The sequence below is a fragment of the Elaeis guineensis genome, chromosome 10 (genome assembly GCF_000442705.2).
Source record: "Elaeis guineensis isolate ETL-2024a chromosome 10, EG11, whole genome shotgun sequence".
Taxonomy (NCBI): domain Eukaryota; kingdom Viridiplantae; phylum Streptophyta; class Magnoliopsida; order Arecales; family Arecaceae; genus Elaeis; species Elaeis guineensis.
In genome coordinates this window covers 42,650,331-42,722,419 of record NC_026002.2, presented here as the reverse complement: position 1 = coordinate 42,722,419, position 72,089 = coordinate 42,650,331, and the positions used below count along the sequence as shown (strand labels likewise).

At 35.9% G+C, this 72,089-nt stretch overlaps 2 protein-coding genes and 2 non-coding genes across 6 annotated transcripts; 1 reads left to right on the top strand and 3 right to left on the bottom strand.

The window, feature by feature from the left end:
• Nucleotides 1-24,298: 24,298 nt before the first annotated feature.
• LOC140852280 (small nucleolar RNA R71) lies at nucleotides 24,299-24,404 on the bottom strand. Its single transcript, XR_012135182.1, has one exon. It is a non-coding gene; the product is annotated as a small nucleolar RNA R71 (small nucleolar RNA).
• A 21,576-nt stretch (nucleotides 24,405-45,980) lies between these two features.
• Nucleotides 45,981-47,010, bottom strand: LOC105052243 (abscisic acid receptor PYL4-like). Its single transcript, XM_010932994.4, has one exon. The coding sequence runs from the start codon at nucleotides 46,908-46,910 to the stop codon at nucleotides 46,272-46,274; it is 639 nt and encodes a 212-aa protein (XP_010931296.1). The 5' UTR covers nucleotides 46,911-47,010; the 3' UTR covers nucleotides 45,981-46,271.
• Nucleotides 47,011-53,807: 6,797 nt separating this feature from the next.
• LOC105052244 (uncharacterized) lies at nucleotides 53,808-61,912 on the bottom strand. Of its 3 annotated transcripts, none has more exons than XM_010932995.4 (16): nucleotides 61,754-61,912; nucleotides 61,564-61,648; nucleotides 61,442-61,479; nucleotides 60,527-60,607; nucleotides 60,367-60,420; nucleotides 60,193-60,270; nucleotides 60,036-60,104; nucleotides 59,813-59,965; nucleotides 59,587-59,713; nucleotides 59,268-59,308; nucleotides 57,894-57,983; nucleotides 57,711-57,815; nucleotides 56,116-56,289; nucleotides 54,370-54,479; nucleotides 54,197-54,282; nucleotides 53,808-54,112 (listed from the first exon to the last, which is right to left on the bottom strand). In XM_010932995.4, exons 1-15 carry the CDS (start codon nucleotides 61,787-61,789, stop codon nucleotides 54,216-54,218), a joined length of 1,308 nt encoding a protein of 435 aa, XP_010931297.1. In that variant the 5' UTR covers nucleotides 61,790-61,912; the 3' UTR covers nucleotides 53,808-54,112; nucleotides 54,197-54,215. The 3 variants fall into 3 exon arrangements, with proteins under 3 accessions (XP_010931297.1, XP_010931298.1, XP_010931299.1); XM_010932996.4 differs by having other exon boundaries at nucleotides 53,808-54,081; XM_010932997.4 differs by having other exon boundaries at nucleotides 53,808-54,047.
• An 8,614-nt stretch (nucleotides 61,913-70,526) lies between these two features.
• LOC140852320 (small nucleolar RNA R71) lies at nucleotides 70,527-70,632 on the top strand. The gene has a single exon (XR_012135222.1). It is a non-coding gene; the product is annotated as a small nucleolar RNA R71 (small nucleolar RNA).
• The last annotated feature ends 1,457 nt before the right edge of the window (nucleotides 70,633-72,089 follow it).

Sequence of the window (72,089 nt, the reverse complement as noted above, 5' to 3'; positions counted from 1 at the left end):
TAAAATCAATCACTAATTATTTTTAAATTTTTTAATTAAAAAATCAATCATAAATCAATCATAATTTATTTTTTTTAATATTTTAATTTTTAAAATCGATCATAAAATTTTAATTTTATATATTTTTATTTTTATATTATTTTTTATTATATTATTTTTATTTTTAATATATTTTATTTTTTATATTATTATTTAAAATAAAATTTGACTGGCGTGGTCCATGGAGCGAGGCATGGACCAGCGATCGGTTCCCCTCAGTTTCTCATGATCCACGATGGATTGAGGGTGTTTTCTACCCATTACTCGTGGCTCACGACGAGGGGAGGCCATCGCATGCGACCCGATGAGGGGAGGCTGTCACGGCCAATCGTCGGGGAGGGGAAGGGGGGCCATCTCGGGCGGGCCGACGTGGGAAGGTCGGAGGAGAGAGGGGCCATTGCAGGCGGGCTGACGATGGGAGACCATCACGGGTGGTCATCGGAAAGAGGAGTGGGGGCGTTACGGGCAGGCCGGCGAGGGGAGGCCATCACGGGTGGTTGTCGGGGAGGGAAGGGTGGGCCGGGGAGGAAAAGAGGGAGTTTGAAAGCCAAGGAGGGGAGGGGAGGTCATCGCGAGCAAGCCGATGAGGGGAGGTCATCACGGACGATCATCGAGGAGGAGAGAGGGGGCCATCACCGGTGGGCCGACGAGGGGAGGCCGAAGGAAAAGGGAGGCCGTCGCGGGCAGTTGTCGAGGAGGGGAGGGGGTGCCATTGCGGTCAGGCCGATGAGGGCAGGCCATCGCAGACGGTTGCTAGGGAGGGGAAGAGGGGCTTCAGGCGTTAGGGAGGGAAAGAAGGGAAAAGGCCGAGGAGGGAAGGGGAAGAAGGTAGGTTATAAAGAAGAAATCAGTAGCACCAATTAATTTTTTTTCAAAATTTAAATTTGTGATCGATTTTTTAGTTATAAAATATTAAAAGAATTATAAAAAATTAGTCACAAACTTAATTATAGAATAAAAATAATTTAAAAATTTTATGATTGATTTTTTGATCATAAAATTAATATTTTACAACCAAAAAATTATTCATAAACTTATTTATACATTAAAAAAAATACCAAAATTTTATGATCAATTTTTTTAATATTTTATGAATAATAAATTTTATAGTCGAATAATCAATCACAAAATTCTTGAACTATTTTTTAATCACAAATAAGTTTGCGATCGATTTTTTAGTTATAAATTTTTTTTAAAATTTTGCAACCAAAAAATTGATCATAAAATATTTTAATTATGTTTCTAATTTAAATATATTTATAATTAATTTTTTGATTATAAAATATTAAAAAAAATTATGACCAAAAAATCTATCATAAAATACTTGAACTATTTTTTTAATCTATAAATAATTTTATGATCAATTTTTTGATCATAAAATTAATATCTTGTAATTAAGAAATCAATCGCAAACTTATTTACAGATTAAGAAATAATTCAAAAATTTTGTGATCAATTTTTTGATCATAAATTTTTTTAATATTTTATAACTAAAAAATAGATCGTAAATATATTTTACAATCGAATATAATTTTTTTCTATTTTTCTCTAAGTATGGTATAATTTTAAAATTTAAGATCCATCTTAATCGTTCATTATCTAAATAATTATTATTAGAGTATCATCACAAAAGACTACCTCGATCCGATAGCCCTAACTATGTCGATCTATAAAATTTTATTTTGACGATCACGAATGACTGCATGATGATCTGATAGATAGAGATCGTCGATAGATTTGAAAACTTACAATAATGATCTCGATGATATTTGTAACACACTATCAAAATTTTATTTTGATCGGACATCATTATCATAGTCAATGTAGCATGGGATGATTTGAACTGTTAAATAAAAAATAAGTGATCAAAAGACTAAACGGTATCCGATTATAAGATAATTTTTTAAATAAATAATTTTTGCTACTATTTTAATTGTTTATCTGATAGTGATTGTAAAATTTAAGCCGTATGTATATGAACCATCCAAAACTATATATCTCTTGATACTCATTTTTAAAGTCCTTAAGTAATTATACTTGTGCTTTATAAGATCTGCTTAACATGGATGATTTATATATACATAATTTAAATTTTATGATTACCACCATACAAATGATCAAAATAGTAGTAAAAATTATTTATCTAAAAAATTACCTAATAATCGGATGCCATTTGGGGTCACTCATTTTTTATTTAATGATCCAAATCATTCCATGCTAAATTGACCATAATAAAAATATCCAGTTGAAGTAAAATTTTAATAATATATTATAAATACTATCAAAATCAACATTATAAGTTTTTAGATTTATCAGATCATCATGCGGTCGTTCTTAACCGTCGAAATCAAATTTTATTGATCGATATAGCGAAAGCTACCAGATCGAAGTGGTCTTTTATGATGATACTCTAACAATAATTATTTAGATAATAAATGATAAAAATAAATTTTAAATTTTAAAATTATATCATATTTAAAAAAAATTAAAAAAAATTATTTTTAGTTATAAAATATATTTGCGATTGATTTTTTGGTTGTAAAATATTAAAAAAAATTTTGATCAAAAAATTATTCATAAAATTTTTAAATTAATTTTTTTATCTATTAATAAGTTTGTGAGCAACTTTTTGATCATCAAAAAATTAATTTTGTAATCAAAAAATTAGTCACAAAATTATTTATAGATTAAAAAATAATTCAAGTATTTTGTGACTAATTTTTTAGTTGTAAATTTTTTTAATATTTTATAATCAAAAATTTAATTATAAATATATTTAAATTAAAAAATAATTATAATATTTTATGACCAATTTTATGATCAAAAAATTGATTGCAAACTTATTTATTAATTAAAAAAAGAATTCAAATATTTTATGACTGATTTTTTAGTCACAACTTTTTTTAATATTTTACAACCAAAAAATTATTTATAAAAATATTTAAATTAAATAATAATTAAAATATTTTGAGATTAATTTTTTAATTATAAAATATTAAAAAAAATTTACGATCAAAAAATTGATTGTAAACTTATCTATAGATTAAAAAATAAGTCAAAAATTTTGCGATCGATTTTTTGATCATAAAATTTTTAATAGAAATAAAAAAATGAAAAAGCTTACAACCAATTTTTTGGTTTAAAAATAATAAATCCATTTTGCAACCAAAAAAATTGATTACTAAATTATTTAAAAATTAAATTAAATAATTAAAAGTTATTACGATCGACTTTATAGTTGTAAATCAATAAAAAATTAATATTTTATAAATTTATTTTTATATTTAGCTTTTTAGTTGCGAAATTGATCATAAAATTTTAATTTTGTAATCAATTTTGCAACTAATTTTTTCGATTGCTATATTAATTTTTTATTATCGATCATAAAATCGATCATAAAATTTTAATTTTGCAACTGATTTTGCAATCGATATTTTTCATTCACTATATTAATTTTTTTTAATAATCAATTATAAAATCGATCATAAAAAATTTTGATCATAAAATAATTACTTTCTTATAGTATGGCCCACACACATCGGTATGTATCAAAGTAAATATTTCAATGGCTCTTTCCCCATGTCTCACAAAGGATAATTTGATCATTTTTTTTGACGGTAAGATTCACAAGTTGGGTATTACTCAGAATCAAAAGAGTCAAGAATTTCATCTTTTTTCAATTTATTTATCTTGTCCTCTCCAATATGGTCAAGCCTAAGATGCCATAGGTACTTCTAATTAATTTCATCTCTAGATCTCTTTTAACCTAAAGAACTTACTACTTACTTATTTATATTTATATTTATATCAACATGCAAGTGATAAAGACTGTCAATTAAAAAATCATGTGTTACCAATTTATTTTATAAATAAATGAAACAAAAATCTTTATTAAAATTAAAATCAAAACCATCCTATGCTAGCATAGATACAAAAATCAAATTCCGACTAACTATAGGTACAAAATAATAGTTTTTTAAATCTAATCTAAATCTTGATGATAATCGAAGAGAATAAGTGCTAATGGCTTCTGCAATAACTTCTGTTCCATTGTCGATCTGAAGGATCATGTCACCTTTCCTTAATCTCCTCCTTTCTATTAGACCCTACATTGAAGTACATATATAAGTGCTAGAATCAGAATCCAATATCCAACTAGAAGTAGAAAAAATTGTTAAGTTGGATTCAATTATGAGCATACTTGACATACCTTCCAAAAGTATGTCGCCCTTCTTGGTCTTTAGGCTTTCCGGATAGAGCGGACTGTCCCTCCTCCAATGGCCATCAGTGTCATAGTGGAAACACTTTCTTTTTGCTACAACCTTCTTTGAAGCATCCTTCTTTGGCCTGCTCTCTTTTTTCTACTTCTTCACAGATTTATTCTTCTTCTTCCAACCAGACTTTCTCTTGGATGAAGAAGTCCGTTTCATAGCAAGAACAGTACCCCTTGAATTTTTCAAGGTTCCCTCTGCAGTGACCAACATGTTGATTGGTTCAGGTATAATGCAATCCAAATTATTCATGTGAAAATTTATAATAAATTGACTATATGAATTCGTAAGGGATTGGAGGATCAAATCCACTGGTAATTCTCTCTGTATATTCAGTCCAAGCTTCTCAAGCTCCTCTAGGTCCTTGATCACTGTCATACAATATTCATGGACCGACTGTCCTTCATACATCTTCATGTTGAAGAGTCTCTTGGAGACCTCAAAATACGCAATGCAGCTATGCTCACCATATAACTCTTGCAGGTGAGTGATCATAGCCCTGACAGTAGGCATATGCTCATGCTGGTTCTACAACTCGTTTGACATGGAAGCCAGCATATAGTACTTAATCTGATTGTCTTCATCCATCCATTTATCAAATGCTACTCTCTGCTTAGCACTACGATGGTTTGGTAACACCGAAGGTTTTTGATCAAGTACATATCTTAATTTTTTGAAAATCAAGACAATCTTGAGGTTTCTGAGCTATTCTTTAAAATTAGTTTCAATCAAATGATTGGACTCAAGGATGTGGACTAAAAGATTCGAAACTGACATTATTTAACTGCAAGAGTAGATATTCAAGTTAAACTTTTGTACTTTAATTTCAAATTTGCTCTAGGGACTTTAAGAAGCAAGTAAGCTCCTACTATTTTTTTGGATCCCTACACTCCTCAGGTGGAGAAGCAAAAACTCTAACACAATAATTGGATTTCTAATGAATGCTACGGTCCCACCAATATTGTGCACCTCACCTAATAGTTATTGGTAGCATGCTCATCGATGTGTGGACAACTCCTTACTCAGATGCTTCTCTAAGCATGTTACAGTGACTTAGTCTCTAAGTTATATAGGCTCACCTAATTGTTATTGACCACGCTCCTTAGTTAAGCCTGACCCACCATTCACAAGCAGATGCAAAACCACCATTGAGACCCTCACCTAACAGTTATTGGGCCCAACCCCATCCTTATTCTGGAGCAACTCTTTGCTAAAAGAGTGGTTGCTTGTTCTCAGTGCAACTGAACCACTGTAACCAACCAAGAATAATCAACACCAGTAGCACACTCGTACTTCTATAATGGTGGAAGACCTCTAGACTTAATATTCATGGAGAGATTTGGTTCAGGTCTCATCTAATCATCATCACATGACTGATCTAATTGGCATGGGCCAAACCAAAATGCCAAGCAACCGTTAAACACAATCTTCCAAAATGGTCTGGTAAATAAGATTGGCGGGAGAGTATGCCATACATGCCTTAGACATCAAACAAATTGACCAGGTAAGTAGCTCCCAATTAAAAACCATCGATCAAGACTTGCCTTAAACACCAAAATGGTGAATTGGCTTCAAATCAGTTAGCTTAAGCAAATTGGGTTCAAGCCATAAAGTCAAATTAGGTCCTTAGGTTAATCGATTCTACATAAGGGATTTAATCAATTCGATTAATAACAATTGTATGATCTAAAGCTATATTGATCTAATTCTAATCAACACTTGACTTGATTTGATCAAATGTTAAATCGATTTGGACCCATTATGTTCAAATCAAATTTCTAGACGTAATTTGATGCTGCAAGGCTCAAAATCTGGAGTAGGATGAATCGAATCGAATGAGGATGGGCTGGAGTGATCCTTGCAATTTGATAAAAATTCTTTTAATTGCAAAATCAGTCAAGAAACTGGATGAAGATCCTTTAGTTCTTGATCCTTCGATGCTTAAGTCAGTTCAAGCCTTAAGAACAAAGATAAAAATGAGTAGGAGAGCAAAAAAGATCGAATGGAACTAGAGGAGGACTGGGTAGAAGCCAAGATTCTGATCTAGTTTCCTACTGACAGAGTCTTCCTTAGTTTTAAAGAGCAAAACTTACCGATAGAGAATCTCTGGCCCTCTATTTATAGAGAAATTGAGGAGGTAATTTCAAAGTTTGTTAGGTCATTAGAGGAGTTTATTAGGTGGTTAAAGAGCTCCCTATAAGTGAGCTGACGAATAGCTGTGCATATGAGCTGGACATGAGATCATACCTAGCTGTACCTGCCAATCGTATATAAGATTATGACCAGTTATGGCTTGATTGCAGAAACCACTGCAAGCATTCGCAAAATGATTAAATCTATCAATATAATAGTTCACTTTGATTGATGATCGGGATGAAATAGAGACTAGTCATAATAATCATCTCGAATATAAGAGGGATCGCGATTTAGCTCGATAACTATCTGACCTGAATATTCCTTTCTCTGCTGACTTGTCATCCCAGACATAGAATACCAGGGTATCTCTTATTCAGGTCGGTAAAATACTGATCTAAATCTGCTTATCGATAGTTGATCTGTTGGAATTTGGTGCTTTGAGATTAATATCTCTTTGATCTTATATGATGATGCCACATGTCTTGGGACTAGTTTAGTACACCAATACTTTGCACCCCACTTCTTATGTCCGAGGTGATAATTTTTTTATCAGACTAGGAAGTAGAAGCATCTTCATATTTACTCTGTAAGTTGGATTTTTACCAATTTGGAAGGTGTCCGCCATTGAGACTAAATTTTATCGGCTAAAAAATTTTATCTCGGTACTTGCTTTTTGGCCCAGTTTTCATCGGTCAAGAGATCTTATCTTCATAATTACCATTTGGCTCAGTTCTTATCGATCAGGAGATCTTATCTCCATACTTGCCTTTTGACTAAATTTTTATCGGTCAGAATATCTTATCTGTATATTTACCTTTTGACCTAATTTTTATCTGTCAGAAGATCTTATCTCCATACTTATTTTTTGGCCCAATTTTTATCAGTCAGGAGATCTTATCTCCGTATTTATTTTTTGATTCAATTTTTATCGGTTAGAAGATCTTATCTCCGTATTTGTCTTTTGGTCCAATTTTTATCGGTCAGGAGATCTTACCACCGTATTTTTTTTTTTTACTCAATTTTTTATCGATTAGGAGATCTTATCCCGCACCTACCTTTAGGTCTGATTTTCCACCGATGAGGAGATCTTATCTCCGCACTTGCCTTTTGGTCTTATTTTTCATCGATCAGAAGATCTTATCTCCGTATTTACCTTTTTGATCCAATTTTTATCGATCAGGAGATCTTATCTCTGTATTTGCCTTGTTGCTCAATTTTTTATCGATCAGAAGATCTTATCTCCATACTTGTCTTTTGGTCTGATTTTTCATCGATCAGAAGATCTTATCTCCACACTTGTCTTTTGGTCCGATTTTTCACTGGTGAGGGGATCTTATCTCTGTATTTATCTTTTTGCTTAATTTTTCACCAACCAGGAGATCATATCTCCGCACTTGCTTTTTGGTCCGATTTTTCATTGATCAAGAGATCTTATCTCCGCACTTGCCTTTTGGTCTGATTTTTTATCAATCAAAAAATCTGTTTTCCATATTTATCTTTTTTCTTAATTTTTATCGATCAGGAGATCTTATCTCCGCACTTATCTTTTGATCCAATTTTCCACCGACTAAGAGATCTTATCTCTGCTCTTATTTTTTGATTCGATTTTCCATCGATTAGGAGATCTTATCTCTGTATTTATCTTTTTGCTCAATTTTTTATCGACTAAGAGATCTTATCTCCGCACTTGCCTTTTAGTCTAATTTTTTACCGACCAAGAGATCTTATCTCCATATTTATCTTTTTGCTCAGTTTTTTACCAACCAAAAACTTTTATCTTCGCACTTGCCTTTTTGGCTCAGTTTTTCATCGATCAAAAAATCTTATCTCTATATTTGTTTTTTGGCTCAATTTTTATCGGTCTGGAGATCTTATCTCCATACTTGCTTTTTGACCTAAGTTTTACCGGTTAGGAGATCTTATCTCCATAATTGCCTTTTGGCCCAATTTTCACCGATCAGGAGATCTTATCTCCGTATTTATCTTTTTGCTCATTTTTTTACCGACTAAGAAATCTTATCTTCATACTTATCCTTTGATCCAATTTTTCATCAATCAGGAGATCTTATATCCACACTTGTCTTTTAGTCTGATTTTTCATCGGTCAGGAGATCTTATCTCTATATTTATCTTTTTGTTTAATTTTTTACCGATCAGGAGATCTTATCTTCGCACTTATCTTTTTGATCCACTTTTTCATCGGTCAGAAGATCTTATCTCTGTATTTGCCTTTTTGCTCGATTTATTATCGATCAGGAGATCTTATCTCTATACTTGCCTTTTTGGCCCAATTTTTTACCGATCAAAAGATCTTATCTCCATATTTATCTTTTGGCTTGATTTTTATCGATCAGAAGATCTTATCTCTATACTTACTTTTTGGCTCAATTTTTATCGGTCAGAAGATTTTATCTCCATATTTATCATTTGGCTCGAATTTTACCGATCAGAAGATCTTATCTCCATATTTTATCTCAGAATTTTTTGAACTGATATTATCGTCACCTGAAATAGATGCATCGAGCCTCGAGAATATCAAAATTAATTATTTGGTCAAAAAATGAAGCAATTTGACCTTTGAAAAAATGATTCGCCATATCTTTTCACCATGATTGCCTGAAAAAGCATTTTTGAAAATATCCAATGGGGGTGCACCAAATGTCGATGTCGAAATGACCCATCAACTCGATCATGGATTAGATTATCGTGACAGCACTTGAACGGGGTACACCTAATTGCCACCTGATAAGGCTATCAGATTAGTACCATGTGTTGTAAATCGACCATAGGGCCAGTTAATCTAGATTGTTGGTTTGCTTATAAAAGGTCTTTGCCTCCTGTCACTATTCATTTTTGCTATTTTTCTTGAAGAGGCTCTGGCAGATTTTTTTTTCTCTCAAGTCTTCCTGCCTTCAACATCTGTCAAAAGGAGGCCATCAGAGAGATGCCTGAATCGGAGAAGAAGGGCCTTTTTCCTCATCTCCGGGAGGGATTTCATCTACCAACTTTAGGTATTGACCTTCTCATCCCGATTTCATTTGAGCCACTGAATAGCTTTCTTTTGCTTCTTTCTTTTCTTTACACTTCTTCCCATCCGACCTCTTTCATTTAGAAAACCTTTTAAGGAGAATATGCTGACCAGAGGGAGAAAGGGAAAGAAGGTTGTAGATGATCCCCAGATTAGGTCGACTCAGCCCCTATTGACTATTGAGGTAGAGAGTTCACCTCGGGAGAACCTTGATATTGGTCCCATAGATGAGAGGAGTCCAAACCATAGTGCAGAATCTCCTGTACGTAGTCTCACAGATTATCTCGATCCTGAAACAGAGGGATCAATTTTGACTGAGAATCTTATGAACCTTAAAGAGAAATATGATGTACCTGACGAGTATGAGATGTTGGCACTGGATCTGAAAGATTGAGTTTCTGAGCCCCTTGAGGGTTGCATTACCTTCTATGATGAAGCCCTCGGATCTGATCTGCACTTTCCATTGCACCATTTTTTCAGTAACGTTATCGATTTCTATAGGGTTCACCCTATCCAGATAACTTTGAATGCAATCAGGATGATCATAGTGTTTATAATTATGTATAAATTCCTCCAGATAGAGCTTAGAATCTCCTTGTTTAGGTCACTAGTCCATGTGAAAAGGCATCCGAGTGAGAGGGGTTGGTGGTACTTCTCACCTTGAAAAAATTATAAATTTGGATCTAGTCTTCCTTCTTCAATCTACGGCTAGAAAGATCATTTTTTCTTTATCCGGACTCCTATTCCATGGGATTTTAAGACTTTTTGAGGGCGTCCGGACATCAGGCATAATTTCAATTACAAAATTCTTCCTGGGGATGAGTTGGCTCATTCAACCTTGATTACAGTCAGAGTGCCCAAACTATCTTCCTTGGTTATTGATCAGGCATTGTATGATGCTGCATCAGTCTGTACTCTCCTTGGGATAAGATCGAAGTATTTTTTTCTGCCTTACCTTCTTTCTTTTGTATCATATATCTTTTTTGACTGCACAACCCTCTTGATGTAGAAATGAGATTTAATCCGGATAGATTAAAGGGAAGAAAAAGAAAGGACCAACTAAAACCATCCGACACTGATCCTGCACCAAAAAGAGCCAAAGGTGCAGATCCTCTTCCTACCCAGGCGCCATCCCGATCTTTTGCCACCCCTTCCCTGACTAGTTCAGGGAGAAATGATATTCCTCGAGGTCCCCAACATACTCCTTAGGGGGCATCAGTTGAGCCTCCACCTCATCAGTCAATCGAGGTGAGAAAAAAGGATGGTAACCGGCCTGTGCCCCCTCCCAAGGATCAAGAATGCAAGCTGACCACCACCCCATCCACTTCGACTGAGGGAGACGCCATGGGCCGGATGTCTCTTTTAGAGCGAGCCTGGTTGGATCGTTACCTTCTTGAATTGGTGCTTCCAATAATTGACCTGGAGGCCCACCAGAAGAACAAACTAGAGGAGACTGCCAATCACGCTTTCGAACATCTCATTCACGTGAGTCCCCTCACCACTTCTTTTCTTTTATTTTTCTCCTCTCTTTTTTTTCCTTCTTTTTTTTTTCTTTTTTGGTTAATGAGTGATCGAGCTGAATCTTTGCCTCATAGGTTGTTGTTGATCTCAAGGTCATGTATGAAAATGTGGCCAATTTGCTGACAAATAAGAAGGTTATGGATGCCAACCAGCTGATTTTCTAAGAGGAGGAGTCCGAACTTATGACAGGGCTCCAAAATCAACTTAATGAGAAGTTGAAGTTGCTGAGGAGAAGAATCAAAATCTTTCAGACCTTCAATGAAAATATAATGAACAAGAGAAGAAGGTTTTTGAGCTATACACCCAAGCCAAGGAGAATAAAAAATTGGAGTCGAGGCTTAAAGAGTTGGAGAAGGCCAATAAAGCTCATGAAAAAGCCATTGAGGTTTTGAAGAAGCAAGTTAAACAGGAGCAGGATAAGGCAGCCAAGGTGTTGGAGTTATACAAGGCCTCCAAGGAATTCAAGGAGGAAGTATCTAAGAGCTCCGAGGGTGCATATGATTATGCATTCAATCAGTGCTGCAATTTAATCAAGAAATTATATCCTAAGATAGATACCTCCAAGGTTACTCCAAAGGCGGCCGTTAAGATGGGCATAAAGGAGATTCTCGAGCCACCCACTGAAGCGACAAAGAAGCCAGCTAAGGAGTCAGATCGAGAGTTTACCAAAATGAGTATAACTGAGACCTTTGCTATGGAGCCTATATCTACTGTGCTCTAGTCAAGACTGAGATTTTTTAGGCCATCAAAAAATCAGAGTCCACTACAGTCGCAGAGCCAACTACCACTGATGTTGCTGAGGAATTAGAGCGGACTAAAGAGGAATCAATCAAGAAAGATTTCAATGCACTGATAATCATTCGATAAAGATTTTTTTTTCTTTTGGGATGTATTGACTTGATATGGGTCATCTTTTTTTTTTTAGAACACATAAACCCAATATGTGTTTTTCCTTTTGTATTTTCTTTTAACATCAATGCAAGACATATTTTCTCAGGCATCATGATTTGGTGTGCATGTTCTAGCAAATTTCATAGCTTGTCAAGATAAAATAATTATATATATCTTTATAGTTTACCAGAACTAAAAATTAGTAACTTTAATCTTATCAGTTATTAATTAATTAAAGATCAAGATTCAGTCGTACCTTTATTTGTATGACCTCGAATGGATCAAGTTCAAGATTCGATCCAGAGATCAATATTTTTGAAAGAATCCAAAGATAATCTCACTCCAGAAATCAATATAGTATCCTATCGGTTCGAGATTGGTGTATGATCACTTCGGTCTTATGGCCAACATAAGACTCATTGGCTGATGGAGGGATCAAGCCCTTCGGGGTTATACCGAACTGAAATAAATAGTAATATCTGCATCCTCCAGGGCCATATTGAAATCTGGAGTAGTATTTCCATCCTCCAGGAGCATATCGAACTGAAATCCGAATCAATATTTATGTCCCTCGGAGCTTTATTTGACTAAAATTTGGATTAATATTTGTGCCCTTCAAAATTTTATCAGACTAAAATTCGGATAAATATTTGTGCCCTCGGAGCTTTATCGAACTGAAATTCGAATTAATATTTGCGCCCTTCGGGGCTTTATCGGACTGAAATCTGGATTAATATTTGCACCCTTCGAGGCTTTATCAGACTGAAATTTAGATTAATATTTGTGCCCTTCGAGACTATATCAGACTGAAATTCGAATTAATATTTGTGCTCTTTGGAGCTTTATCAATTTGAAGATTGGGTTTAGAAGATCTTATCTCCATTCGTGCCTCTTCGGACTTCACCAACCTAAAGATCGAATCTCAATAAATGGAAAAACATGAAGTACAAGAAAGGGCTCATTAGAGCATTTTTATTGATAATATTTTTTAAAATTTTTAAAATTTCAAGTGCGAAGAATAACAGACCCATATAAATTTTTAATTCTATAAGCTCTTGGGTGAATTACATCGGTGATTCGATAAGGTCCTTCTCAATTGAGAGCCAATTTATCTTGTTCAATAGGCTTTGAAACTTCTGCTTATCTCAAGATGAGATCACCTTTCTGAAATGACTTCGATTTTATCCGAACATTATAATACTTAGCAATTCTCTACTTATAGGCTGCCATTCTGATGTGGGCTTGTTCTCTCACTTCATCAAAAAGATCTAGGTCGGTCCTCAACCAGTCAGAATTAGTTGCCTTATGAAAATTTTTGACTTTATTAAATAATAGGCCAATCTCAACTAGAATCACAGCTTCGATCCCGTAGATAAGCCTGAAAGAAGTTTTTTCTATCAGAATCCGATACATGGTTCGGTATGCCCATAATACACTATGTAGCTCTTCAACCTATAATTCTTTTATTTTAGCGAGCCTTATCTTCAAATCTTGAAGGATAGTTTTATTTGTGACTTCAGCTTCACCATTTGACTACGGATGCCCAACAAAAGTGAGTCGGTGGTCAGTATGAAGTTTGGAGCAGAATTTTTTGAACTTGAGATTATCAAACTGCTAACCATTATTAGTGATGATGATCTAAGATAAACCAAACCGACATATTATAGATTTTCAGATAAAATCTTGTATATTTTTTTCTATGATTAAGGCTAAATGTTCTGCCTCTATCCATTTTGTGAAATAGTCATGGCTACCATCAGAAATTTCTTAGGCCTGCCGCTACTATGAAAGGCCCCAGCATATCCATCTCCCAAATTGCAAAGGGCCAAGGGACGGTAATAGAAATAAACTCAGTAGTAGGTTGATATTGGATGTTAGCATACCTCTGGCATTAGTCTCACTTGTTGATAAGATCAACTACATCTTTTTGAATGGTTGTTTAGTAGCAACCTTATCAGATCACTTTATAAGCAAGTGACCTGCCCCTCAGATGATTTCCACATATCGCTTCATGCACTTCTTAGAGCATATAATTAGCTTCAGACGTTGTCAGGCACTGGAGTAAAGGAAAAGAATTAAGACTTTTTATATAGATGACCCTCTTGAAGAACGTACCATGGGATTTGTCTTTTAATACTTCTGACTTTGATCGGATCATTGGGCAGAATTCTTTTCGATATATAATCTATGAGGGATCAATCCAACTCGGCTCATGATCAATCTAAAATATAAAAAGCATCTCAATACTAGGCTTATCCAACTGTTCAATAAGTACCTTCTGATTTAGTTCAAAAAAATCTGAAGTGGCGAGGTGCGATAGAGCGTCAGTTCGAGCATTTTTCGACTTCAAAATTTGGAGCACTTCAAGCTCTTCAAAATCTTTAGATAGCCCCTTGACATTCTATAGATAACAATCCATTATGGAATCCTTGGCTTCAAATTGACCCCCATACTTGGCCGACGATAAACTATGAGTCGGTAAAAATCTTTAATTTTATGACCCCAAGTTCTTTTGTCATCTTGAGATCCATCATTAGGGCTTCATATTCAACACCATTATTGCAAGTATTAAAATTAAACTTCAGGGCCTGCTCAGTTACAAACTCTTCATGATTGGTCAGAATCAAACCGATACCATTTTCTTAAAAATTTGAGGCTCCATCCACATGTAGGACCCAGGACGAATCATCACTTTCAGGACTTGCTGGGGTTGATCCATCATCAGGGACAGTGCACTCTATAACAAAGTCAGCTAATACCTGATCTTTAACTGCAGTTCAAGGTCGGTAGTAGATATCAAATTCACTGAGTTCAATAGCCCATTTGATGATCCAACCTGAAGTATCAACCTTTTATAATATTGATCTAAGTGACTGGTCTATCAATACTACGATGATATGAGCTTGAAAGTAAGGCCTGAGTCTCCGGACTGCCATGATCAAAGCATATATCATCTTTTCGATCTTTTTATATCAGGTCTCTTTGTCTCGCAATAATTTATTGGTGTAGTAGATAGGCCTTTAAATACCCATTTCTTTTTGGATAAGAATCGAGATGACTGCATAGGGTGAGATGGAAATATACATATATAATTCTTCACCTTCAACCGGCTTAGAAAGAAGAGGCAGAGAGTCAAGATATTTCTTAAGATCTTCAAAAGCAGTCTGGCATTCTTTTATCCAGCTAAAGTTCTTGATATTTCTCAATATTTTGAAGAATAAGAGGCATCTTTCAGCTAACCTGAAAATAAATCGACTGAGGGCTGCTACCCATTTAGTAAGCTGCTGGATTTCTTTGATGGAAGTCAGACACTTCACTTTCAATAGTACTTGAATCTTTTCAGGATTTGCTTCTATTCCTCTTTGATTAATAAAAAAGCTAAGAAATTTATCTGAGCCAACTCCAAAGGTGCATTTGTTAGGATTAAGCTTCATCCAGTGCTTTCTAATTTCTCCAAATGCTTCCTTCAAATTGTTAATATGTCGGTCCTCTTCGATACTCTTTATTATCATGTCATCAATATAGACCTCCAAATTTTGATCAATTTATTGCTTGAAAACTTTGTTAATGAGGTGTTGGAATGTAGCACCTGCATTTGTAAGACCAAAAGACATCATTTTGTAACAATATAAACCTCTTTCAGTGACGAAGATAGTATTTTCTTCATCTTTTAGAATTATTTTGATCTGATTATAGTCTGAGAAAATATCCATAAAGCTGAGAAGCTTGTGAACTGAAGTGGGATCTAATAGCTGATCAACCCTCGACAGAGAAAAACTATCTTTCAGACAAGATTTATTTAGATCTTTATAATCGATGCATATCTTTTATTTGCCATTGGCATTCTTGACCATAACAACATTGGCTATCCATTTTAGATAATGAGCTTCTCTGATAAATCTTGCTTTTAAAAGCTTATCAATTTCTTCATCGATGATTTTTTGCCTTTTCGGGGTGAAACTTCTTTTCTTCTACTGAACTGGCTTGAAATTTGGATCTATATTTAGTTTATGAATAATTACATCGGTAGGGATGCCAGGCATATCAGAGACCGACCAAGCAAAAATGTTAGTATTTGTCCATAGAAACTTGATCATTTTATCCCTTAAACCAGACTTGAGGTTTACACCGATTTTACATTTTTTCTGGATCATCTCCCAAAGGAATGACTTCAAGCTTTTCTGTCAGGTCACCTCAGACTTTTTCGAGCTCATCCAATGCATCCGGTATGTTAATTGGCATAATGTTCACTAATTATTTTATTTTAACAAAAATCATAAAATACTGTCGAGATACCGTCGGGTCACCTTGCATTTCATCAATTTTTTTTTTTAGTTGGAAAATGCACAAGTAGATAGTAAGTAGAGATAATGGATTTAAGAGCATTGAGATCAGGTCGGCTGAAAATAGCATTATAAGCAAATGGGACTCTGACCACCAAAAAAAATGAGCTGCACCATTGACTGGTTTGGCTCCTGTCCTGCTGTAACCGATAGAATAATTTCCTCCTCGACTGCCATCGGATTTTCTGAGAACCCGATAAGAGGAGTACCGACCCGCCTAAGCTGCTCAGTCAGGTTCATTTTTGAGAAAGCATCATAGAACAACACATCAGCAGAACTTTCATTATCAATAAAAACTCTTTTTACATTGTACTTTGCTATCATCATAGAGATGACAACATCATCATTATGAAGGGTTTGGATCTTCTTTACAACATTCTCAGAAAATGAAATAACATCTTTAGTTCTCTACCTCTTGGGAGATGGGTCATTAGTGTCAGGTAGGATGTCGGATATCATGTTGATAACACCAGCAGTTGGTCGGTTGTAGTCCTCAGAAGTTTCTTCTGTTGGAGGTCTGTACTCCATGATTTTGATCGACCTGACATATTTATCGAGGTAACCTCGACACACCAAGGTCTCTATCTTATCTCATAGTTATCTGCATTCTTCGGTGTCATGGCCATGGTCTTAATGGAAATGGTAGTATTTCTGCTTGTCTCTCTTTTCTGGAGGAGCTTTCAAAGGATTAGACCTTCAGAGATACTTTTCTCCTTCAATTTCCATCAGAATCTGAGCTTGGAGAGCAGACAAAGAGGCATAAAAGTCAAAATGCCACGGTGGACTTCTTGACCTCGGATTTTTTTGGGTCGATTTGAGTTTCCAGTCTGCTATTCTTCATTATTCTCTCTCGATCATTTCTTCTCATTTTTGTCCTTTCTTGCCTATCTTAAGACAGCCTCCTCCTCCTCGACCTGAGCATACTTACACACCCAGTCGAGCATTTCGTCATGGATATCCAGGAAGTTCTTATTCAGAGAAAAGATTAGGTGGTTGCTTTGGAGTCCTCTTTTCAAAGTAGACATGACAACTGATTTATTGAATTTTTTTAACTTCCATGGTGGCTGCATTAAAATGAGCCATATACTTTCGAAGGTCCTCTCCTGCTTGTTGCTGAACAGAGAAAAAACTATCTACATACCTCAAATGAGGTCGATTATTATCAAAGTAAGTGATAAATAGTCTCCCGAGCTACTCAAAAGAAGAGATGGACCCTTGCAGGAGTCCTGAAAATCACACCCTCACTGTCTTCTTGAGGGTCACAGGAAAAGCAATGCATAATAGGGCATTGAAAGCTCCTTGTAAAGCCATGAGAGCTTTATAACCCTCGATATGATCCATTGAATCAGTAGAGTCATCAAAAGACTCAATGGCGAGCATCTTGAACTGATTTGAAACTAGTTCACTCAAGATCTCATGAGAGAAAGGAGATAGGAGATTGAAATTATCTTTATTCTGAGATCGACCTCCTACCTAGATCTCCATCAGATGCCTTTCAAGATCCAAGATCTTGTGCTCTAAATCACCCCATCTTTGAACTTTTAGAGTACTAAGAGCAAATTCACTGTCAGCCTCATCAATGTGGTATTCATCTTGATGGGCTGGTTGAAAGCTGTGCTGAGATAAAGCATTCAAAAGAGGAGCTTCCTTCGACTGTTGCTCCTCCTTTTTTTGAAACTGTTGAACGGCTGTTATCAGAACTTGAACTTGCTGAACAAGGAAGCTGAACTATTGAGGATCAACAGTAATTGGTTGCTATGGTGGTGCCTCAGGTGCTCCTTCTTCTGGAGCGAAGGGAGAGGGATGCTGAGCTTGTATCTTGACCATCTTTTTCATAAAAAAAATTAGAAAAAATTTTTCTTCTAGCATTAATCTGTTGCTACAAGGCTCAAAATCTGGAGTAAGACAGATCGAATCAAATAAGGCTAGGTTAGAGCGATCCTTACGATCCGATAGAAATTCTTTCAATCTGCAAAACCAGTCAAGAAACTAGATTGAGATCCTCTAGTTCTTGACCCTTCGATACTTACATCAGTTCAAGCTTTGAGAACAGAGGTGAAAAAGAGTGGAAGAGCAAGAGAGATCGAATGGAACTGGAGGAGGATTGGGTAGAAGCCAAGATTCTAGCCTAGTTTCCTACTGACAGAGTCTCCTCTAGTTTCAGAGAGCAAAACTTACCGATGGAGGATCCCTGGCCCTCTATTTATCGAAGGATTAAGGAGGCCATTCTAAAGTTTGTTAGGCCATTAGAAAAATTTATTAGGTAGTTAGAGAGCCACCTATAAGTGAGCGATGTGCAGCTATGCATATGAGCTGGATATGAGATCATACCTGGCTGTATCTGCCAACCATATATGAAATCGTGGCTAGCTGTGGCTTGATTGCAGAAACCACCACAGACATTCGAGAAATGATTAAGTCCATTAATATAATAGTTCACTTTGATAGATGATCGGGGTGAAATAGAGACTAGTCATAATAATCATTCTGGATGTAAGAAGGATCGTGATTTAGGTCAGTAACTATTGGAATTGAATATTCTTTTCTCGACTGACTTGTCATCTCGGACATAGAATACCACGATGTCTCTTAGTCAGGTTGGTAAAATACCGACCTGAATCTGCTTATCAGTAAGTTGATCTGCTGAAATTTTGAGCTTTGAGAATGATATCTCTTTGATCTCATATGATGATGCCACATGTCTTGAGGCTGATTTAGTGTACTAACATAATCTAATTACATAACCTAATTTTTGATCTATCCATATCCAAACTCTCATACACAAACATAAATTTTAGATCTTAAAACTAAATTTTAGATCTAAATTCTTTGCATGAAAAGTAAGTTTTCAATCTCGAAACTAATTTTTAAATTCAACATACAAGCATATATCTCATATATATATGTAAAATTCAGATCTAAACTAAAATTCAAATCTTGACATGATATCACATATCTTATATATAAATCATCAATCAAATTTAAACTAATTTTCAGATCTTGATATGCAATCATACATCTCATATATGAATCATAAATCAGGTCTAAATAATTTTTAGATTTATGCATGCAAATATGTATTATATATACAAACTAGAAACTGATCTAGAATAATTTTCATATTTATGCATATCTTCATATATCCCATATATGAACTGAAAAGCAGATCTAAAATAATTTTCAGATCTAAATTAAGCATCCATACATCTTATGTATTAAAAAAATCAGATTTTGAAATTTTTTTCAAAACATGTATGTCAATCTCATGCATATGAAATCCGTGGCTCAGATATCACTATTGAATTTTCATATGACGTGTATGCATGTGGATTTCAAAAAAAAAATTTCGACACAACATAACAGAATTAAAGATTAAAACTTTTATTAATCTAGAATATGCATGCATAAGAATAAAGCACACAAAGACCTACTTCATATGCTAAAATTAATATATGCTAATTTTATGCTGAAATTAAATATTTGATTGGATCATATACCTATTTTGCTAATCCTTTCTTTGAATCTAGATCTAAAAGAAGATGGGTTCTCCCTTAGCTATCAAGCATATGGCCTCTATTCTCCCTTAGCTATACAAGCATATGGCCTCTATGGGTATTCACTCAAGATCAGCCTGGATCAGCCCTCTTTGACATAGATCTTTCTTCTCCAAGAATGATCTCCATGCGAATCTAAATCAAGTCTGAATTTTGATCAATTTTTTAATCCTTTTCTTGATCTTCTTCTTTTCTTCTCTTACTTGATCTCCTTCTCTTGATCTGGAAGCAACCAAGACTTTGAAACCAGCAAAGAAGAGATGCCGCCCAAACTCCTTTTGGGCGTTGGGATGATGGCACGTCCAAGGCTCTTGGACGTGTGAACCAAAGGGAGGAAGAGAAAAGGGCGGGGGGGCTGTTTGGGAGGCTGGGAGCTTATTGAAAATCTAATCTAAAACTCTTAGGGGAGGCCCTTTTAAATAGAGGAGCAATTGGATTCCCAATTAAAATCAAATCAGCCATTTATCATGAGTCCTAATCGCATTAGGACTCCTTATTGCCCTCACCTTTGACCACGTCCATGTGAACCAAGGTAGCGCCAACCCTTGGTGCCCTCGAGGGCTCTCTCTCACATGCCAACTAGAAGAGGAGGTGCACCTCTTCCTAGTCTTTTACGCCATCTTCCATATGGGCACACCTAGACTTAATCAAATCAAGTGGCACCCCAACAAATTCAATCAAGAAATCAATTAGGAATGAGACTCCTAATATATATGATCCAAAATCTTAGGCACCCAATATTTGGAGCTCAATAAATCTAATTCATTTAGTTTCTTAGCATGTAATTAACTCGAATTAATTCTTATCAAATAAGTAATTCAAATCTAAAGAGAAATTAGGTTCAACCTTATGCTAGTAAGGTTATCCTGAACCCAATAAGATTTCTTCTAACCCAATTGAGACTTCATAAATCCAATTGCTTAATCCAGATTAAATCTCTTTGTTGTGTGACCCCATAGGTTTAATTATGTCTGATAGTGAGATATACCATGATCTCTATCATAGTATCATTGAAACTTTTTTTAATAGATCGAAACGATTCTACTCTAATTCAATCAAGATCGTCGATCCTGAATGATCCTAGTGAGCTCTCACAATCCACCAGTGATACTTACTAAAATATAATGACAACCCAATGGAATCAAAAAAGAACCTCAAGGTGTAGTTCCTGTGTAATTCAATCCTTCTATCGTGAATCCCAACTAGATGGCTGGTCATGGATAAATCATCAAATCTCATTATCAGTCATATGATGGATTCGATTAGCTCAAGCCCAATTATGATTCTCATGAAAACTTTTTTTCATCAATCATACTACTATGGCCACAGACTTATAGACTCAACTTCTCAAATCTTATAGGACCACTTCTTTCTATCAAGATCGATAGATTCCATCTAGATGCACATCCTACTCCTATAGTGGACCAACTATCGCCAACATACACTTATAAGGACTCAAAGAGATCATGTTTCTAGGCAGTCTAACTCCAGTAACCTCACTGTGAGCAATCATGCCATCACAAGTCAAAGGACCACTCACACAACTATAGCATCGGGATGATCACTGACAATTGAATAGAAATCCATGTGATCTCTTGTATGGTCATACTTAGTACTAGTTATTCTCTAACAGCTATCCATACTTATCGTCCAATATCTCTACACTATAAATTAAAGACTCATTGATAAACACTTAATTTAAGTCATTTAAAGTAGAAAATTATATTTAATTTATTTTATTTATTAAGAATTTGATGTTTCTTTTTATGTTTTACAGGAAAGATGATCGCCGATACAAAGAGTTCAATTCATAGATCAAAAAGACTCAAGTTTGAAGAAATTTGGACTTAAAATAAAATTAAAATAAAAGAAGGATGCATATGGTATTATAGAAAATGAAGATACTATGCAAGGAATCCAAAAGGATATAGATGTCATTGTGAAGAAACAAAAGTTTCTTTTTGGAATATGAAAAAGTTGGTTCACGTTGAATTCTCCTGGGTGCGCGGGATGGACGCAGCGTGAGCTCCTGGGCGCACGGGATGGACGCGGCATGAGCTCGTGGGCGCGCGGGTGAGCGTGGATGCGGGCGGGCGGGATGGATGCAAGCAGGCGCGCGCACCGCAGACACAGCGGCGAGCAAATTAAAGGAAAAAATTTTTATTTGAAAATACCTCAAGTGGAAAATTTTGTATTTTTTTTATCTGTTTGTGATCTTTTCATCTCATCCATCCATTCTTTAGTCATTAGTATTTTCTTTAGTCCTACATCGGAAAATCATGTAAAACTCCTCCCTCCTAATACCTATAAAAAGGCTTTTGTACTCCCATTAGTGGGGGGAGCCCAGAAATTTTTCTAGAGCCTTGCATGGAGGAATAGAAAGGGACTACTTCATGAGCAGCTAGGCTAGCAGTCTCGGGAGTGGAGAAGAAATTTTGTAACGACACAGAGATGGTTTATTGTTCTAAATTTTTCTGTATTTCTTTATATGCAATAAAGATTATGCTTTTTATTTAAATTGTCATGAGTTTTTTATTTGCTCTCCTTTATATGTTTTTATTTATGCTTTCTTGTTAGATTAATATTAGGAACAACTTTTACTTTCCAGAGACGCGCCGTGATCTACGGATACGGGGCGTGCCGAGGAAAGATGAGTTATTTACCTAATACTTTTTGGAGACGCATCGTGATTTATGGGTATGGAGCGTGCCGAGAAAAGATAGATATTTTTTTTAAGATTAATCGCATCCATTTAATTAAAAAAAAAAAAGAGATACAACTCTACTAATGCAAAGTAATTCAAAACTCCCGAGCTCTTTATTTTTTAATTATCTCAATTTTAAGATAATTTATTTTCTAAATCAAAAACAACGTTTCTTTCTTTTATCTTACAATCTCAACTTAGCCCAAGGTCCCTGAGGATACGATCTCGACTCATCCTACCTACGTAGTGAATAGAGTTATTTTTGGTGCTATCAATGACTACGCATCAAATTTTGGCACCATTGCCGGGGATCTTGGCACGGTTGAATTAAAAAATTTTAAAAAAAAAAATTTAAAAAAAAAATACTTTTTAATTTTTATTTCTCGTTTTAAAATTTTTTTTCAGTGCTTTCTAGCTAGATAATCTTATTTGCATAATTACATAATTACCTTGCATAATTAATTTACTACTTAAGAATTTTTTTGCTTAGAATAATTTACTACTTTTTATAGCCTAGTGATTTATTGCTTTTTAGACTTAATCACTTAAATTTATTTTTTTGCAAAACTAAAAAAAATTAAAAAATATATATAAAAAGATAAAACTATATATTAAAAAAAAAAAAAAAGAAGCCACTGACATTTCATAACACTTAACTAAAATAGCGTAACCTCAAATATAAAAATTTCTAACTTGATTGGACACCTTGTTTCTTTGCATTGCATCTCCATAATTAATCTTAAGGACAATAACCCATTAACCAGATAAGGTGGAGATTTGATCACCCTTCCTTAGCCCACAAATCACTCCCTTGCATTTGCATAACCTAGACCTTAATTTAAAATCAACTAGACGTCAGCCCTAGAAATTTCGAGCTCAATAGGATAAGAAAGCTCTAGAGTTGAACCGAGTGCGGATTGGTTAATTGCTCAGTGTCTAAGGCAAGTGGTTAAAGAAAGTGGTTTTCAATTGGTTCCGTTGACTGACCTGGCCAACTTAGTTGGTGTCTAAGAAAAGCAACGAGCAGGGAACCTCCCACATCTTACGCTTACCTGACCGAGTCAGTTAGTCAGTCTTGAGCTTGGAGTGCTCAAAGGCGGTCTTGAAAGTTAGGAGCTGTCTAGATCTAAGTTAACCTTAGGATAGAGAGTCTATGATTGTTTAAGTTGATTACAATTAACATCTAAACATTAACTAATTTCTTCCTTTTCATAGATTTAAGATTCTTAGGTTCTTCTCTTTAGATTTTCTTCATTCTTTTCTCACTTTATTATAAAAATATATATTATAAAAAGAAAAAATTTTTGTGTTTGCTCTACAGTATAATTGTAAGGTGTATGCTTGGCCGTAGATCGTTACGACCAGAAATCTAACCTTTTGATCCAGAAATAGAAAGAACCTTTAGAGCCAACAGACGTAAAAATATGGACCGAAATCAGGAGAATGATCCACCCAAGCAATTGAAGGAGTACTTTACTCCTTCCACATATACCTACTCTCCTTGTATTCAAGTGCCCCCTGTGGAGGCCACTCAATATGAAATTAAGTTCAGTATAATCTAAATGTTACCTTCATTTTATAGACTTAGTAATGAGGACCCTTATAAACATCTTGAAGAATTTCTTGAAATATGCTCAACTGTCAAAATTCACAACTTCTCCGATGATGCTCTTAGGTTAAAATTATTTCCTTTTTCACTTAAGGACAAAGCCAAATACATGCTACATACTTTGGATTCCATGACTATATCAACCTGGGACCAGCTGCAAGGAGAGTTTCTCAAGAAATATTTTTCCATAGAAAAAACTAATCAAATAAGGAAAGCCATAACTAGTTTTTTCTAATTAGATGGAGAAATATTTCATGAAACATGAGAGAGATTAAAGGACCTTATTAGAAAATGTCTCCACCATGCTGTACCCAAGTGGCAGTTAATCCAATATTTTTATGATGGGCTCTCTGAAAGACATCGACAAATGATCGATGCATCATGCGGTGGGATATTCATGCTGAAAAGTGAGGATGAGGCATGGCAACTGTTTGAAATTTTAAGTGAAAATTTATTACATCATATGTCTGCCTCTATTAGAGATAAACCCATGTTAAACCCAAAAAGAGGTGGAATATATGAAGTAGAAAATACCATAGATATCCATCAAAAGGTAGATGAACTGTCCCAAAAATTAGATCATCTTCTAAATACTGGACAATCTCCGATTCCACCTAACCCAATCCAAGAAGTTTGTGCATTGTGTGCAAGTCCGAACCATTTTGTTAGTGAATGCCCAGCCACACCTCAATTTCCTGAGTTTGTGCACGAGCAGGTTCAGCAAGCTCAAGTCCAACAAGCTCGCAGACCAGGAAACGATCCATATTCGAACACTTATAACCCCGGCTGGAGAAACCATCCAAATTTTTCCTGGAGACCACAACCAGTGGTTGGTCCTGCCACACCTCGACCTCAATATCAAGATCCAACATATAGGCATGGATCATACCATCAATTTCAAAATATTCTTCAACCGTCTACTACTGGTCACAGCTCAGCTTTTGAGAAAAAAGTCCTGAAAGCACTAGAACGATTAGAAGTCAACACTCAGATCCTTAACTCCCACACACAATCCATTGCTAAGCTAGAGACCCAAATAGGTCAACTAGCAACTGCATTCAGTAGGAGGGAAGGAGGAAAATTATCTAGCCAACCCGAGAGCAACCCAAGAGGGTAATTTGTGATTGAGAGTTCTAATACCCCAGAAGCTTTTTCTGAGCATACCAAATCAATCATGACTCTGAGAAGTGGGAAGGTCATTGAACACACTAGTAAAACCAATGAGACCGACCCTAAACCTCTAACCGAATCCAAATCACCCAAGAACAAGGAGGACCTGAAAATAGAGAAGGAACCAACTGCACCGGAATCATCTTACTTGCCTAAAGCCCCATTTCCGGATGCCCTAAAAGCTCTTATTCCTGCAGATAAGAAGGGAGGAAAACTTGATGAGATGTTGGAATTGTTTAAGCAAGTTCAAATTAATCTTCCCCTTCTAGACGCAATCAAACAGGTCCCTGCTTATGCCAAATTTTTGAAGGATTTGTGCACCCAAAAATGTAAATCTAAATCACAAATCTTAAAGAAAGTACGTCTCACTGAACAGGCTAGTTCTGTCTTCCAGCATGCCACTCCTCCAAAGCTTAAGGATCCAGGAGCCCCCATCATTTTCTGTGTTATAGGAGATTATCACATTGAAAAAGCTCTTCTGGATTTAGGGACAAGTGTGAATCTTTTACCTAGTTCGGTGTATGAACTTTTTAGATTTGGAGAACTGAAACCCACATCAGTCACACTGCAGTTAGCCGACAGATCAATTAAGGAACCATGTGGAATGCTTGAGGATGTCTTGGTCAAGGTAGATGAGTTTTACTTTCCAGTTGATTTTCTGGTTTTCGATATGGAATTAAGTGGCAACCCCAGACAAATTCCCATTATCTTAGGACGATCCTTCCTAGTTATGGCAAATGCATGCATTAATTGTAGGACAGGAGTCATGGACGTATCATTTGGGAATAAGAAACTAAGACTGAATGTGTTTGGTGCTTCTCAAAGACCATCAATGGATAGTTGCTTCGAAGTAGATACACTAGAAGATATTATAGAAGATGCAACACCCATAATTCTAGCACCAGACCCCTTAGATACTTGCTTGGCTCACTTTGGAGTGTGTGACTTTGAGGAATATATAAAAGAAGTTAACATCTTGTTAGATACACCACACGATAAAATCACTCCTCCATGGACAATCAAGTATGAGCCATTGCCCACATTAGCCAGTACACCAATAGTCCCATCTTTAGAATCACCACCTACGTTAGAATTGAAACCTCTTCCTGCTATGCTTAAGTATGTATTTCTAGGACTCAATGACACCCTCCCGGCAATCATTGCATCAGACTTGACCCCTAATCAGGAAGCACAATTGGTTGGTATTCTGAAGGAACACAAAGAGGCTATCGGTTGGTCCATTGCCGATTTAAAAAGAATTGACCCCTCCATTTGCATGCACCATATTCATTTTGAGGAACATGCCAAACCCCATTGAGATATGCAGAGGAGATTGAACCCAAACATGTGTGAAGTAGTAAAGAAAGAGGTGGTAAAGTGGTTAGATGCTGGAATCATCTACCCCATATCCGATAGTAAATGGGTCAGTCCCACTCAAGTAGTACCTAAGAAATCTGGTATTACTGTGGTGGAGAACGAAGAAAGTGAACTACTTCCAACTCGCATATCATCTGGATGGCGAGTACGTATAGATTATAGAAAACTGAATGCCGTTACTAGGAAGGATCATTTTCCATTGCCCTTCATCGACCAAATCCTAGAACAGTTAGCAGGACAAAGTTTCTACTATTTTCTTGATGGTTATTCAGGGTACAATCAAGTACCTGTATTTTCGGATGATCAAGAAAAGACTACCTTCACCTGCCCCTATGGCACCTTCGCTTTTCGGCGTATGCCATTCGGGCTTTGCAATGCACCCGCTACATTTCAACGGTGCATACTGGCCATTTTTTCGGATATGGTGGACAAATATCTTGAAGTTTTTATGGATGATTTTTCTGTGTTTGGAACCACCTTTGAGAATTGTCTCCATAATCTTTTCAAAGTTCTTAAACGGTGTATGGAGACAAATCTTATCCTAAGTTGGAAAAAGAGCCATTTCATGGTGTGGAAAGGAATTGTATTAGGACATATTATTTCTGAAAAAGAGATCGAGGTAGATAAAGCCAAAATTGAGGTCATTTCAAAACTACCACCCCTTACTTCGGTCCGACAAATACGATCTTTCTTAGGTCATGCCGGATTTTATAGACGCTTCATCAAAGACTTTAGCAAGATTTCAAGACCCTTGTGCAATCTGTTGGCCAAGGATATACCATTTATCTTTGATGAAGACTGTTTGAAAGTGTTCAACACATTACGAACAGCCCTGACAACAGCACCCATAATAAAACCTCCTGACTGGTCCATTCCATTTGAGATTATGTGTGATGCCTCTGACTTTGCAATAGGTGCAGTCTTAGGCCAAAAAATCAATAAGGAGCCACATGTGATCTATTATACTAGCAAGACTCTTTTCGATGCCCAATTAAACTACACCACAACAGAAAAAGAGCTACTAGCAGTAGTGTTCGCCCTTGAAAAATTTTGCTCATATCTGTTAGGGTCTAAGGTTCTAGTTTACTCTGATCATGCGACTCTGAAACATCTCCTCTCAAAGAAAGATACTAAACCGCATTTGATCAGATGGATCCTTCTTTTACAAGAATTTGATCTAGAAATCCGAGATAAGAAGGGTTCTGAGAATGTGGTAGCTGATCACATCTCCAGGATCTTAGTTGAACACATGATAGGCATAGATGAGGTCAAAGAAAAATTTTCTGACGAACAACTTTTCACAATCTCCTCTAGCCGTCCTCCATGGTTTGCCCATATTGTCAATTACTTGTCAACAGGACAAGTACCTTCTCACTGGACAAAATAAGAAAAGGATCGATTTTTTTTGCAAATTAAACATTATTTCTGGGAAGAACCTGAACTATTCAAATACTATCCTGACCAAGTTATTCACCGTTGTGTCCCCGAGAGTGAATTCCAAAGCATTCTCACTTTTTGCCATTCTTCGGCATGTGGGGGACATTTTAGTGGAAGAAAAACTACAGCAAAAGTACTGCAGAGTGGGTTTTATTGGCCAACACTTTTCAAGGATGCACATGAATTTGGCTGAAGTTGTCTGCGATGTCAGCAAACAGAAAATTTATCCAAGAAGGATATGATGCCGCTGACCCCCATTTTAGTAGTAGAAATCTTTGATGTTTGGGGGATTGATTTTATGGGACCTTTTCCAGCCTCATTTGGATTTGAATATATTCTGGTGGCAGTTGATTACGTATCAAAATGGGTGGAGGCAATAGCTACACGGACTAATGATAATAAAATTGTAATTAGTTTTATCCAATGAAACATCATTAATCGATTTGGCTTCCCAAGGGTGATCATTAGTGATGGGGGGACTCATTTTACGAATAAACATTTTGAAGCACTTATAAAAAAATATAATATTTCACACAAAGTGGCCACACCATATCACCCCCAAACTAATGGTCAGGTAGAGGTGTCAAATAGGGAGATTAAACATATCCTAGAAAAGACGGTTAGGCTCGATAGAAAGGATTGGTCTCTTCACTTAGACGATGCATTATGGGCTTACCGTACTGCTTTTAAAACACCCATAGGAATGTCTCCCTATCGACTTGTATTCGGAAAAGCTTGTCATTTGCCGGTGGAATTAGAACATCATGCATTTTGGGCCATAAGGCAATTTAACTTTGATTTGAAAAATGCAGGTTCCAATAGGAGACTCCAATTAAATGAACTTAAAGAGCTACGCAATGAAGCGTATGAGAGTGTCAAAATTTATAAGGCTCGAACTAAAGCATACCATGATAAATTTATTGCACGAAAAATGTTCGAGCCCAATCAAAAAGTTTGGCTCTTCAATTCTAGGTTGCGTCTGTTTCCTGAAAAACTTCGCTCACGTTGGGACGGACCTTTCATTGTAACTCAGGTATTTCCTCATGGAGCTATAGAACTCAAAAATCCTAAACAGGGGAATACTTTTAAAGTGAACGGTCAGTGATTGAAACTTTACATAGATGGAATTAGTGATGGAGAATTAATTGAATCTGTTGATTTAGTGGATCCAAAACCGCCATAAGACTCAATTCAATCTGGTTGAAGACATAAAACTTAGCACTTGTTGGGAGGCAACCCAATGATTTTATTTATTTTTTTTTTCGCAGCTGCAGGAATTTAGAACAAGAGCCTATTAATCAATGAAGCTATCTTCAACTTCCGAAGCAAAATTATCCCAGGTGCACTCTCTCCTTTTATTTTCTTTGCTTTCCTACTCCATTGAGAACAATATAGATTAAGTTGGGGGGGAGGAAATTAATCAAATCCTCGAGTATGGTCAGAAATAATTAGTTTTGTGTGTCCAAATTTTATTTTGATTAAGAGTCAATTAGGCATCCTAAACAATGAATGATTAATGGTCAAGATAATTTTAGAGATACTGAGGAATAAATTATTAAGAAAACCCAATGAATGGTAGGGTTTAGACTAGACCAAATTTTAGGAGTGATTCTACAACCCTCTTCTTACTGATCTCAATAAAGAATCTGTTTCATGAGAAATTAGGTGGAAAGGTCGAGGTATGCAAAAATTCTCCTTAAAATTTATTTTAAAAAAAAAAAAAAGAAAAACAACATTGGTTTCCTACTGAGTAACCGGGCTCTTTCGCCTAAGTAAGTGTTGTGGTTCGCGTAAAAAGGTAGGCAATGTTAAAAAAAAAAAAAAAAAAGGGACTAAATTACAAGAAGATAATAAACCTCTTTCCCATTAAGTTAGAGGATTTAAAGAGTAAAGTGGGGAGTTGGTGAAAGAAAAGCTCTTGAAATTTCTTTAGTTAATACTCAGCCACTAATTGGATCAAATTGATAATCCAATGAAATATCTCTTTAATGGTCTGACCAGGTATCATCTACCTTTTGGGATGCCTAACCTAACTTTTGATTTAAGACCGAGTCGGTACACAATGCTGATATATCTATTTTACTCGAGGACGAGCAAAATTCAAGTTGGAGGGTGTGATAAATACTTAATTTAAGTCATTTAAAGTAGAAAATTATATTTAATTTATTTTATTTATTAAGAATTTGATATTTTTTTATATTTTACAGGAAAGATGATCGTCGATACAAAGAGTTCAATTCATAGATCAAAAAGACTCAAGTTTGAAAAAATTTAGACTTAAAATAAAATTAAAATAAAAGAAGGATGCATATGGTATTATAGAAAATGAAGATACTATGCAAGGAATCCAAAAGGATATAGATGTCATTGTGAAGAAACAAAAGTTTCTTTTTAGAATATGAAAAAGTTGGTTCACGTTGAATTCTCCTGGGCGCGCGGGATGGACGCAGCGTGAGCTCCTGGGCGCACGGGATGGACGCGGCGTGAGCTCGTGGGCACGCGGGTGAGCGTGGACGCGGGCGGGACAGACGCAAGCAGGCGCGCGCACTGCAGACACAGCGGTGAGCAAATTAAAGGAAAAAGTTTTTATTTGGAAATACCTCAAGTGAAAAATTTTGTATTTTTTTTATCTGTTTGTGATCTTTTCATCTCATCCATCCATTCTTTAGTCATTAGTATTTTCTTTAGTCCCACATCGAAAAATCATGTAAAACTCCTCCCTCCTAATACCTATAAAAAGGCTTTTGTACTCCCATTAGTGGGGGGAGCCTAGAAATTCTTCTAGAGCCTTGCATAGAGGAATAGAAAGGGACTACTTCATGAGCAGCTAGGCTAGCAGTCTCGAGAGTGGAGAAGAAATTTTGTAACGACACAGAGATGGTTTATTGTTCTAAACTTTTCTGTATTTCTTTATATGCAATAAAGATTATGCTTTTTATTTAAATTGTCATGAGTTCTTTATTTGCTCTCCTTTATATATTTTTATTTATACTTTCTTGTTAGATTAATATTAGGAACAATTTTTACTTTCCGGAGATGCACCGTGATCTACGGATACGGAGCGTGCCGAGGAAAGAAGAGTTATTTACCTAATACTTTTCAGAGATGCACCGTGATCTACGGGTACGGAGCGTGCCGAGGAAAGACAAGTATTTTTCCTAAGATTAATCACATCCATTTAATTAAAAAAAAAAAGAGATACAACTCTGCTAGTGCAAAGTAATTCAAAACTCCCGAGCTCTTTATTTTCTAATTACCTCAATTTTAAGATAATTTATTTTCTAAATCAAAAATAACGTTTCTTTCTTTTATCTTGCAATCTCAACTTAGCCCAAGGTCCCTGAGGATACGATCTCGACTCATCCTACTTACGTAGTGAATAGAGTTATTTTTGGTGCTATCAACGACTACGCATCACTCATCTATCTCTAAGAAAGTGATCTATACATCAGTCTATCTAGATCGATAACCATTCTCATGATAATATTATCATCGAGAATAATTTAAAAATTAATTATACATATCTCTAATTCTCAACACCTTAAGAATATATATCATAAGTATTAATTTCATGGATGACTCAAGGATTGATCACACTTGAATGAAAAATAAAACTTGTCCGTTTATTGATCAAATCAATATTTTGAGTACAAAATTATGTCCTAGAGTTATTACAATATATCAACCATATTAGTTTCTAGGACATACATCCAACAGTTGGCCGGCTGGCTTGCTGGCTGATGATGGTGCTAGATCTTGATCAAAGCTCTGTTAATGGTCTCCTCAAATCACCACAAATCAAGCAAACTAAAACCAAAATAGAAAAAATAAGGCATCTAATTTTTCCATCAAATCCACTGACTCACCGATGGAGGTCAAGTCGATGATGATGGCTAAGGGATGGGAAGATGATGGAGAGAGAAGTGAGGTGCTCCTTCCTTGACTCCGATGATGGATCAATGATAAATCATGGGGCACAATCATCAAGAAAACTAGAGAAATCTGAGTAATTTTCTCTGGCGATCACTTATGGCTGAGGGGCGATTCATCTAGAGGAGAGGGGAGGGCTTTTATAGATGGGATCTAGGGCTCTGGTGAGCTCTAGAATCCCAATCCCACTTAGATTCAAAGAGGAAGATAGATTCCATTGGGAGTCCTCTTCCGTCGGGTTTCAAATTTTTATTTTTTTATTTATTTTGAGAAATGCTTTAAAAGTCATGCAAAGAAAAAAAAAGACCTTAAGCTGGGTTAGTATATTATTTTTCTCTTAAAATAATTTTATCTTCAAAATTAACTTGCTTGAGGCAAAAGCTTTAAAAGTACACATTCATCATGTCATCCTCGAGATCTAAGTTACTTACCTCTTAGAGTACTTGCTTCACAAAATCACAACATACAGAGAATGTGGCATCCTAGGACTTGATCCTTTAGTTTTTTAGTACACATCAAATTCTCTTAATCTCTTTCCTAACCTTTGATTAGAATATCATAATTGCTTGTCCTTAAAATTCAATGCTTTTGATTTATTTCATCCAAAAAATGTTATTGGCCCAATCTACCCTTAATATAAGTTTTTTGAGTATCAATAGCCTTCTTTTTTCTCTTAGCATCATCCATGTTTTATAATTAAGCTTTTATTTTAGAAAAATCTCATGCTTTTACAACCATATAGAGTATCGATGTCAAACTTAGAAGAAGGAGATCTACGCCACAATATTTCCAATCCAAGCCTAACTAAAAAACCATCAATCCATTAACTTTAACTTGAGATGCCCATGGCTCTTCTTAGCATTGTCTGTAGTAGGATAACCTATTGGTAAAAATTTTATAGCTACATCCAACTTAGGTTAAGAATCAGTAGCATTATTCTTTCATTATTAATAAAATCCTTTCTTACTTAGAAATTAATATCTTATATTATAATATCTTTTGAATCAAAGAATTAATATTTCTAATCAGTTCAAATCATCATATTTTTATTGTGCATTTTGATCTAAATTTGCCAAATTATGTAGATTTATCAAAGAAATTCTGACAAGAATACCACTGTATATTAGAATCTAAGAAAGATCCAACCTTTCAAATTTTTTGATTGAACTAAAAAAAAATTTTGAGTTTTTTTGTTATTATTATGCCTCGAGTATATCACATCAAGATTAAACTTTGATCCACTTTTCATATTTGAAACTATTGCATAAGCTTCTACCACTTATTTAGAATCCATCATATATCTAGAATTAATTTCAAGTGAGTTAATCCTTGAATTTACTTGACAATTAGTAAGATGAATCCAAATCAACCTTTCTTTATAAAATGATTGATTTAAATCTCCAACAAATTAGAAAACCTCAAGTCAGTATCTCTGTGAGTGTAATCAACTCGATTATTTCTCTTAGAGCTTCTTTCATCATGACCTTTAGCATCAATAAATAAATCGAGATGAAATTTAGTACCTCAATTGTTAAAACTCATATAAATCTTCTAAAAATTTAACAATTACAAAATACCTTAGATTAGTTCAGAAACCCAAAATTTGATCTGAAATAATTAATACACCACACTATCTTTAATAAACATAAAGAAGATCAAGTAATGCAATCCAAAAGATAGTAATATAAATTATTAAAAAATCTATCAAAATATGTATATCATGCTCACACAATAAAATTCAATCCATCAATAGAGTCCAAATATATATTTTATTATATGTGAGTTTATATATGATTTTCTTATAGGTTCAATACCTAAAAAATATTCTTATCTTATACAATATAATTCTTCCTTAGGCCACATCCTAAACAAACTTCCTTCTGATAAGCTCAAAGTTGTGATAATCAAATAATTGCCATCAAAATTAAAAAAGTCATCTTGATCTTTATCCATATTAAGTTTAAAATTTTTAAAATTATCTAAATAATAATTAAACAAGTATACTCAACATAATATATTAATATATCCTATTTTATTCCAGGATCAATATCTCTCATACTTAGGTCAAACTATACTTATTAAAATCCAAAACATAACTCATCAGTTCTATTATACACTCATATGTCAATTATGCATGAATTTTATTATAATATCTATTGATCCAAAATTCAAACTTTGAATCTTTTTTGTTACTTCTTTCATGTCCCTAATGATCATAATCTTATACTCAAATATCACTTAAGTCACAGTCCCAAGTAATCATAATATAAGCTTTGATATCATTCTATCACATCTTTAGTGATCATAACCTTATGCTCAAATATCTCTTAACTTAGAATATCTAGAGATCATAATCTTAAGCTCTAATACCATTCTGTCCTATCCTTAGTGATCATAACCTTATGCTCAAAATTTTTTAAGTCACAGTCCCTAGAGATCATAATATTAAGTTCTAATACCATTCTATCATATGCTAGATCCAACATCACAGTCTTTAGAGATCATAATATTAAGTTCTGATACCATTCTATCATGCATCAGATCCAACAATTAGGTTGGATACGTGATGGCCGCATACTTCTTAGGATAAGTCCTAAATAATATGCAAGGCTTACAAAATTCCTTACAATCTCAAGATCCCATGAATATTATTGATCTCAATTCATAATAAATAATTTTATATTAACAAATATCCATCTTGTACACTTTATAAAACTTGGTCATCCAACTGTTATCGGTGGTACTCTATCTAATCAATCATTTCAAATCAAGATCCCAACTTTAGCCAAATGCATGTATCCTATAATTTTGAAAAAAAGGGAGAGGGGTGAGCTTTACAGCCTAGTAAGAATCTTTACACATCTACACCAGTATAATAATATAATTTAAAAATAATAATAAATATAAAGTATAAAATTTTATATTAAATATTCAAAATAACTCAAATATCCATATAATCATGAATCAAATATCTATCTTGTCAAAAGAGATATGTCACTATATATCAACAAGTAAAATCTTTTAACCATTATTAGTTTCATATTTTATCATCTATTTATTTTATTGCATATCTAATTTTCTTAACCTTTTATTTTTCAGCTTTGGACTAACTAAGATCATGCCTCTGAAGGGGGGAAACAGTTTTCCTCTAAAATACCCAGGTTGCATCTAGGAATTTTCTTTAATATTTTACTTGTTTAAAGATCAAATCCTTACCTGAATCACAGTGGAACCAAGGATCAAATCTTAAATTATCTGATATAAATCTTCGTGGAGGCCTGGACATGCAGACCCTCTACTTCGCATGCACGTCAGATGCTGCAGGAAAGTAGGATGAACTCCAATCCAATTGACTTCGCAACTCAATCAATCGAGGGATGAGATGTGATGGTGTGACATTTCACACCAGCAAGTGGGATGCCCAAGAAGGATCCACGCTCAAGGAGAGGAGGCAGCAACAAAAGGAGAGATGTAGAAGATGAAAGACCTCTCTCTTCACACGCCTGTCTCTCTCGCTTTTTCTCTTCTCTCAATTTGATTTGTTTGCTATTCTATTCTCTTCTTTTATCCATAGATAGAGACCCTCTCTATTTATAGATAATTCTCATGACCCAATGAGAATAGGACTCTTTATTCAAATCTGATTTGAATTGATCCAATACTCATGAAAGGACTCCTACATGAGATTAATTGCCATCACTTATGATATCCACTTTGCACCCACTCCCACACCTACTTGGGACCCCTCAAATAAGCATCAAACTAATTTTTGGTCATGCTTCATGAGTGGATATTCCTAATGTAAGTAAGCATACTCATATCTCATACAAAACAGGTCTGATTCGAATCTGATTCGAAGCCGGTTCGAAATAATTTTGAAAGACTGTCAATCCTAAACTCTTTAGGACTTTTGTACCAAGTCTAACTTGAATTTTGAATCTATTTAAACTTAATTAATTTAGATCTAATTTAAAATTAATTAGTACTTAAATCCAATCTTTCATATGTTTTATGGATCATAGATAGAAATTGTTCATCTCCGGGATTGAACCTGAATCTCATGTGTAGTGCTAGCTAGACATAGTCAACTCTTCAATCCCGTTTGACCCATAACTCAATTCTCAATCAAATTAGCTTATATGTTCAATCAAGTTAAGTACTTCTAGATTGGACATATAAACATAGGTCAATTTCTTTCTACTTTATCTGACTTGTGTGCGTGACTCCACAGGTTCAAACACTAAGCCGGTAGCACAGAAATCAATTTCTGCACTAATCGAGATACCATCTAGCAATAATTTTTGATGTTTAGATAGGTCGAATTATCACAAAAGAATATTTCAGAATCCATACTCATGGTTACTGCATAATTCATCTTTTTGACCCTAGATGCTCTAGGATGGTCTCAGATTAACTGTCAACCGAGATTGCTTCATCCATATTGTATTTCAACCTTTCAAATCCATCTCATAGATTATCCAGGCCAAGACTTTACTAAATTGAAATACAGTGATACATCAACTCCAATAATTCAGAGGGATCAATCCCATCTTGATCCACACACACAGACTTCGCAAGTACTTGACTGCACCCAGTAGCCTTCTGTCACTGTATTAAAAATCTAGGTAGTTTGGCATCAAAGCACAGTGAGTTACTCGCAAGTCACTATAGTGATCTCAGATCTGAAAGATATTTATATCCATATATTTTGTGAGTAGCTCTTGATAGCAGAATGCTCAGCAGGTGAGTCACTTGTTCAGTGACGATGTACCCTTACATCTCACCTGTATGCCATATCAGTGTCACCACACTTCTTGGTTAAGAGGACAATCAACTCATATGGCACACAACAATCTTCACTCGATAAATGTCATTATCCTGTAATGACGTATCATTTGGTCGCGAACTTGTTTAAGAACTATACGATAAATCCTCTCTTTATCGTACACTAGCATAGTTCTAGGGACTTCATCACAGTACAAGAGTTCAAGAAAGATGTTACTTTGTGATGAAAAATATCAAAATAACTATTATTCAATAATCAATAATTCATATACAAGGATGAACTCAATCGTCACACGATTGATTTTAAGATACAATTTCCAACAGCCTCAATCTCTATCTGATCAAAATTTCACGTGTAAGTCCGTGGAGGTTGTCCCAAGTATGAGCTCATGACAGACTGTCCCAGGCATGAGTCTATAGGGACTGTCTAAGATAAGCTCCTAGTGAACTGTCCCAAGCATAAACTTCTAGTTGGCTGTCTCATATATAAGCTTATGGAGGCTGTCCCGGACATAAGCTTTTGACGGATTGTCTCAAGCATAAGCTCCTGACCAGTTGATCCAAGAACTTCTAGCGAACTGTCTCAGACATAAGCTTCTGACAGACTATCCACATGATGAGACTAATCCAAATTATATCTTTTCATCTATTTATTTTATCTTGATTTCATCGAATCAATTCTAATATATAATATGATCAAAATAAGTATGTCATACCCATATAATTGTATCATCAATCATTGATATATATATACAGTCAACACATAATGTACTCATACTAAAATTATACAAGAAGCAATGTATCTCAAATATGACAAATCTATCAACATAAATCCAACGATACAAATCCAACGATAAAAATAGTATATATAATGGTAATCATGTACAAAGATTCTTACATCTATTAACGATAACTCAATCACAATTATTTAGTAGGCCGCACCTAGCATGTCCAATCAATCCATATTATTCAAATTCATCTTCAATCAACCATCAGCATAAAAAAATAATAAATTATTATTAGATTCTTATTTTCAAAGCCCTAATACTCAAATTACATACTAAAAATCCCTAATTTCTTGACCCTACCTATTTATGACTAATAAATAATTAGATATTTGAGAAATTATCTTGCCTAAAATCGGAGCATAAATTTTCTTACTCAACATCTTCTCGTCCAATTGACTATACCCATATATAGCTGAATTTTATTATCAACAGAAAATATAAAGTGACTATGATTGTGGTAGAAAGATTATGAAAGAGGATACGACTGCTCAGATGAAGACTTGACCAAAAGATCATGAAGCAAGACTCAGATCGATTCAAAGTCGATATATCAAATATTATTAATGATACGTGTTCAGCAAAAGCTAGAATGGAGACCAATACAGTAGGTGATCAAATCAATATCAGTCCAAGATCCTATACTAGTGACAATTCAATTTTGTCGACACATTAATTTGATAACTAGAGTGTCAAGAATCCTGCTCAATATTCCTTGATCCAATTAATTGTTCTTCTATAGAATTAAACTCAATTATCAAAAAGAGTTCATCTTGTGGATTTAGCAATCGAGACCACCTACTGATGTCTTCTTGGGTCCACCCTTAAACCCTATCCAATCCTTTCTAGAAATCTCTTAGACCCACTAGATAGAAAAAAAGGAATATTATTGAAAAGGAAGAAAAGGGAGAGAAAAGAGAAGAGAGAGGAAAGAGAAGGCAGAAGACAAAGAAAAGAGGAGATACAAAGAAGAGAGGAGATCCTCTCTTCTTTGAAATAGGAAACTCCCTCCACTCTCGATCCTAGGCATGGCTATGGGAGCATCATGGCCGATGAACCCATCTACCATCCAACAGTGACAGTGGCATTTGTAGGTAGTGGCGATGGCTATGGTCAGTCGATGGTGGTGGTTGGTTAGAAGGAATAAAGAAATCAAAACAAAAATATTAGAGAAACTGACTTATGGAATGAATCAAAATAGATAGAAGGGAGACTATCTGGCCTATTGGCTGACTGGCTTGCTGGTTGGCAATGGTGCTAGATCTTGATCGGAGCTCCATCAAGGGTCTCCTCCTCGAATCACCACAAATCAAGCAAACTAAAATCAAAATAGAAAAATAGGACATCCGATTTTTCCATCAAATCCGATGACTCGTCGGTGGAGGTCAGGTCGACAATGATGGCTGAGGGATGGAAAGAAGACGGAGAGAGAAGTCAGATCCTCCTTTCTTGACTCTGATGATGGATTAATAATGAATCATGGGGCACAATCATCGGGACAACTAGAGGAATTCGAGTGATTTTCTCTAGCAATCACTTGCAGCTAAAAGGTGATTCATCTAAAAGCAGAGAGGAGGGCTTTTATAGATGAGATCTAGGGCTCAGATGAGCCCTAGAATCCTAATCCCACTCGAATTCAAAGAAGAAGACGGACTCCATCAAGAGTCCTCTTCCACCAGATTTTAATTTTTAATTTTTATTTATTTTTAAGAAATACTTTAAAAGTCATGCAAAGAAAAAAAAGGTCTTGGGTCAGGTTATTATACAAAGAGAAGACAATCAAAGATAGATGATCTTCTCAGATAAAAACACTACAGAAGAAAAGATCGGTGCTCAAAGAGGAGACGCCGAAGGTCGGTGATTCTTGCAAACAAAAATACTATAAAAAAGAAGGTCGATACTCAGAGAGAAGGCAGCGAAGGCTGATGATGGAGAGAAATTCGTCGTGCTATGATAAGAAGAGACAATCAAAGATCTGAAGCTAAGAAAAAAGTGATAAAGAGGAGTTGCAGATTCATCAGAAAATAAAAGATCTTCATATATTAATATATCAAAAATATAGATGATATGTAGATCCATTGAAAATAAAGGATCTATAGAAAAACAGAGATCGATGACTCTGATACCATGTTAAAATATTTACAGAAGAAGAGAAAAAATAAGAAAAAAAGAGAGAATGAGTGAATGAATTCTATTATCTCTGTTTCGATTTCATTCATTACATTTCAAAGGTTATTTATACTCATGTACAAACTTCATAAATAGAAAATAATAATCATTCATACAGAACTAGGCTAATAAAGAGAAATGATATAGAATAATATTAACAAAAAAGAAATGCTATGAGATTGCATCAATAAAAAAAAATATTATTGGTTATCATATGATTTCTAGAATCATGTGATCACCTAAAATGCTATTCTCATCATATCATTTGGATTGGTTGGACTTAATGGCTGTATAAAATCAATATTACATTAAAAAATATTAATACTTATAACTACCTTCCAAGTATTGCATTTTCTTCTCCTCCTTGAGCATTAGATCAATAATAGTTAGTAATAACTAAGTAACCGTAGGCTTAGGAAAAAGTTACAATTCGTGGTTCTCATTTGAAAGATCTAATCGTGGAGGTTTGGCAGCAAACAAGGAATGGGATGGTGAGCCAGATAGGAACTGCGACAACTAGCTAGACAACTCCAATCAAGGATCCTACCTACGGGGGAAGCAGTTCGAGGTTGTTGATGAAGTTTTAAGTAAATTGAAAGCGCCCATAATTCTCATCAACATCTATCAGAGGATCAAATACACAAATTTACAAGAAAAAATGGAATCCATTGACACCCGAGCAGCTGTTAACCCGAAAAGCTATGCAGATTGTGTGCAACGGTGTTTGCCTGCGCTACAAGATACATGCAAAGAGCTCTTGTATACTAAACTATTTATGCAAGTTTTGCTTCCATTGTTCTTGTACTTAATATTTGTTGTGCTGTTATTTTGAAGTGAAACAAATCAAGGCATTGAAGAAAGTTTGGCTAATTTTTTTTGTTTTCCGCATATTATTTGGTCTTCCTCATTGGGAGTAAAGAAACACATTGTTGTCTTCCCCCCTGAAAATGAGAATTTACCCGGAAGATTACCTTTTCTTAGTATCTTTCGAGAGAATATATGAGAAATTCTTCTTGAACACAAACAAAAAATAAATATCTTCTGCTCTCGCCTTTCCGAGAATATCATCAAGACATATTTTCGAATCTAGCAGCTTGCTACCACGTTACTGAGTAGGCCTTATAATGGGCTACAGACGGTTCACACCTAGGATTCTTGCCCATTAATCCATAAGGCCCCCCCTTTTTTTTTGGTTAGAAAGAATTGGGTAAGACCCAATCCATTTTATTACAGATAAAAGCCTATGCCTTTGTCGAAATGAGCCTTCACTATCCTCCCAGGTTCCCACTTTATTAGTGATTAGGGACTTGCCCATTTAATGTAAAAATCTAGACCAGGATGTCACGGTAAGGGTGGGGCTCCCTCCCTTATTCTGGAAAGTAATACATATAAATCTTAGCATAACGCAATTTTCTAAACCATGTCAAAAACTATTTTATATAGAGCATTGTTTGTCTTCGCATAAAGCGATTCACCATGTATTCCTCGTAAGTATATCTTAGCAAGACTATCGATCCAAAATTACAAGACTGCGCTTCCATCAGTCAATCCATTAGCTTATAAAACATAAACTTTGCTTTAAAATCAAGCATAAATCAGCATTATTTTGGAATTATGTGAAATATTTTATCTCTCTTTATAGACATTAAATATTTTATCTTTCTTTAAAACAAAGAAACACCATCTTTTTCATCAAAAAAATAAAAACAAAGAAACACTATCTTTCCTTAATTAAAGGCTAATTGCCACTAACATGAAGAACTTACACAAAGCTTGACCATGGACATTTAAAAGTCCAAAATTTGTATGAATACAATGTATGGAGTCACCATTAACAAAAGAGTTTTCATTAAATTTATTAAACAAGTTGAACTCATGCGTGCAAAATGCTAGTTAAGAACTCCAACATGCAAACCATAGGCAACCATTCATATAAACTACTTCTAGAGGATCATGGCTAGGATTTTGGCAGGGGATGGCACTGTCGACGAAGGCAACGAACAGTACTGCCCGTTTATGCGCTTGACGCATCTGATAGATATCTTATCAATTTATAATGAATTCTTTTCATTTATGTTTTGTATACAAACATTAGGTGAACAAGTTGACTAAAATTCTTCATATCTGTATTTTTATGACTATATGGCCGCCACTTGTGGATCGTCGGTATTAGTTGCCCAAAGATGTTCGTTTACGTATTCGAATTTAGCAAAGACTGAGAACTATTCCGCTGAATGCTGCAACGAAAAATCCAAAACCGATCAAAGACTAGAACAAGTCAACCCACTATTAGTAATTCCTTACTTTTATAAAGGAGACCGCTTTAGAGGCCCCAGAGAGCGAGGCCTGGTCATATGTGTGCCTTTCATGCTAATAGCAGCTTCTGGTGGTCACAAGTCCTATCAAAATAATTCATAGACCAACTCTTCTGGGGAGCAAAGATACCATTCTAAAATGGATTTTAGATACTCTTGCAAATAAAAAAAGGGGGGTCAAACTAAGAAACATAAACCTTGTCCTAAGAGTCTGAATCCTTTTTGAATTGACAGAAGTCTTGAATCTTTTCCTAACCTTATTACCTCTAAGAATACTGATCATGGAAGGAAGGAAACATTAATTAAATTTGGAATAGGTACTAAATCCAACACAATGCAGGGGTTTTCTCGTCATTCGGAATATCAAGGGAAAGCCTTCTACCATACCTTGCCTGATGAGGCAAATAATACATAGTTTATGTCATAAAGTGACCTGTTAATTCCTTGATGCTTCTTATTGAAGCCTTTAGTATACAGTTTTCAATTCTCTGGTAGTCTGTTGTAGGTTTATTGGTGCAACCACCACTGCACAAACTTTTACAACTTTGGTGGTGAGTTAGGATCTATAAAACTTTTTTTTACTGTTCACGGAAAGAATCCTTCATTCATACTAACCTACAGAGTATCTTCATGTAATCATTTCACGAAGTTGCACAAATGAATAGTTTCTTCCAAATTAATTCATTAACAAATGGGCAATCTAAACTTGTATTCAAGACCTAGTGGGATAACCAATTATTCAGAACATCTATTGCTCATGTTAACCTAACACGACCACAATATCCAAGCAAAAGCTTATTTTATGAACAAGGAAAAAGAAGATCTTTAAACTCATCCAAGATTTGTGATGGAGAAGTCTTGTATACCCATGGTAACCACAACTAGATTTCATAGGTGAGCCACAACACGAGTATACGTGGTTAATGATACTATATATTTTGTAAAACTGCATTGGACTTGGTGAAAATGTAGAAAAAATTTTCTGACAATTTGTTTGTAATCCAAAATTGCAGCACAACATTTTTAGCTATGTTTTTCTTGAAAAAAAAATTATTTGGTATTTTAGACAACCAAATCAACCAGAAAATGCTTTTTAGCCTGAGCACATGATGAAAGATTAATTAGTAAGATTGGTGAATTAGTAAGATTAGTTACTTAATCAACTTCTAATAAAAGATAAAGAGGTTCTGTCTCAACCACTGTCTGAAATGGAATCAGATGCAAGAAGCTTCTTAATTCCACTCAGTGATATCGCACTAAAATTTGTTAAGCAACATGCGCATGATGGCATAATTATATTTGTCGATTAGTGTAACCACCTGGAAATAGTCTTCAATCTCGTTCATGAAATGCCAAGGCTTCTTTTCCTGCTAAACACCAATACTACTCGTGTCAGAGTTTTGTAATGCATGAAACATGTTATTACTCTAAGCTGGACAAAGAAAGAAGTTCTAAAATCAGCAAATGTGGAAAGAGCATATAAGACTCAAAATAGTAGAATTCAAACGTTGACAGAAATCACTGGACTTGATCAAATGCATTTTATACTCCTTCAAGTGAGATTTAAGTTATTTTTGATAATCGGATATTCCCTTGCTTATGCAATCCATCCCATATTGAAAGCATTATCCATAATTTCTCGGAAGCAGGAAAATAATGTATCATCTGAAACTAACCTATCAGTTCTATCAAAAAACAGTTGCGAGTTATAAGTCCCCCTCAATGGCAATATTGCACCAGTGCCTTTTTTTAGGTTACTCTCTTTCCCTTTCATCACTAGCTGTCTGTATGCTTGAACCCACCAAGTATCCTTGATAAGGGTCAATTGGGTAGACCATCCATCCAAACCAACAATTATTGGTTTCCCATAATAACACATGAGCAGTGCCTGCAACCATAACCTAGAATAATTCTCCTACTACAAGGTAGGTGGGTTACCAACAAAAATATTTTAAATTTTCATGCATGACTTCCAACCTGAACCATATTTGTTTAAGAAAACTGGTGGGATATAAATTCAGAACTTAAGGCCGAAGACCTTTTTCTTCTTTTTTTCTGTCTTCCTTTTTTATTTTATCTGAGCAAAAGACTAAGAACCTTTTTCTATTCTCGTGCCAGTCCAGCTCCAACCAAGTTGCAACCCTGCCTTGCTATAATAAATGGCAACCAAGGACAAGGCCTAGGATAACTTTTAGTGGTAAATTATTACATAGCCAGCTCACAGCAAAGTTTCGCGAAGGGCCAGAGAAAGGGCTTAAAAAAGTTTGGTGGCAGGAGAGGATTTAGCTGTAAGCAAAGACGGGGATAATCAAAAGCTTATCTGCCCACTTGCTATCCAACTTGCGGACCATCGTCTTCATTAAAAATCGAAAAGGAAAACAAGAGGAAGAGTCTAGAACAGAAGAAGGGTAAGGAAGGCAAAAAAGAATTGAAAGGACAAAGCTTTTGAAAACATTAAAAAACCGCATCCACTTGCATTGCTTTGTACCACAAGTTATCAAAGGTCAAGTTGCGTAGCCATCTAGCAGCTGATTCCCCATCGCTATAAAATGGTATTTTAATTGCAACTTGCACCTCGTATGCTTAAATTAGTGGGGACACCAATAATATTTCCATTATAGTGTTTAAAAAATAAAAACCTCTATTTAATTAAAAAGAGATACAAGCCTTTAGTACAATAAAATTTAGAGCTCAACTAATATATTAGAAAAGAGTTGATCTACCATTTCACCCCTTTTAACTTTGACCGAGGGCCAAGATGGGTATAGATCTGCCATTAATGTGCCAAGAGACACTATTTTTAGCCCTCCAATATCATGTTAAGTTCTATTCATGAAAATTGACACAGCAAGCATTATCAAAATGATTAGTTGGTCAATCCCAGAAGAAATTAATGAAAGTGACTAGGATAAAGTCGCATTGCAAATGTGTTACGAACTCCTTCACCATGACCTAATGTATTATATCAGTCCATTATTTAAATATCATTGCTAAAATATTTGGGGCTAAATTGAAATAAGAAAGAGAAGACCAATAGATAAATTTAGTTTTTTTTTTTTTTTTTTTTTTTTGCACATCATCAACATAATAGGTGTTTATCAATATTTTCGGTTCTCTCTTGTCATTTCCTCTCTCTTTAAAAAATAAATAAATAATAATAATAATAACAGAATTAACTTTGATGGCATCAAAGCTCCCATCCTAAAACTGGAGTCACTTCCACGATGATGTATGATCAGAAGACATCATGATGGCATTCAGCTCGCATGGTGTTTTGAAGCACAACCAATAGTCCTTTCGTCGGCACCATATTTCTAAAAAAAGAAAGAACAGGTAAAAGAAGATGGTATTCTAAGCAGGAACGGAATTTTCTGCGGTTGCATTATTAGATGCCGCCCATCGTAAATAGACGACGGTCCACATTATTCAAATATTTTTAAAATATATATATATATATATTTTAACATACGTCTTACGATATTTTTTTTTAGTACCGCAGAGGATCTGCGCCCATTCTAAGCAAGGCTTCTCGCGGTGTAGAAACCACGGAGTTAGGCGTGCATCACGGAAAGACGCCTCAAAGTCGAAGAACACAGTCCCTGAGCTCGATCTCCACCGAAAAGAAGGGCCACCGTCACGATTAGAGACTTCAAAATAGTATCAAAAAATTGTTTAACCATGCTTCATCAACATCCCATGCGCCTGTCCAAAGAAGCCAACCAGGTGGTGCATCATCCATTGTCGAGCGTCGAAATGTTAATTTTATACTCCTATATATATATATATATATATATATATATATATATATATATATATATATATATATATATATGGAGAGACAACACAACTCGTCAGAATCAAACATCCCTCCCCAGCCACATTGAGCAAAACCGAGAGGCACATTTCACGAAACACAAATAAAGAAGGAACAAAAACTTCGTAAACTACTCCTATATAAGTGGAAATAACGTAATATAGAAATTTATAGGGGTATGAACAAGCTAAATTACGAACTAGAGATTATCCACAATGGGATTTGTATCACTATAAAACAAGAAGAAAGAAAAAGAAAAGATGGCTGAGAAGAGGCTACTTCCGATGAGCTCAGCAACACGCGTTTTCCAGCCATCTACGTCGCCTGCTTCCAAGTGGGTACGGGGTCGTGGAAACCAGGGAAGAAGAAAACGACATCGAGGTTCGGAGATAATTACGCCGGTGCCCCTCCGCTTTTGGCCAGGTTCTCGGCGGTCCGGGCCAGCGACCGGAGGTTGAGCCGCACGATGGTGTCGACGAAGACGCGCGTGTCGTCCCTCGTGTTGCCGGCGGGGATGTCGACGACGTAGGACTCGACGACCACCGTGTGCTCCTCGGCGGGGGAGGCGGAGGGCGGCGTTGGCGCAGGGTGGAGAGTGGTGACGGAACGGTAGTTGTTGAGGCGGTGCTCGCCGCCCACCACACGGAAGCTGAGGACGTGGCGCTCGTCGTCGAGGATCTCGAGGCGCTCGCGGCTGGTGACCGCCGGGAGGCCGGAGATGACGCGGACCTCCCGGAGGGTGCCGACGTCGCCGTCGCCGTCGAGGACGTTGCAGCTCTTGACGAAGCGCTTGTAGACCTGCGGCTGGTCGAAGCGGCGGACCACCGACCAGACGGTGGCGACTGGGGCGGCGATGGCCTGTACCACCGCCGAGCAGCACTGGTGGGGGCTCACCGAGTGCTCGTGGTGCCGCGCCACCGAGTCCGGGACGTCGTGGGCGGTGCACCGCAGGGGGGTGGCGCCGCCGCAGCCCTCCGGCCGGCCGCTGACGCGTTGCTGCGGGGGTGAGGGCTTGGGAGCGGTTTGGGGCATCGTCTCCGCTTCCTCTTTCTTCCGACCGAAGACAAGGAGAGGAGATGCAGAGTGAGAGAAGGGAGGGTTTGGAGGGTTGGAAGAGATTTTAGTAGGAGGATTATGTATTGCCGTAAAGGAGAGTACTTCTTTCTTAATTATTTTCAAGTATTACTTTTCCAATAATGCAAATTGTGTTTGTTTATTTCAATTTGAATTTTTCCTCTTTTAACATTTGGAGGGTGGTTTGGGGCTTCATATATGTTCCAACGAAAAAATTATGAGACAGACTAGCCCAATACTCACTCATCATATAGAAAATTTTTTGTGCGCGATATAAAAAATTTGATACGGAGCATATTATTTTATCTAATTAATTCATATAATTATTATTTTTTAATATATATTTAATATTTATAAATTAATTTTTTTATTTAAAAATTTTAAATAATAAAAATATTTTTATTTTTTGAAAAAATTATAACATCTTATATCTATATTATGACATTTTGCATTCAGAGAGTCATAATTTTTATCTACAGAATGTCATAATATAACGTAGGATGTCATAATATGCACAAGATATCATAATTTTTTTCAAAAAATAAGAGTATTTTCATCATACAAAATTTTTAAACAAAAAAATCAATCTACAGACATGAAATGCATATTAAAAAGTGATTGAATAAGAATGTCCCTCTATATTATGATATCTTATGCCATATTATGACATCCTAGACCATAATATACTACAGAATGTCATAATTTTTTCTAAAAGATAAAAGTATTTTCGTCATACAAAATTTTTAAATGAAAAGACCGATCTGCTGATATTAAATACGTGTTGGAAAGAGTGATTACGTAGACTAATCGGACAAGATGATGCATTTCATATCGGATTTTCTATACCACCTGTAATGCACAAAAAATTTCTTCTCACCATATTATCCTTCTCTCGTGCTTAAGGTATTCAAGATTTGGACCGATCCACTAGACTTGATCCATTTAATAATTTCATGGAAGGAAGATGGTGGGACTAGTTGAACATTAAGAAAGGGTTGATTAAAAACTAGAAAGAGAATGATGCTAAAGATTATAAATTCATCTTGCAAAGAGCTAGTTGCTTGTGCTAAAATTACTTAAATACCCTCTATTTAGACATGAAGTATTTGCATTTCATTTGCTCTAGAGATCGTTGTATCTCGTTGGATAGCTATTGTAAAATAAAACTTTACTCTCTAGGTTGGAGATTATATTCCTTATTTGGTAACAATATATGTGGGTAGTTAGAAAGTTGTTATAATCTCTTACTATACACACACACACACATATATATATATATAAAGAGAGAGAGAGAGAGAGAGAGAGATTAGGTTACGATCGATCAGATCCCAGCTTCCATCCGATCGGATCTCTCTTTGTTGGATCGACACATATCTCAAAGTACTTTTTTATAACCTAATGGAGGAGTTTGGAAAACGTTAGCTGAGCTGCATGTTAAAAAAAAAACAGCATTCAATGAGATGCGATGCGATGTAAGACCAACGTGCATGACCGTCATCGTTTCCTCCGTCGCTTTCTTTCGATAATCCCCCCACCCCCCTCCTCTCTTCTTCTCTCCCTCCCCCCATCCACGGTCGTCATTTTCCAGTAACCCCCCCACCCGCACCTTCTCTCTTCTTCTTTCTCCCCCCACCTATGGCCACCATCTTTCGGTAAACCCCCCACCCACGCCTCCTCTTTTCTTCTCTCTCTCCCACGGTCGCAATCTCATCTCTTCTCAAGCCGAGTTTTCTACCCCACGGTCGCCATCTCCTCTCCTTCCAAACCTCCCATTGGCCATTAGTGAATATTTTTTATGAATTACATTCAAAAATTTGTATTCTCATTATTTTTCATTATTATTTCTTGTTATTTGTGTTTATATTGAGAGGATAAACATAACTACAAATAATCCTGAGTAGGATAAATACTCCATCCATGATAAACAATAAGAGAGGAGAATAAATACTAAATCTTGTGAAAATAAACATAAATTATCAGAAGATAAATATAAACTCTAAATAATAAACAAAAATTGTGAATAATAAACACAAATAGACTGCGAATAAACACAAACTCTATGCAGATAAACAGAAATTATGAATAATAAATGCAAACTTTGTACCGATAAACAGAAACTCTCCAAGATAAATACAAATTCGAGATTTAAAAATTAAATGATTTTAGGGTCTACCCACAATAAACAACAATAGGAGAGAAAGAGAGGACGATAAACACTAAGTCCTACGAAAATAAATACAAACTATCAGAGAATAAACATAAATTTTAAATAATAAATAAAAACTGTGAATAATAAATACAAACTCTGTATAGATAAATAAAAATTATGAATAATAAATGCAAACTCTGTACCAATAAATAAAAATTTTTTAGGATAAATACAAGCTCGGATTGGGCTCCGATTGGAGTTTATGTTTATTATTTGAAGTTGTGTTTATCCTCTGATAGTTTATATTTATTTCCACAGGCTTAGTGTTTATCCTCCTTCCTCTCTTGTTATTTATTTTAGTGGATCAGGACCGCTCGACGAGTTTATATTTATCCTGAAGAATTTTTATTTATCGGTGCAGAGTTTGTATTTATTGTTTATAGTTTTTATTTATTATATGAAGTTTATATTTATTTTTTATAGTTTATATTTATTATTTGGAGTTTGTGTTTATCTTCAGATAATTTGTATTTATTTGGATAGGACTTAGTGTTTATCATCCTTTCTTGTGTTTTATCCGGGGTGGACCATTAGATCACACAACTTTTGAACCCCTGTTTATTCTAAAAAATTTTTGTTTATCGGTACAAAGTTTGTATTTATTATTCGCAGTTTCTGTTTACCTACGCAAAGATCCGAATTGTGATCTGATCTGAAAAGCCCGTGTTACGACCTTAATAAAATTTTTTATGAGGTCTGTCGTGGTAGTAGAGGCTACAGATCAGTATAAATATCATATTTATTTTGAAAAATTTTTGATTTATCGATACTTTATTATGCAAACTGCTATCATCTACCACCATGATGGATTTCAGATAGCTTTCAGAGCTGTGCGGGTGCCTTCAGCCTTTCTGAATATTTTATTTTTTTACCTCCATGAAGCAGAAGACTCGCATCCTCTTCTTCCTCCTTATTTATTATGGAACAGAATTAATAAATCAACAGAATTTAAGCCTAAAATCGAAGAAATTAACGAAGGAAGCTGAAAGGATTCATGAAAGAGCCTTCAGGTGCCTCCTCTCTTCATCGTATATAGGTGCCTACATGTGAATTGTAGGTGCCTACAATTCATATAGGTACCTACATGCGGAGGAGGCCACTGGTAGGGCGGCGGAGGCTGGCGATGGGTCAGTGGTGGCACAGCTAGGCCCAATGGACGTGCCCGACGGACATGCGAGCATCTCGCCTAGAAGCATGTAGCGCCTACATGTGAATTGTAGGTGCCTACTAGGCATCTACAATTCATATAGGCACCTATATGCGGAGAAGGCCGTCGGACGCACAAGTGCCTCGTCTAAGAGCATGTAGCGTCTACATGTGAATTATAGGTGCCTACATATGGAGGAGGCCGTCAGTAAGGTAGCGAGGCAGCAGACGCACGAGCACCTCGTCTAGGAGCATGTAGCGCCTACATGTGAATTGTAGGCACCTACAATTCACATGTAGGCACCTACAATTACCTACAATTCATATGTGGGCGCCTACATGCTACATGCTTCATGTAGGTGAGGCGCATGCATCCATCGGATCTGGCTGCACCACCATCAGCTTCTGCCAGCCCACTGCGTCCCGTAGGCTGTGCCATCTATTTTGGACTTTTTTTCCATGTATTTTCACCGTTTGGACTCTGTTTGGGATGTTCTTGGCTCATTGGACGCCATTCATCGTCCTGAACCTCATTCTAGACTTATTGTGGACCGAATCTCTAGGATGAGGGAAGCACGGAGCCGAGGGGTGGAAGGTGGGGTGGTGGGGCAGGCGTTGGGGGAGGGTGGACCACAGACGGGCATGGGGCTAGGAGGATGGCGCAGAGGAGCAGCGAAATCGTGGGTGGCACTGGATGGGGTGGGTGCGGGGCGGCCACGGGAAGAGGAAGATGGAGGATTCGAGGGGGGAACCAGAGGGGGTGGGTATGGGCTGGCCACGGCTCTTCATCGCTTTTTTTTCATTTTATGATGAATGAAGGTGCCTTCATGGTTCATGAAGGCGCCTTTAGCAGTATAGCATAATGGGAGGGGGGGATGGCGTCGCATCGCAATCAATGCATCTTTTCCCTGTTGCGTCTATGTTTTTTTTTTTTAAACAAGGCTAGATCAACTAACGAGTAAGAAAAGTCCTTCGTTTGTTTTTTAGAAAATTTTTGGAGATACGCATCGATCCAACGATCAGAGAGTCTATCAGATATAGGCTGAGATCCGATTGACCGTAGCTTAATCTACCTATATATATATATAAACACTTGGTCTATTGTCCACATCATTCCCATAAAAGGATTTGTTGTATATAATGTCCCGCATCCTTTTTATTGTGAAAAAAACAATGAAATACTTGCAAAAAGTCATATTTTTGGCAGCATGACGAGGATAATTAGGAGAGTATAGTCTTTTCTGGATAGATGCTTTTTAAAAAATACTATAATTAGAGAATAAAAGGGTTTAAAATGATAATTGAATGAGATATTTTAGATGTACTACCAAGTCTATATATCTTTCTTGGTGAATAGTCATCGTATTCCACCTTGATTATAGGATAAATCTGAAGTTCTTAGAAAACATGTAAGGACCTACTATTTCTACACTAAAAAAGTAAAATAATCAATAATATAGATACCATATAGATATATCTATATTGAAGTACGTGTCACATGAAAATCATTCGACCCATTTTCATATGATGTCACTGTTTTTTTACTATATGAGTGATGTAATATGCATGTGGATAGACATGCTTTTGAGAGTTATCACAAAAGTAAGCATAAAGCCGTAAGATTCTTTAGTTATTATTTAGAAGAGAGATTAATAATGCTAATTGAATTTGATATTTCAAGCATGCTACGTACCATGGATACAACTATAAGCCCCCTTTTTTTTTTGGTGGGGGATAATGATTATGAGCTAAGAGTTTTCATCAATCATCAACATCATACAGAAACTAGTTTATAAACCCTTACAAACCAACCTAGTGAGAATCTTCAACTCATACATCCAAATAATGTGCCAGCTATTCAAATGGCATAAACACCTGAACCCCAGAATCACAACAGAGCAAAAACATTGATAAGAGTTACACCTAACTTCGTCAGCTGAGCAAGTGAGCACAACCATACGCCTTTTATGGTTGAGGTTCATAGTCACGCACCAGATAGCCATGTTAATGGTTTGAAAGAACGGAGGAGCATACTGGTGCCTTCCACGCTGAGTTTTGGCTTTTTCTAGCAGGCTTCGCTTTTTTTTTTTTTTCCCCCTTGGGGACCCCTCAGCCATCTCTATTTTGTCCTTTTCCTTTGTAGAGGTACATAGTTACATGATGATCGCATTGAGTAGATGGAAATCATTTTGTCTGCTTCCGCTCCACATAGTTACAAATGATGACCATTGGATGATGATATCCGGTGTGGTGTACCGCAGTATGAGTCCACTGCCAAAATATCTCGTTCGGCGAATCAGCGAGCTCCTTGCACGCCGTGCGACCAACGTCCATAATCACGATTTTACGGTGGGCCCCTTTTGGCCCTTTTTCTGTAAACTAGGGAGAGCCATTTACGACCGAAGGGAGATAAAGACCTGGTTTCGCAGTTCCATTATTATCGTGTTATAGATAGGAATCGTGGTTGCCTTCGCAGAACCGGGTGGGTGTGGAGCACAACGGCCAAATAAGTACGGGCTCGAATTTTCTAGGACCGTTGTAGTGGCACTCCCGCATAGGAAGAAAGTTTGGGAGAGAAGGGATAAATTTTTTTGGTGCTTCCCTTTGTTACTTTCATCGAGAACTCTCAAACCACATCGGCAATAGGGGAACAAAAACTTTGGCAGGCCCTAATCCGTCAGAAATTATACCTTACGCGGGTACACCAGATCAAACCATGTGAGCTGGCCACCTCAGCATAAAGAAAAAAAAAATTTAAAAAAAAATAAATCCTCGGCGGACGAGAACACCCACCTCGGCCCATCCCTTTTCTGCCTATTCCACGTGGCCCCTATAATTAAAAATTTTATATTCATATTTATTTCATATCCATCTTAAATTAAATAAAATAAATAATATAAATTAAATTAAATAGATAAAATAAATTGGATTGAATTAAACAAAAAAACTCACCAAACAAATATTCTAAAATAATCATAAATTTTAAAAAAATAAAATTATATCAAAATCATATCATTATCCGATCCAAACTCATTTAACATAAAATTCATATTCAAACCCATATTACATCTCTTATTTTATTAATATGCACCTACCAACAATGACAGATATAATACAATAACACGCTACTAAAGTTCTCTGCGCCCGAGATTGCTGGGATACCTATTGGATACTCAGATCCAAATATTATACCAAATAGACAGCCAAGGCAGTCACCAGATTCGATGTTTTTTTGGCACAAACTTTAAACCACCGGTAGCTGCCAGCAACAACCACAGCAAGGTAGTCTTGGTTTCACGATGATAACACAGATGAAGGGATTCTACCGCTGCTTTTGATGGTGGGATCACCAATCAAGGAGATAAACATTTCACTCCGATTTGAAGGATAATATCCAAATAACTGGAGTAGTTTTGTAAGATTATCTATGATATTCTGTTTTTATGCAATCTTTCTGTGAGAGACAAACTCCAATCGATTAACCAGCTGAAATGCGATCATTTGACACAAGTATGTTTCCTTGCACAAAATTTTGTAGTACATACCACAAGCCCACTTATTGTATACATGGTGAAGCGCTCGTCAATATCAAGAACTCTAAAACCTAGAATAAACTGAATTGAAAATTTTAAAATGATCAAATTGAGGACTTCAAGCACCAAACTCTGAAAAGCAGCCACAACATTTATCGATCACCTTCTGGATAAGGAGTAGGCTCATCATGCTCCAATAGCCACCAACTGCATCAGTTCATGGATCTCAATTGGCATATCCCTGAACACAAAATTTATAGGCTATTCTTTGGCTGGCAACCATAAAAGTCAAAACATCTTAGAAAGCAGCACGCATACACCTCTTAGTCAAGTAAGAAGAATGTAATAAATCATACCTCCACAATGATCACCATTTTATGCAAAGGTTTCTTGCTTCATTTTCATTAGGTTATTCTCTATGTTTCGTAGTACTGGTCTATAGCTGCACAAGGTAAAACAATGCCTTGGTTACTTCTGCCATCAACTATCAGCAACAAGCCTCAAGAAGAAATGAAAGAGAAACTATTACAGGCGTGTGAGATTGTTGTGTGCTTGGACTGCACGTCTAAGTTCAGCCGTGAGCTTCATAACCTCTGCAGCCAGTGCCTCGGCTCTGCCTTTTTCCTTGACAAGTTGATCCTAGAAAAAGAACAAGGAAAAGAAGGCATCTTCAGGAAACTTGTGGGTCCGTATTTCCACAACCAGACTTGACAGGATGATGAACATGCGGTAAAAAATGTAACGTGGATGGAGATGAGAGGATATTGATATGAAGAAAGAAAAAATCCAGATAAGAAAGTCAGACAAAAAAGGAGAAATGGGAGGAGATTAATAATCCTAGAAGTCGGAAAAAAAGGGAACGTAGATGGAAGATGAAAAGAGATCAATCGAAAAAATAGATGAAAATAAAAAAAAAGAAAGAGTCCCGATAGACAAGAATGTCAGACAAACAATTTCCTCCATCCTCGTTTAATGACACAATTTCAAAAGGAATAAGAAAGTTATTTTAGAATAGCCAATTTTATATCCAAACAATTTTAGAATCATTTTTATCCTTTTTGGTCATTTTATCATTCAGTAGATTATTTCTATAACTTCAGAATAATTTTAGAATATTAACAACCAAACAAAAAACTGCTTTGTCCTAAAGCAGCTTTTGATATCAAAACGCAACTTTTACTAAAAATTGATTTTTGACCAAAAGCTACAGCATCCCCAAACAGACCCTAAATATTATCTGCTGATTCAATGCACTCCATCCATGAATGTTGGGCTTATCTAGAGTCTACCTTGAAGCAGCCAGATCTTCATGTCATGTTACTATGCCAGCATAACAATGCAACACCCCTCTTAAAGGTACAAGACCCCCAGTGCAATACAGAATCTTGCTATGCTTGTTTAACATAAATTGTCCCAACCGCTCAGAAGCTCTTTCACAATGTAAGGAAATGTTCCCCATTCTTTTCCAACAGCACAAATTTGAAAGCCAAAGAACACATTTAAATAGAAATTTTTGCCAGAGTTGCTTAGACAATGTATTATATATTTTGTTTGTGTTCATTAAGAGCAACATGATTATCTAAAACAAAATAGCAAGTTAGATTTGTTTGATGAGTCAAATACATGTTTAATCTTCATAATATAGCTACATGTCTATTTTATTGCAAAGATATTTGGTTTCCTTAATTCATCTTCATGTAGTTCAGCACAACTGTTGACAAATTGCGTTATCTTTTTGTGCCTATATTGTTCAGAATAAACCACATGGTATTTTGTGGTTGACATTGGCTAACACATGGTACTTCAAGCATTCAGTTAGAATATGCAGAAAAGCTGTGTGCGTTTATTCTGTACCCTAAAAGAGTAATGAACGTGTTGCTATTCACAGCTGACAACCATTCCCAGTTTTGTGCACAAGGTTCACACAAAACAGAAAAGGTCATTCAGTTTGACAGGTTACATGGACTAGCAAGTTCACCAAGAGGATGATGTTACGGCAATACAAGCTTCTGACTCTGCTCATTCAGGAAGCTCAACAAATCCTATGATGGATGTAAGCACATATTAATCATCTTAACAAATCAAAGATCAATTTCACAGCTTGGTTGAAATGGTTGGTTGCATTATTTTTTTAACCTATCATATGTACAATCTAATAAATGTAGAAAAGAGATGAGAAAAAAATGATTACTTGCATTTTCCATTTTGAAAATTCTGGCATTCCATGATACAGATAAGAATCAGGGTTGTTTTCAAGTGAGCTCCAAGAACTGACCTTAAGCAACAAATTTTCAGCACCAGATTCTGATGGATCAGGTATAGTTCCTCTCTCAGTTTCCATGTATGACTGGGCAGTATTATCAGTTGCTTGCAGTGGGTTGATTTGTTCAGTTCTCAGCTTATCCAATTGGTGACGAAGCTCTTCATTCTGCTTCAGACAGTCTTTCACCTGTGATTTCCATGATATTAAGAACATGGCATTCTACAGGAATCCATCGTCAAAATAACAGCAACAAGATTTCTGAGAGAAGATACATAATAAGAAAACACATGGCAATTTCAGCCCCATTCTAGGTAGCCTAAGTTGCTAGGGAAGGATGAATAAAAGAAGAACAAAAAAAGGGAAAAGCAAAAGGCTAATTTTGGACTAAAGAACTGTTTTCCATTGCAAAGAAGTTCAAAATTCATCATGATCTATTTTATTTATATGCTAACATTTACTGGTGGAGGAAAACTGGATTATCCCCAAGAAAATCATAATTTTACCATAACATAATACTACCTGCCAAATAAGTGTCATATAGCATCTTGTAGAAATTTGAAAAACAAGAAAAAACATGTGAGAAAGCACTGTAGCTAGATGTGAACATTGTGTTTGGATTGCATGCTCCAAATGTCTACATACCCTGATGCAAAAAAATCTGATACATTGGCTTGCTTTGGTTTAATATCAATGAAATTATCTTCTAGAAAAGCTTCAAGAATAACAATTTGGCGTTTGAGTCCACATGCCACTACATGTGGAAAAGCAAATAATGGACTCACACCTTTCGTTTATCCCACAAAATTTAAGCATAATGCATATGCATCTAATAGAGAGAAGAAAGTATGTGCATCACATGAATCTCTTTGTGACACTCATACTTTATATGACCCCACCCATGAGGTGATAGGATGCGTGCATTGTGTCCGCATCCTCCATTTGACTTGTAGCACAAAAAAAAGTGCTAACAATTATTGTATTAACAAAATATAAGTCAAATATCTTTCTGCCAGAATAAAACAATTGGCAAAAGGACCTCTTTTATCATACACAATCCAACGAATGGTGGTTTCACATCATGATAATAATCAAATTTGCATGATGAGAAGGGTGCAAGCAAACAAGATGAGTAGCAAATATGTAAAATTATCAAAATAAATGGTAAAACTAAAAAGGATAAGGTGTGACTCATGAATTATTAGGATCTCAGAAGTTGAAATAATCATGGCCAACTTGGTGAAGGGAAGAAAATGGTACAGGCTCGTACAGCACTGACCTAATGCAGCGTCAAAAGTAAGATTGGTATGGATATGTGTCAAAGGCATGACATGAGATAACGCGGAAGAAGCTAGCACAGAAGGATTTTTAAAAAAAAATGTTATGATGGGATTCAACCCAGCAGGCATAAAACTCACAGAACCAACCAATAGCTAGGATAATGGATGATCGTCATGGTCATGACTAAGGTATCATGATAATAATCAAATACTACATGACGTGCATGGTTGCGTAGTATTAGTGTCAAAATTTGATTTAAAATGTAAGAATTGTGCATTATGATGATGATTTAAAAATTGACATTTATTAGAATAGGACATATAATATACCTGGCTCTCCCACTGCCCTGCAAGTCCTAATGCATCTTGATAAGAAGCAGACAAATTAGAGTTCTCTTCAAATAACCTTTCTAACTCTGAAGATTGTGAATCAATCTGCCAAAATATAATAGATATACTAAGCTGTCATATAAAACTCATCCTATCTGGTCAAAATAACAGAAAAATGCGTACCTCCATCAATAGTTTCTGTCGACTGTTCTCAAGCCTCTCAACCATTATTGCCATATCATGCAGCTGTTTTTCAAGTTTCTCCTTGTCTTTCTGTCAAAGACCATATAGCAGTCAACAAAATAGGCATAACAGAATAAGAAGAATCCAAAAAAGCCAACAGAAGATGGGGAATATACACCAGCTAAGCAGCAAAGTTTTTAGTGGATTGCCATTGTGCTTTTAAGGAAGGCATAAGTATAATAATTAAAGTCAGCAGAATTATGGGATGTCCGGGTTTTCTTCATGATTTAATGCATGTGTTTGCTTTATGGAACCAAAGGACTACAACTGACGCAGCTAAACAAAGAAAATCCAGTCAGCAAACTGCGAAGTTTTATGATGATATATGATGGACTTTTGCATCAATGCATCGCATAACCAAAGTATTACACCATAGCCTTACAACAAAAGCAGCATAACAAAACAAAATATCCCAGACTACAAACACAATGAGAAAGACAAAAGCGCGACAGGTACACAATGAGAGGCTTATTTCCATGAAAAAAATCCATCAATCCCAATATTCAAAAATTTTTGCTGTGCCCGCTGACACCTTCATGGCACAGGAGCTTTGAAGGTCCTGACAACATATTTCATTTCCTTATAATTATGAGAATCAATCCTACTACTTTTATGGTTTCCACCAAGGGTCGCCATCTCGATACCGAATCCCGTACCAGTACCATTCTATAACAGTGTCGGTACATAGTTCGATATGATACGAAATAACATACTGAGTGTCGGTATGAAACGGCATATCAGTATAAGACCAGTATAGTATGCCCCATATGGGGAGGTACAGAAGACCATATTTTCCGCACTTGAATAAAAAAACCTAAATAATGGTAAGAAATGTAGTGAATCACAAACTTAGCATGGGGGATTCACACCTTTTTAATTGGTCACGTGAGTTCCAACAAATGTCACAAAACCATTGTCTCTATGAAAGGAGTCCCGACAAGGTACGTACTCCAATACATAAATGAAATAGGTTATGCTCTTTTCTTTTTCTGTGAAAGAAATAAGTCATATTGTAATGACATAAGTATGAGCAAATCATCCTGAAGCATCAACTACTGCATGAGTAAAAATCAATTTCGCACTGTATTATGCTGCAGACATGGTAGTGAAAATGAAACTAGCGTGCACATGTTAACCAATAATCATCACCCAGATCATGAGCACTGAAAATAGCAAGCATGAAGCAAGGATGGAAACATGCAATGGAGAAAATAATTGAAAGCATGGATCTATTACATACTATAAAATGTAACTTGGCCTAATAATTCAGTTTGAAACAAAAAAACCATGAGGCATCAGATTATGCAATTTTACCACAGAGAGTCCCTTGCGAGCAGCTAAATCTGAAGAGTCTTCTGCATCACAAAGAAGACAACTACAATGAAATCAATCATCTGGAAGAAAGATATCTAAACATCATAAATTCTCAAAGACATCTAAACTGATGCCTCCTCTCCCTTTTTCTTTCTTTTTTTTTTCCAGGTGAAATAAAAACATAGAAGAAAACAAATTTTGCAGTTTTGTGCACAAGGGGAAGGGATGATATTCAAGACTATATCCAAGTAACAAGTTGCAATTATGCTCTTGTATCCTTCATGAATAACTGCAAGAATGAAGCCTATGTAGATTATACCTGAAATCTTTTTGGTCAAAACTGCAAGTCTATCTTCCAGCTCCTGCTTCTCAGACATAAGGGAAGAAGTTCGAAGCTGCTCTTCAGCTAGTTTTTGTTGCTCTTGTTGCCTCAACAGTGACTCTTGCTGTATTTCACATTAAGACATGATAGAAATAAAAATGAAAAGCATCAACAACATACCCAAATACCGTAACCAGAAAAGAATAAAAATACATAAATTTACCTGTAACTCAGTCTTCAAATCCATTATTTCTTTTTCCATGACAAGAATTTGCTCTGTTGAGTCACTTAAAGGGATGCTACTAAAAGAATTCCCCATTCCTTGTTGCTGTAGTGAATTTAATTCTGCTCTTAAAGATGCAGCATCCTCCTCAGCCTATTGATAATAGCTGCATCAAGATTCTGAAATAACTTAATAGCTTAGTGCATGAAAATGAGACACATACTCTGTACTGCTCCTCTTCTGCCTCCTTCAACCGTTTCTTCATGGTCCGATGTTGGGACAGAGCATCCTCCTATATAATATTATCAGAGGATCCATAAAATAATGCACTGGACTGATGAGGTTAAAATCGCTATTTGAAAATGGACTGAAATGGTTACCCTCGCAACAACTGCTGCATCCTTTTCTATAAAAACATCCTTGAGAGATTTCCGCAAGGAAGGCAAGGTATTTTGTTCCTGCAATGCATCAAAATAGGAAAGCAAAAACATTAAAAGGAATAACCTAATTTCTGCTGCCAATAGAAGGTATGTAAACCATAGCATTTATTTTACCAGATCATTTATTCGCTTCGTCAATGAATCATTTTCAACTTCCTTTTCTTCAAGCTGAAAGCAAGATATTGTAGATTTTCAAAACAAAATAACCAACATGCATGTTTTTCACTGGAACAACAACTAAAGGGAGATGAACAACAAGATATACATACAATACCTTTGACAAAAGCTTCCGATTTTCTCTTTCTAATTCTGCATTTTTGTTCTCGAGCTCTTTAACTAATGCATAAGAATCTGTCTGCAGTTATTTAAAATTTAAATTTAAAAAAAAAAAAAAAGAGCTCTCCTTGTTATCCCCAAAAAAAAACCTGTTTTGGCAAGGAATAAAATAGTTCCGAAGATAAATCAACATGAAAGTATTGCAATATACTTATATGCTTATTTTGATAGCATAAGTTAGCTACTTATCCTGCCAACAGGGCCTGAGTCCGCCAATTTACATAGCTCTTCTTCAAGAACATGTGCTAGGGAGAGGTTCCAGGTTGAACTGGAAGGCGGCATTACAACCATGTTTTGGGTACTTCTAAAGTTAAGGTAACTATGTAGAACGATCAGATGTTTATTTGAAAAGGAAACAATCTTCAGAAAATTCAACGAAGATTTTCTTTCCTATTAGCTAATGGCGAGAATCCCTTTAATTACCTCAGTTTGCCATTGGGTACTTCTAAATTGAAGGTAAGACATTAGAACTTCAGGTGAAAATGGTTAAGAAGGAAAAAACATAGCCTTTGGCACGCTTTGCTTTTATCTTTGGAGGTGTACTTGTGCTTTGCATTCAATCTTATGATCATATATATCCCACACCAAGATGCTTAAACTTGTTATAAAGAAAATCAAGAAAGAAATAAGACTAGTGATGAATATTAATTCAATCTTCTCTATTTGATTGTTGGTGAATATCAATTTTGTTTCAGCAAATTGTCTGGAAAAAAAAACATCTGGCGCTTAAAAGAAGAAATAGACACCAAAAGCAATGTGGCGAACAGACAAAATCTTTACATAAAATTAACTTAATCCGGATATTTATAAGATCTGAAGCTGCTAATAAGAAGAGATCAGAAGAAACCCTAACCTCTGCTGCCCGATTTCCACCATCGGATCTCCAAGTCCCTGCGGAAAACGTAAGTGAAAATTGGGGTAATCAAATAAAAAGAATGAATTGAAGGGGCGAAAGATCTCAAAAGACGAACACACCATATGGATCGGAGGATTCCAGATCGGATCCAGACGAGGCTTTGTGTAATCTTTCGGCAGCTCTCTTTTGGCGGATCTCTTCCAACTAGGAGAAAAATAGGGCACATTAGGGCAAAACAAAATTAGGCGAGATTGGATAGATAGGAAGAGGTGGAGACGGGCGTGGATGGGGCGGAGGAGGGATCTATACCCTTCGTCGTCCTAGGGATGCGTGGTGAGCATCCATCGCGCCGGCGGGAGGACCGCCGGAGGAGACGCGAGAAGCAGCGACGAGTTTTTAACGCGAGGTGGGCTTGTCGAAAAGGGATTAGAAAATTAGAACCGCCTGGGATACGAAGGACGGTTGGACCTAGACGTAATTATGATCCGACGAGGATTCGGATAAAATTTTTCTTTCGAATTCTATATGTTTTTTTTTTCTTTTTTTACTGAAATGGGAGGAAGTTGTTCCACCAAACTTTCTTGCTGCAGATAATCAGATTCCATACAGTGACTGCAAATATTTAGTACTGCCTCCCTATATATCTTGTCTTATTTTGAGATCTGTGACATATACTGTCATCGACGATGGCTGGACCAAAAAATGAATCGGCCAAGGGACTACATGACTCTTCCTCTCAATCAGAATTTCATATTGAATAAAGATATGAGTAATTCTTTATACACTATATCTGATGTAGAAAAAATATACCGCTCCATCTGATTAGATCATATAGCCATCGCTTTCCAATGCATATTTAAAATCTATAAATTTATTTTTTTATTTAAAATTTTTAAATAAAAAAATAAAACTGTAGGTATTAAATGCATTATTAAATATGCATCGAAAATGTGTTCCCATGTAATTAAATGGTATATTTCATAAAAGTCATATTGCATCGTATGCATTGCACAAAAATTTTCTCTAAGGGTCCATTCTTTTGTAGGTAAAAATTTACCTGAGAATCCATACTTTCTTAGATAAATATTTCTAAAACAATATTTAGATAAAAAATAAATTTATTTATATTCTTTTATACATAGAAAAGTGTTCGAAATTTGTTACCTATATTATTTTACATTACTACTTTTCTGAATAAATTGATAAAATTTATTCATATTTCCTATGATATCCCTTATGCTTTTTAAATTTGATTATGTTATTAAGCATTGAATGATGAAGATATTAAAAATGAAAATGAGAATTTTAGGTACAGCATTAAATACATACTTTACTGGCTGATGGAAAAATAATTTAGCCACTCTCTGGATAAGTAAAACTTTCTCTCATTTTATGGATAAATATTGTCCATGATAAAGTAATTTATCCATCTTGAAAAGTATGAGAACATGAATAAGTTGGTCAATAAAAAAATTGATCAACTTTTTCATAGTATTTACCCACAAAAGAATGACTCCTAAAGATATTCTGCATTCTCTATCAAAAACCCAATATATCGATAATTAGTGAAATCCTCAATAAAGATATTTATATATAGAGAGAGTCAGATTAGAATCAGATCGATCAAATTTGAACTCAGATTTAATCAGATCAAAACTCTATAATAAAGGTCCTACATCAATGATTCAAATCATTGAACGTGATCTATTATCTTAAAGCCGCTTGCATACAAAAAATTATATGATTTTGAGACCTCTAGTCTATGTATCAGTTAGTCAAAAATTGAACAACCTTAATAAAATTGAATTAGATATATTTTTTGATCACGTGATGGTAGATTAGAGATTTTCAAATCACATGATTTTCTATATACAAATAATTTTGAGATAATAGATCATATCCAATGGATTCATCATTGATGTAGGACCCTCATTATCCAATTTTGATCTGACCAAATCTAAATGCAGATTCAATCAATTTTAACCAAATCTACCTCATATATATATATATATATATAATATCCAAAACTAATGATCAAGAGGTTCCTATTTCATACCTTATAAGCTTTTTAGATCTATTTTCTCTTGTACTTGCATGGTAGAATTTTTTAACTTTTTTCGATGATTCTTTTATTCCTCTGAAAAAAATAAAAAAAATAATTCTTCATGCAAAATTTTATTATATATTTGCATAGCCAATAAAATGCCTTCTGAATTATTGACCTATAGTATGTATATCATGGATTCATGATTAAAATCATTTGCATGTCATCAACTTTCAAATTCCTTCATTCAAAAACTTCTAATTTCAATGTTGTTATATAAATGAATAAGCATATGCATGAATTGTCAATATGAAGCACAGGAAACAATTAAATTTAGGCATGATAGTCAAAGTAATAATTTTTGTATAGTTATCTAAATATTTAACATGCTGATGGGACTGGATGACCCTTCTATCGATTTTTTTTTTTTTATTAAGATGAAACAAATATACGACCACTATCCGCAGCATTATCTTGTGCTAGCCAATGTATCCATATGCATAAGTTTATATTAAAAGATAATAAAAGAAAAGAAGTAGCTAATTTGCTACTATATTTGTCTCACAAAAAATTTAGAACTTCATATATTTTGAAAGCCATCAGAAGTATAAAAATATCCTAAACTATCAATTAAATCATCCGAGAAATCTGCTCTCCTTAGTTTAAGATAGAAACAAAAATACAGTTAGGATTCACTTTAAATGATTGAATATTAATAACCGTGTACGAACAATGCTTACATTATGTTACAGCCAACTCCCCATCGTCTGTCGCCAGTAACGAGCACCTGCAAGACAGCATCCATACAGACCCGATTGGTATCCGACGGAAACTCTCTGATGCTTAAGTCAAAAAAGAAAGTTGGTGAACAGTCATTTTTGAATGTCAAAAGTAACAGAGTTCTGGCCCAGAGATGCTTTACCAGTACTGCTCACTTATTCCCTTTTTATAGATGATTCTGGTGTAACCATTGAGCACGTAGTTTCGCTTTTTATGGCGCTAAATTATCGGGCCATAAATATGAAATTAGTGAGGCATTAATTTCCCTTAATAGCCGTGACACGTAGTCGATAATCATTTGTGACGGTTATGGTATATTGAGCAGATTAGCCGACTATATGTTGATAGAACCGATCATATGTCGATAGAATCTATGAGCGACCATCGGCTAGTAGTTCTATTATGCCGACGGTCTAAGTCGTTCGCTGTCGATCGGTAGTAGTCAAATCATTAGTCGATCAGCTGACAGTAAATCAATGCTGTTCACTCAGTCGGTCGATGAAGAGTCAGAACTGCATGTTCAGCCGATACGCAGTCAGAATCGTGATGACCAAAGTCGAGGGTCAGTCAGTTTACCCCAACAGTTGCCCCCCACTCTCAAGTTCAAGGTGAACCGGTGTGTATATTGTCACGTGATTTGTCACATTGGACGAAGGGAGTTATTTCTATCACATTAAATCTCGATTTTGATGCTGCTTTCTTCGAGATATGGGCGATCGGCTGCTTTGTCATTTTGGCAGGTATGATTATCTTTAAACTGTCACACTGATCGGACGATTCAATATCAGTTGTCAGTGTCAGATATCATTTCAGAAAGTCGATTCGACATCGGATGATATGATTCTGACAAGTAAATTTATGCCATGTGTCCGAATGTTATTGAGTCGGATTTGTTCACGTGGATTAAGGTGATGTGGCTCGATCTGAGACATGTGCATCAAACCATTCGATTAATGGTTAGTCCAGATGTTGCCACGTGTCATCATCTGGTAAATCTTCGATTCGATTGCCTTCATCTCGACCATTGAGGGATCCTATATATATAGGGTCGCTCTCAACCAAACTTCTACTTTTCATTATCTTTCTTGATGCTGAAACTCTATCAGACGGTTGCCCCAGCGTCTGAGATTATTATTCCCATCTTTTTCAGGTCAAGTTCCTATCTTTCCTTGAGTCCCTTTTCTTTTAGAATCTCCGCCTTCTTTAGAGTCTTGTCTCTTATGGCTAGGACTTCTCCTTCTCAGGATGGTTGGTCGGAGAATCCGACTGACGAATCTTAATCGGGTCCGGAGATGGAGGTTTCTTCACTTTCAGAGCCGAATATCAAGCGGCTTCGAGAATAATATTGTATCCCGGAGCAGTTTTAGCTTTTTGCCCTTAGAGTCGATGGTCGGGTAAATACCCCTCCTTCGGGCTAGGTGGTCTTCTATGTCGAAGATCTTCGGACAAGTCTTCAATTTTTGATTTCGAAATTTATCTGAAATATTTTGGATTACTATGGACTTTGTTCGGCTCAGCTGGCACCAAACTCGATCCGGTTGATAATTAGTTTTGCCTTGTTATGTCAGTTGCTACTGACTAAATCTCATCCTTCTCTTTTTCGAGCTTTCTTCATCCTCCGACCTCATCCGAAGGTCCGAAAGTGGTGGTTCTTCAACCTCTGAAAAGATCTTTTCTTTATTACCGATCTTCCATTGTTCATTCATGGATAGAAGAATCAATTCTTCTTCGTTTCCTCTACCCTTCCTTGAGGTTTTCTTTCCCGTTGGGGCGATCCACGAACCAGTCCCAACGACAACAGCCGAGTAGAGGTCGGCGATCGAGAGAACTTCCATCGACTGGAAGATATGATGGTCCCGACGCAGAAGGAGCTTGTGATCGAACAGGCCCTTTATGACTTTACTTTTTTTTACTTGTTTCATGATGCGTAGTCGTTGATAGCACCAAAAATAACTCTACTCACTACGTAGGTAGAATGAGTCGAGATCGTATCCTCATGGACCTTGGGCTAAGTTGAGATTGCAAGATAAAAGAAAGAAGCGTTGTTTTTGATTTAGAAAATAAATTATCGTAAAATTGAGGTAATTAAAAAATAAAAAGAACTCGGGAGTTTTGAATTAATTTGCACTAGCAGAGTTGTATCTCTTTTTTAACTAAATAGATGTGATTAATCTTAGGAAAAATATCTGTCTTTCCTCGGCACGCTCCGTACCCGTAGATCACGGTGCGTCTCCGGAAAGACTAGGTACACAACTCTTCTTTCCTCGGCACGTCCCGTATCCGTAGATCACGACGCGTCTCCGGAAAGTAAAAGTTGTTCCTAATATTAATCTAACAAGAAAGCGTAAATAAAAGCATATGATAGGGAGCAAATAAAGAACTCATGACAATTTAAATAAAAAGCATAATCTTTATTGCATATAAAGAAATACAGAAAAGTTTAGAACAATAAACCATCTCTGTGTCGTTACAAAATTTCTTCTCCACTCCCGAGACTGCTAGCCTAGCTGCTCATGAAGTAGTCCCTTTCTATTCCTCTATGCAAGGCTTTAGAAGAATTTCTGGGCTCCCCTTCTAATGGGAGTACAAAAGTATTTTTATAGGTGTTAGGAGGGAGGAGTTTTATATGATTTTTTGATGTGGGACTAAAAAAATATAAATCTTTCAAAATATTTCTAAATATTATTTTTTTTTCTTATTTTCAACTTGTCTGCAGTGTGCCCACACCCGCGAGATGTGCACCCGTGCCCGCGTCAGCGCCGCGTCCTGCGTCCGCGCCCCGCGTCCAGACCGCGTCCACGCGCCAGCTTCCCGCGTGTTCATGCGCATTCACGCGCCAAAGGAGTCACGCGTGCCCAGGAGCCAAAAAAATTCACGCGCGCCCAGGAGCCAAAGAATTCACGTGAAACCTTTTTCTTTTTTTTTTTATATTCCAAAAAGAAACAAAAGTTCCTTCATAATGACATCTATATCTTTTTTAGATTCCTTGCATAGTATCTTCATTTTCTATAATACCGGATGCGTCTTTCTTTTATTTTAATTTTATTTTAAGTCCAATTTTCTTCAATCTTGAGTCTTTTTGATCTATGAATCGGACTCTTTGTATCGGCGATCACCTTTCCTGTAAAACATAGAAAGAAACATCAAATTCTTAATAAATAAGATAAATTAAATATATTTTTTTAATTTAAAATACTTAAATTAAATGTTTATCACACCCCCCAACTTGAATTTTGCTCGTCCTCGAGTAAAATAGATATATCAGCATTGTGTACTGACTCGATTTTGAATCAATAATTAGGTTAGGCATCCCAAAAGGTAGATGATACTTGGTCAGACCATTAAAGAGATATTTCATTGGATTATCAATTTGACCCAATTAGTGGTTGAGTATTAACTAAAGAAATTTCAGAGCTTTTCTTTCACCAACTCCCCACTTTACTCTTTAAATCCTCTAACTTAATGGGAAAGAGGTTTATCATCTTCTTGCAATTTAGTCTCCTTTTTATATATATATATATATATATATATATATACATATAACATTGCCTACCTTTTTACGCGAACCACAACGCTTACTTAGGCGAAAGGGCCCGGTTACTCAGTAGGAGACCAATGTTGTTTTTCTCTCTTTTCTTCTTTTTTTTTTTTAATTTTTTAATTAATTTTTTTTTTTAAGGAGATTTTTTTTTTTTTTTTTACATACCTCGATCTTTCCACCTAATTTTTCATGAAGCAGATTCTTTATTGAGATCAGTAAGAAGAGGGTTGTAGAATCACTCCTAAAATTTGGTCTAGTTCAAACCCTACCATTCATTGGGTTTTCTTAATAATTTATTCCTCAGTATCTCTAAAATTATCTTGACCATTAATCATTCATTTATTAGGATGCCTAATTGACTCTTGATCAAAATAAAATTTGAATACACAAAACTAATTATTTCTGACCATACTTGAGGATTTGATTAATTCCCCCCCAACTTAATCTACATTGTCCTCAATGGAGTAGAAAAGCAAAGAAAATAAAAGGAGAGAGTGCACCTGAGATAATTTTGCTTCAGAAGTTGAAGATAGCTTCATTGATTAATAGGCTCTTGTTCTAAATTCCTGCAGCTGCGATAAAGTAAAAAAAAATATGAAATCATTGGGTTGCCTCCCAACAAGCGCTAAGTTTTATATCTTCAGCCAGATGTTAAGTTTATTAACAGACTCTTCCATACAGAGTGGTCCTTTATTCTTTAAAAAAAAATGATGATCAGTTAAAATAAGATAGAAAAAAAATTTGGGTTGCCTCCCAAAAAGCGCTAAATTTTACGTCTTCAGCCAGACGTCATATGCAATAAAACCAAAAAAAGATGGGCAATGGCTCATACTTGATTGTCCATGGAGGAGTAGTTTTATCATGTGGTGTATCCAACAATATGTTAACTTCTTTCATATATCCCTTAAAGTCATACACTCCAAAGTGAGCCAAGCAAGTATCTAAGGGATCAGGTGCTAGAATTGTGGGTGTTGCATCTTCTATAATGTCTTCTAGTGTATCTACTTTGAAGCAACTATCCATTGATGGTCCTTGGAAAGCACCAAACACATTCAGTCTCAGTTTCTTATTCCCAAACGATACGTCCATGACTCCTGTCCTACAATTGATGCATGCATTCGCCGTAGCTAGGAAAGGTCGTCCTAAGATAATGGGAATTTGTCTGGGGTTGCCACTTAATTCCATATCGAGAACCAGAAAATCAACTGGAAAGTAAAACTCATCTACCTTGACCAAGACATCCTCAAGCATTCCACGTGGTTCCTTAATTGATCTGTCGGCTAACTGTAATGTGACTGATGTGGGTTTCAGTTCTCCAAATCCAAAAAGTTCATACACCGAACTAGGTAACAGATTCACACTTGCCCCTAAATCTAGAAGAGCTTTTTCAATGTGATAATCTCCTATAACACAGAAAATGATGGGGGCTCCTGGGTCTTTAAGCTTTGGAGGAGTGGCATGCTGGACGACAGAACTAGCCTGTTCAGTGAGACGTACTTTCTTTGGGATTTGTGATCTAGATTTACATTTTTGGGTGCACAAATCCTTCAAAAATTTGGCATAAGCAGGGACCTGTTTGATTGCGTCTAGAAGGGAAAGATTAATTTGGACTTGCTTAAACAATTCCAACATCTCATCGAGTTTTCCTCCCTTCTTATCTGCAGGAATAGGGGCTTTCAGGGCATCCGGAAATGGGGCTTTAGGCAAGTAAGATGATTCCGGTGCAGTTGGTTCCTTCTCTATTTTCAGGTCCTCCTTGTTCTTGGGTGATTTGGATTCGGTTAGAGGTTTAGGGTCAGTCTCATTGGTTTTACTAGTGTGTTCAATGACCTTCCCACTTCTCAGAGTCATGATTGATTTGGCATGTTCAAAAAAAGCTTCTGGGGTATTATAACTCTCAATCACAAATTGCCCTCTTGGGTTGCTCTCAGGTTGGCTAGGTAATTTTTCTTCTTCCCTCCTACTGAATGCAGTCGCTAGTTGACCTATTTGGGTCTCTAGCTTAGCAATGGATTGTGTGTGGGAGTTAAGGATCTGAGTGTTGACTTCTAATCTTTCTAGTGCTTTCAGGACTTTTTCCTCAAAAGCTGAGCTGTGACCAGTAGTAGACGGTTGAGGAATATTTTGGAATTGATGGTATGGTCCATGCCTATATGTTGGGTCTTGATATTGAGGTCGAGGTGTGGCAGGACCAACCACTGGTTGTGGTCTCCAGGAAAAATTTGGATGGTTTCTCCAGCCGGGGTTATAAGTGTTCGAATAAGGATCGTTTCCTGGTCTGCGAGCTTGTTGGACTTGAGCTTGTTGAACCTGCTCGTGCACAAACTCAGGAAATTGAGGTGCGGCTGGGCATTCATTAACAAAATGGTTCGGACTTGCACACAATGCACAAATTTCTTGGATTGGATTAGGTGGAATCGGGGATTGTCCAGTATTTAAAAGATGATCTAATTTTTGGGACAGTTCATCTACCTTTTGATGGATATCTATTGCATTTCCTACTTCATATATTCCACCTCTTTTTGGGTTTAACATGGGTTTATCTCTAATAGAGGCAGACATATGATGTAATGAATTTTCACTTAAAATTTCAAACAGTTGCCATGCCTCATCCTCACTTTTCAGCATAAATGTCCCACCGCATGATGCATCGACCATTTGTCGATGTCTTTCAGAGAGCCCATCATAAAAATATTGGATTAACTGCCACTTGGGTACAGCATGGTGGGGACATTTTCTAATAAGGTCTTTTAATCTCTCCCATGTTTCATGAAACATTTCTCCATCTAATTGGGAAAAACTAGTTATGGCTTTCCTTATTTGATTAGTTTTTCCTATGGAAAAATATTTCTTGAGAAACTCTCCTTGCAGCTGGTCCCAGGTTGATATAGTCATGGAATCCAAAGTATGTAGCCAGTATTTGGCTTTGTCCTTAAGTGAGAAAGGGAATAATTTCAACCTAAGAGCATCATCGGAGAAGTTGTGAATTTTAATAGTTGAGCATATCTCAAGAAATTCTTCAAGATGTTTATAAGGGTCTTCATTACTAAGTCCATAAAATGAAGGTAACATTTGGATTATACTGGACTTAATTTCATATTGAGTGGCCTCCACAGGGGGTACTTGAATACAAGGAGAGTAGGTATATGTGGAAGGAGTAAAGTACTCCTTCAATTGCTTGGGTGGATCATTCTCCTGATTTTGGTCCATCTTTTTATGTCTGTTGGCTCTAAAGGTTCTTTCTATTTCTGGATCAAAAGGTTGGATTTTTGATCGTAATGATCTACGGCCAAGCATACACCTTACAATTATACTGTAGAGCACACACAGAAATTTTTTTTTTATTTATTTTTTTATAATATATATTTTTATAATAAAGTGAGAAAAGAATGAAGAAAATCTAAAGAGAAGAACCTAAGAATCTTAAATCTATGAAAAGGGAGAAATTAATTAATGTTTAGATGTTAATTGCAATCAACTTAAACAATCATAGACTCTCTATCCTAAGGTTAACTTAGATCTAGACAGCTCCTAACTTTCAAGATTGCTTTTGAGCACTCCAAGCTCAAGACTGACTAACTGACTCGGCCAGGTAAGCGTAAGATGTGGGAGGTTCCCTGCTCGTTGCTTTCCTTAGACACCAACTAAGTTGGCCAGGTCAGTCAACGGAACTAATTGAAAACCACTTTCTTTAACCACTTGCCTTAGACACCGAGCAATTAACCAATCCGCACTCGGTTCAACTCTAGAGCTTTCTTATCCTATTGAGCTCAAAATTCCTAGGGCTGACGTCTAGTTGATTTTAAATTAAGGTCTAGGTTATGCAAATGCACGGGAGTGATTTGTGGGCCAAGGAAGGGTGATCAAATCTCCACCTTATCTGGTTAATGGGTTATTGCCCTTAAGATTAATTATGGAGATGCAATGCAAAGAAACAAGGTGTCCAATCAAGTTAGAAATTTTTATATTTGAGGTTACGCTATTTTAGTTAAGTGTTATGAAATATCAGTGGTTTTTTTTTTATATATATAATTTTATCTTTTTATATTTTTTTTTTAATTTTTTTTTTTAGTTTTGCAAGAAAATAAATTTAAGTGATTAAGTCTAAAAAGCAATAAATTACTGGGCTATGAAAGTAGCAAATTATTCTAAGCAGCAAAATTCTAAATAGTAAATTAGTTATGCAAGGTAATTCTGTAATTATGCAAATAAGATCATCTAGCTAGAAAGCACTGAAAAAAAATTTAAAACGAGAAATAAAAACTGAAAAGTATATATAT

Coding starts and splice junctions, on each gene's coding strand:
- LOC105052243 (XM_010932994.4), bottom strand. CDS start 46,910: ATGCCCCAAACCGCTCCCAAGCCCTCACCCCCGCAGCAACGCGTCAGC.
- LOC105052244 (XM_010932995.4), bottom strand. CDS start 61,789: ATGGATGCTCACCACGCATCCCTAGGACGACGAAGG. Junction 60,105..60,192: donor ATGCAGCAGTTGTTGCGAGG/GTAACCATTTCA, acceptor AATATTATATAG/GAGGATGCTCTGTCCCAACA. Junction 59,966..60,035: donor CAGAAGAGGAGCAGTACAGA/GTATGTGTCTCA, acceptor TATTATCAATAG/GCTGAGGAGGATGCTGCATC.